We start from the raw sequence: 72,089 nt of genomic DNA, 5'->3' as shown, positions 1-72,089 counted from the left end.
GTCTCACTGCTCGTCTCACTTCCTGTCTCACTTCCTGTCTCACTTCCTGTCTCACTGCCCGTCTCACTGCTCGTCTCACTTCCTGTCTCACTGCTCGTCTCACTTCCTGTCTCACTTCATGTCTCACTGCCCGTCTCACTTCTGTCTCACTTCCTGTCTCACTGCCCGTCTCACTGCCTGTCTCACTTCCTGTCTCACTTCCTGTCTCACTGCTCGTCTCACTTTCTGTCTCACTGCCCGTCTCACTTCCTGTCTCACTGCCCGTCTCACTTCTGTCTCACTGCCCGTCTCACTGCCTGTCTCACTTCCTGTCTCACTTCCTGTCTCACTGCTCATCTCACTTCCTGTCTCACTTCCTGTCTCACTGCCCGTCTCACTGCCCGTCTCACTTCCTGTCTCACTGCCCGTCTCACTGCCTGTCTCACTGCTCGTTCCACTTGAAGACATGGCCTTATAAGGTCACTAGAAACCAATTCATGTCAGTACTTCTGCATAAAAAAAACTGACATCATCTCTGAACATTTCGGTGCAAATTGGACAAAGCGTTCACAAATAACTCATAACTGCCTGTTTGTTTACCATGCAGAGGTTTTTTTTTTCTCCCGAAAATCTCATTCGATCTGGAACATTTGATCAACTAATTAATGATGCATTTAAAAATATATCAACAACAATTTAATAAATTGGTGTTTTATTACTGGATGTTGTAAACAAGTCACAGTAGAACAGTAATGTCGTGTTTACCTGCTCACCGCTGCGCAGAAATACACAAACATTCCACTAACGGCCTATATTATATTATATTGGATTGAGACAAATCCGTACAAATCAGACCCCTAGCCTAGAGCAATCGTCATGTAAATCACAAGGCATACAGATCTATTTAGCCTCAATGTCAACGGTATATTGATGTAGGGCGGCTACGTGGCGTAGTGGGCAAGGCGCTCGCCACGAAATGCTGGAGACGCTGGGCTCGCCTGTCCACATTTGCTTTCAGTTTAGCTGGTCGTCCGTACTAATACACATTGGGCGTATTAGGGGGTGGGAAACTGATGGGTGGGGATCGGGCGTTGTGGACAGCGACTCCTACAGGTCGGTTGGTGCGCCTGCGCAGTAGAATCAGGAAGTGTCAGGGGCAGCGTGAGCCTCCCACGCGTTACTCCTCGCCACTGAGAGATCGAGCTGCGCAGGTGAAAAGATGCGACTGCTGTTACCTCAAGTACCGGAGGGGACTTGTGCTATGTATGACTTAGTCCACATTGCAGCCGGCTTGTGGGAGGCAAGAAACAGCGTCCGTGACAGGGGAGGGTTGAATTGGATGATACGAAATTGGGATGGGAGAAAATATAGAAAATGGGAGAAAAAGTGGATAAAAAAAAGACATTATATTGATGTGTGCCTTGTGATTTAGCTAATTGGTCCTATACTTGGTCTGAGAGATGACCACGCCCTACATGGTCATCTGCTATTTTGTATACTTGTGTTCATCAAGGACTGTGTTTGGTCTGATGAAAGCAAACTCCGAAATCATTGGAGTTTAAAGTGGAGTGTCCTATGGAGTTTACAATAGTTTTCATAACCTTCTTCAGTATTTTTTCTTACATTTACATTTACATTTAGCTGACGCTTTTATCCAAAGCGACTTACAATTTCTGTACGACAAGTCATCAGGAAGGATACAACTCTATCAGCTGAGTAACAATGTTCATCAAAGTGTTGAGTGTGTTCCTGATGAATTGAAATGGGGGACCCTGATGTAAACAAGACGAAAGTCTTTCTCTGGTCTGCATCCCCTTAACAAGTGTGTGTATTGAGCTGTACTGTATTGTACCCATTCTGCAATCTGTTAATCAGTGCTACAGTGTAGGTTTGTTTATTATGACAAGTGCATGACAGTAAGGTTAGTTAGGGTTAGATATATTTTTTTTTAATTTCAGATAATGGAAATAAAATATAACCCAAATAATATCACTCACCTAATACCCATGATCTTTATTTCGACCTATTGGATTAACTTCAGTTCTCGTGTTCAAGTTCAAGGTGTTAAACTGCAAAACTGCGCCATCAAGCGGCCAGTAAGAGTAACTGCTTGAAGGGTTTGTTTACATCCTGTAATAAAAAGTGCGCATCGCGTCACGTCTGGATGGAAGGAGCCGAGTCAAGGCATGACTTGGCACAACAGATTAAAAACAAAGTCGATATAAATGTGAACGGGCTGCAGGAACATCATATTATTAAGCTATAGAATATGACCATTTAACGCAATATATTTGTTATTTTCAAGTTATTGTTATGATGACGCACCTAATATGGTGTTACCTGTACCAGGCTATAAAATACACCCTAGTGCTAATACCATCCTAACTAGAATGAACACAATTCACAAAGTCAAGGTCCATTATCCATAAACCCGCAGACTGGCCCGTTAATAACTCGCCCCCCCCCCCCCCCCCGAAGCCAACTTTGTGTTTTGTACATTTTATGAAATCCTTATAAACATCGAAAAGTATAATGACGCGCATATCGACGAATAAAGATTATTCTGAAGGTAAACACCGAATTACGCAACAACGGCTCTATTATGAAGTGCGCAACACCCCGAGAAGCGCCTTCCAATAAGGTCTCCACAATCAGATCGATATTATATTAATACCAGAGAGAGAGGTTCCCCTTCCAATAAGGTCTCCACAATCAGATCGATATTAATACCAGAGAGAGAGGTTCCCCTTCCAATAAGGTGAGTTTTAAATGATGAATTAATTTTGAATTATGAATCGGGCCCAGACCTAATCGTTATTATTATTATTATACTACAGCCTATATCATGTAACGTAACTGGACATATGCAAATAGTAAATATAAATATATACATGTGTATAATATACGGTATAAACAGCACATTTGTACAATTGTACTGCTATCATCACACAGAGTTATAGACTAAGACCCAGACTCAGGTAGACGCGTCCATTACGTTACATATAGGCTGTATTATAATAATCACGGTTTGGTCTGGGCCTGATTCATAATTAGGCCAACAACACTGCAGTTATTAAACTTCCAACACATCAACACTGTGACGTGTGACAGTATGGCATATGGTGCCAGTGCTTAATAATAATAGATCCTCATCATGGACTGTAAATGACTGTAAATGACTCACCTACAGCAGCCGACGACACAACCACCACCAACAGCATCGCCGCCACAACATTGCTTTGGTCTTTTTAATTTTTTTTTATTATTCAAGACGTTTCTCTCTAACCTCGTAATCCGTCGACATTCTCTTTTTTTCCACATTCAAACCCCGCCCCCCTCACACACCCCCGCTCGCGGATTGGCCCGTTGCGCAAAACATGCGCGTCATCGCTATAGGGTCACATGGTTTTGACGCATGTTTACAAACAGACTCACAGGAGCCTTAACCCTTTCACTGCCACACGACAGAAGGTTAACCTGAATGAATGACTGAACACTTTATTGAACAGATTGCAGAATGGGTACAATACAGTACGGCTCAATACATACAATTGTTAAGGGGATGCAGACCAGAGAAATGTATGACATACACAACATACATGACATCATGACATTTATGGCATAGGGACATACATGACATACAGGTATACAGTACTGTTACATTTGTGACATATACGAAATGCAAATATACAGTACTGTTACCCCTAGATCCTGACAGAGTATATACATACGGTGGGGAGGAGACTGTACATTTGGAGGGGGTGGGTGGGTGGGAGAGAAATATACATACGGTGGGGAGAGAATATATACATGCGGTGGGGAGGAGACTGTCTATTAGGAGGGGGTGGGGGGGGTTTGGACATTTGTAGGGGCCAGTTTCGAATTGCAGCCTCCCGTAGGTGCTCTTTGAGAGTGTTTTTGAAAGTGGGTAGTGATTCACATTCCTTTACAGCTTTGGGTAGGGCGTTCCACATTGATGTGGCATAATTGCGAAACGTGTTTAGTCCCTTGTTTGAGCCGAGTCTGGGTTTAACATGATTTGTTGAGCTTCCTCTTGTTGGTTGATTGATTGATTGATTGATTGATTGATTGATTGATTGATTGATTGATTGATTGAAAACTTTATTAACAGATTGCAGAATGGGTACAATACAGTACGGCTCAATACACACAATTGTTAAGGGGATGCAGACCAGAGAAAGACGTTTGTCTTGTTTACATCAGGGTCCCCCATTTTCAATTCATAGTGACATATATGACATACATGACATACAGATAGACAGTACTGCTACATCTATACATTTATGACATCAGATTTGCAAATACAGTACTGTTTGTGATACAAAAAGAGTCCAGAAAAAGAGTGTATATACATTTGACGTAGAAACTGTACATTGGAGGAGTTTGGGTAGGTGGGGGGGGTGGGGGGGGACTGTACATTGGAGGTGGGTGGGGGGGGGTTGGGTAGGAGTGGGGGGGGGGGGGAGGTTGGGTAGGAGGGGTAGGCGGGGGGCCTGTAGCTGTTCCGCAACTGTTCCTACTTCCGGGGTAGGCCTGATTGGCCCCGACAGGCACGTGACCCGCGCGGCCACCCCCCGCGGCAGCCCCAAGGCGCGCGGCAACGAGGCTGCTGTAGTTCACAGGCGCTTTCCGCCTTCCATTAGGAAGGAGTTCGCAGCGCCTTTCATAATAATATCATCAGTCATCTCTAATAATATTAATCACTGTTCAATGTACTAATATACAATACGGCTCACTTTTCCCACTTCAATGACAGAGCCGCTGTTTAATAATATTGTCGCGGCGGAGCTCCGTCGCGGCAGCATTATGTAGCAGTAATCCCCCCTTTTTTACCATCAACAAACTAGCTCAATTGGTAAGGCTGCTTGGCTGTCGATCATATGGTCCTAAGTTTGATTCCCTTAAGTATTTTTTCTTTTTTAACGTGCATTGCACTCTATAGCGTATTGTATATTGTATATTGTATGGTACAGCATACACCTTACTGTAAATTGTACCATACAATATACAATATACAATACGCTATAGAGTGCAATGCACGTTAAAAAAAAAAAAAAACTTAAGGGAATCGAACTTAGGACCATAGGATCCACAGCCAAGCAGCCTTACCAATTGAGCAAGTTTGTTGATGGTAAGGGATTTCCCTGAGTGGGAATTGAACCCCGGTCTCTCTGTACCGGGCCCGACAGCACAGACCACTGTACCAAGAGGTGAATCCACCCCTTGCTACTGGGTCTGGATGCCTCTGGGGAGTGAGTTTAACTTGCAGTACCGCTTACTAACTGCGGTACCTCGGTTACACAAGCAAAACTGTACATTGGAATATTGACAACCATACTTGGTAAATTACTGTACATTGGAGGGGGTTGGGTTAGGACATTTACAGGGGCCAGTTTCGAATTGCAGTCTCCCGTAGGTGTTCTTTGAGAGTGTTTTTGAAAGTGGGTAGTGATTCACATTCCTTTACAGCTTTGGGTAGGGCGTTCCACATTGTTGTGGCATAATTGCGAAACGTGTTTAGTCCCTTGTTTGAGCCAAATCTGGGTTTAACATGATTTGTGGAGCTCCCTCTGGTGTTGTGGTTGTGGTATTCACTGACCTTTGGGAAGTATTTTGACATGTACATGGGTACCTTGGTCGTGTAGTGTATCTTGTAGACCAGGCCCATTGCAAGTTGCTGTACTCTGTCGTCTACTCTAAGCCATCCTAGGTTGTCAAAGTGGGCAGGGGTGAGGTGGGTTCTTGGAGTTTGTGGTATTCACTGACCTTTGGGAAGTATTTTGACATGTACATGGGTACCTTAGTCGTATAGTGTATCTTGTAGACCAGGCCCATTGCAAGTTGCAGTCACAAGCTGATGACATGTCATTTGCATAAATTAGGAACAGTAGCGGTCCTAGTATGCTTCCTTGTGGAACGCCACAGCTCACTGTGAGGGGGGGGGGTGGTAGGGTACCATTTACCTCCACCATCTGTTCTCTCCCCTCCAGGTAGGATTGCATCCAGCTCACTGATCAAATCAAATCAAATGTATTTGTAAGGCCCGACAGCACACGTTAATGTCCCCATGGGCCGTACACGTCTTCTTTAAACAAGTCAAGAAGAAACATAACAATAAGTCAAGAACAGAACAAGAACACCATAAGGTCCAACACATTTTAAATAAATGCAAATAAATGAAAGAATGCAATGATAGACTGTCAAAACCAATTGCTTTTAGCTTGTCAATCAGAATGGTGTGATTGAGAGTGTCGAAGGCCTTTTGTAGGTCCAGCATGACCATGCCGCAGTATTTGCCTGCGTCCACCTCTTGTTTGATGTGGTCGTTTAAATAGAGAAGGCATGTGTCAGTGGAGTGGGATGTTCTGAAGCCAGATTGGAATTCGTAGATTAGATTTTTTTCCGCAAGGTACTTTTCGACCTGTTCGTATACTATTTTTTCCATGACTTTCGAGATGGAGGTAAGGATAGAAACAGGGCGGTAGTTGCCTGGGTCTAATTTGCTTCCCTTTTTGTGCAGGGGGGTTACTCTCGCAATTTTGAAGTCCTTGGGGACGTGTCCCTGTTTTATGGAGAGGTTTATTATGTGTGTGATGACTGGGGTGATGGCGGCTGCTGAGTTTCTGAGGAATTTGGAGGGGATGTTGTCATGGCCAGTGGCCTTGTTAGGTTGGAGGGCGCTCAGTTTTTTGAGTACCTCATCTGTTGTTACCATTTCTAGTTTGAAGTCGTCTTTGCGGACCCCTAGGTTTTTGTAGTATGCTACTATGTGTTCTACCCCATAATGCCCAGAGTGGGAGGGTAGTTTGTTTACCAGTGTTGTGGCTATGTTTGTGAAGAAAGTGTTTAAGTAATTGGCTACATCCAGCTTCTGTAGTGTGATAGTGAAAGGTTAACCTTCTGTAGTGTGGTAGTGAAAGGTTAAACTTCTGTAGTGTGGTAGTGAAAGGGTTAACCTTCTGTAGTGTGGTAGTGAAAGGTTAACCTTCTTTTTTGGGTTAGGGTTAGGGATATATTGTCATTGTACAGCAAGTTTCAAGTTTCTTTAATAGTTGTCATACAGAAGTACAGAATACTTTTATACAAAATGCTTCTTTCTGTTACGCTCCAGAGACTGTGCTAGACAAAAGATAAGTATGAAATAAAATAAGAATAGCAAGTAAAAAAAGTTAAATAGAAGTCACGTACGTAGACACAAGTGTTCAGTATGTACATATGTACAATGTTCAATGCAGAATAGAAGTAACTGAGTTACCATACAATATACTATGCAATATACTAATATACAATATACTATATAGTGCAAAGCAGACATGGGATGAGGTACAATTTAGGTACAATTTACAGTAAGGTGTCCTGAGGTATGGTTTGTAGTGCAAATTATTTGCCAATAAATATAAAGTGTGTCTAGGTGTTCTAAAGTGTGTAGAGTGGGTGCTGCAGTGGGTTGTTTGTTTAAAGTGAGTGTGTGCGTGTGGATGTGTGTGCTGTGAGTGCATTTGATGGTTGTTGCATAGTGTTATTGTTCGTTGAGCAACCTGATGGCCTGGGGATAGAAGCTTCTTCTGAGTCTTTCTGTGCTTGCCATGAGACTCCGGTATCGCTTGCCTGACCGCAGCAGTTCAAAGAGGCAGTTGTTTGGGTGGCTGGAGTCCTTGATAATTCTCTTAGCCTTACCCCTGCACCGCTTGTTGTAAATGTTCCGGAGAGTGGGAAGCCCCCCTCCAATTGTGCGCTCGGCTGAACGGGTCACTCTCTGTAGTCTGCTACGGTCTTGTGCTGTGCTATTCCCAAACCAGGAGGTGATATTGCCAGTGAGGATGCTCTCTATTGTACATGAGTAGAAGTTCTTAAGGATCTTCTGACTGACTTGGAACTTCCTTAGGCGCCTGAGGAAGTAGAGGCGTTGTCGTGCCTTCTTCACAACACTGTCAATGTGTGTGGTCCATGTCAAGTCCTCGGATATGTGGGCTCCGAGGTACTTAAAACTGTTCACTCTCTCAACCGGTGCTCCGTCGATGCTGAGGGGGCTGTAGTCCCTGACCCCCGACCTCCTAAAGTCCACAACCATCTCCTTTGTTTTGCTGACGTTCAGGGAGAGGCTGTTCTCTTGGCACCATCCCGCCAGGACCTTGACCTCTTCCAGGTAGGCCCTCTCGTCGTTTGCAGATATCAGGCCCACCACTACTGTGTCGTCAGCAAATTTGATGATTGTGTTGTTGTTCCGCTGAGCCACACAGTCATGTGTGTACAGGGAGTAGAGGAGGGGACTCAGAACACAGCCCTGGGGGGCCCCTATGTTGAGAGTGATGGATGAGGAGGTGCAGTTGCCTGCTCTCACCACCTGGGGTCTACCCGTCAGGAAGTCCAAGACCCACTGCACAAATACAGTACAGCGAAAATAACTTTGGCATCCAACCAGAGTGCAAATGTAACAGTAAAGTGCAAATAGTAGGCTAATATACAATGTACAGGTGATTAAACTGGGTATACAATATATGAATTAGTACTACTGAGTAATAGTGCTAATCAGATGTATGTACAAAGTTGTAATATTAATATGTACAGTGATACAGGTATAAAGACACTATGGTAGTAAGTCATACTGGCCAGCAGCGTAATTAGTAAGAGTAGGTAAGAGATATGTACAGATATAGATATAGTATTAATATGTACAGTGTGTAGTGTCCGCTTGTCGCTCCCCAATGAATCGACAAGCGTCCACGATGCACCCGCAATTAATTATCTTACTCAGTCCCAAAGTTTGTGGTGTAAATATGGAATGTCCCAAGTTGCTGCTGTTTACAGTGTTTATTGTTGTCCAAGGGTGAATGATGGTGAATGAAGGGTTAAATCGGAACAGTTGTCAATTGCTCCATTCAGAGTTCCAAACGGTGAGACAGGTAGAAAAATGTATCCTCATCACAGGTGCATGGGATTAGTTAATTAGCTAGGCTATTTATAGAAGTGGCTATAATGGAGGCGGAGAGCCCTCTAGTGTTCAAACATAAATAAGACACTATCCTAAGCACAATAATAATAATATTAATAAACAAAACACTCATATGGCCTTTACACAGTGATACAGGTATAAAGACACCATGGTAGTAAGTCATGTGTAACTAGTAAGAGTAGGTAAGAGATATGTACAGATATAGATATAGTATTAATATGTACAGTGATACAGGTATAAAGACACCATGGTAGTAAGTCATACTGGCCAGCAGCGTAACCAGTAAGAGTAGGTAAGAGATATGTACAGATATAGATATAGTATTAATATGTACAGATATAGAATCTACAGATATGTAAAAGGGATTATATGCAGGTATATCTATACATGACGTCCGCTGTCACTCTGCACTTTTTATCTAATTTTCTTGTCTCTTTTATTGCACTTTGCCCTTGCTTTCTTATATGTACTGTACTCTACCTTTTTGTAATTCTAGTGTATTTTGTTGCATTGTATATGTTTTTTTTACCATGTTGTGAAACACTTTGGTTTGGCTGTTAGTCATTTGTAAATGTGCTATATAAATAAAACTGACTTGACTTGATGTACAGACAGATGTGGATATACATATATATATATATACGGTAAGATTAAATATACAGTATATACAGCATTATTGTACATGCTATCATACATAGTTATATGGGTTATATGCAGGTGTATAAGTAGGTATATAGAAGGATTATGTGCAGGTATATTCAGACAGATATGGATATATATAGATATGCTGTAAATATAAATGTATAAATATAAATGTATATAGGCCTATATTAGGGGTGTAAAGGTACACGTATCCGTACCGAACCAAACCATTTCAGTGTGTAGTGTACCGAACGAATACAACGGGGGCTGTTTTTTTCACAATCTAATATAATTATTATTATAAAAAAAAAAAATTACAAGTCGATTATTAATTTCAATATATTATTCGTTGACAGCCCTACAAGTACAATTAGTTACTGCACACTACATCACCCCTGAGTGGAACATGGAAAGCCAAACTTTCCCCCACTGAACCGAAAACCCGTACCGAACCGTGACTTCAAAACCGAGGTACGTACCGAACCGAACCGTGGTTTCTGTGTACCGTTACACCCCTAATATATATATACACACAACACTAGCGACCAGAGTGGCTAAATGTGAGTGAGTCAGTAACATTGTGCATCTATGAGGTGTTTTCCTAAAAAAAAAATTAAAAGACCATCACATGATAAGTCACTTTCCTCTGAGGTGTCATTGGCCAGTGGCCCCAGAAGGGGGCGCCCTAACCCAAGAATATACTGCATCCAAGCACTCTCTCTGCCCTGCAGTCACAAGATGTGGACCGTGATCATTAAATCAAATCCATACACTTCAACGAGTGCACATTAAAAAAAAATGTTTAGATCCGAATATTGAGATTTTGAGATTAATATAGAATAATAATATGAATATGCCTGAATTAGATTATACCTACTGTATTATTAAGGCCTTATGTGCCACTAGGCACGAAGTGGATAGGTAACAGGTAACTGTATTATGGGCTGGTGAATTTGAGAACTGTTAGGACGATCTGACTCTTAATAATAAACACTGTTAGGACTGTCTGACTCTTAATAATAAACACTGTTAGGACTATCTGACTCTTAATAATAAACACTGTTAGGACTATCTGACTCTTAACACTTTGAGCGCCACGCCTGGTTTTCCGTTTTACCGGCTGAATGCCACCATCGGCGCCAATGTTAACGTTAATATCGCCTAATCTATGTTTTAAATTATGGCTATGTGTCTAATCTGCCCATCGCATTATCAAAGACTATTTTCCAGTCAGTGCTGTCAAGGCAGATTGTTTTTTTATCGCGTCGTTTCCGTTTCAGAGCAGTTAGAAAAGCCCCCGTTTTGATATAAAAAACAGCTCATTCTGGAGCATTCTATGAAAATCGTCTTTTAGTGGAATATTCCACAACGTTGATATTCGTCTGCCTTTTTATGAATCGTTTTCAAATAAATGCTAGATGATCAATATTATACGTGCACGCAAGCACATTACGGCCGCGCACGGATAATCGCTCCGTTGATTTCCTCACAGACTTTTACAGTGAAACCGAAAGAAGACATTTCACAAAACAGCTTATAACTTCATCAAACTTACTCTGATTATCCTAACACTGATAACATAGAGTCCTTACCTGACATCAGATGGTATCCAACTGGTATATTCCAATTCCTGATCACCATTCGAAAAAATCGATACGTGTATGGATCCAACGCGATACTGTAGATCTCCATGATCAGCGGGGATCTGAGGTTCCAGAATGAACTGTGGTAACCCCGGCTGGATCAGTGAACTGGAAAATGTGGAGTACCGGATTTTTTCCCCCATTCATTTTCATTGAGTCCATTCCAAAATCACGTATGTCATCTGGGAGACGACAGGGGGCGCTTTTTTCCACAGTGATCGCCGGCGCCGCTCGGCTATATTCGGGTAGGCTCGGGTGATGCAATAATTTTTCAGATCGCTAAAAAAAGAAAGAAAAAAAAATTCCGAGAAATCTCGTGAGTGGCTAGCAACCACATATAAAAAAAAACAGAGAAATCTCGTGAGTGGCACTCAAAGTGTTAATAATAAACACTGTTAGGACTATCTGACTCTTAATAATAAACATTGTTAGGACAATCTGACTCTTAATAATAAACACTGTTAGGACTGTCTGACTCTTAATAATAAACACTGTTAGGACTATCTGACTCTTAATAATAAACACTGTTAGGACTATCTGACTCTTAATAATAAACATTGTTAGGACAATCTGACTCTTAATAATAAACACTGTTAGGACTGTCTGACTCTTAATAATAAACACTGTTAGGACTATCTGACTCTTAATAATAAACACTATTAGGACTATCTGACTCTTAATAATAAACACTGTTAGGACTATCTGACTCTTAATGATAAACACTGTTAGGACTATCTGACTCTTAATAATAAACACTGTTAGGACTATCTGACTCTTAATAATAAACACTGTTAGGACTATCTGACTCTTAATAATAAACACTGTTGGGACTGTCTGACTCTTAATAATAAACACTGTTAGGACTATCTGACTCTTAATAATAAACACTGTTGGGACTGTCTGACTCTTAATAATAAACACTATTAGGACTGTCTGACTCTTAATAATAAACACTGTTAGGACTGTCTGACTCTTGATAATAAACACTGTTAGGACTAGACTCCTAATAATAAACACTGTTAGGACTATCTGACTCTTAATAATAAACACTGTTAGGACTGTCTGACTCTTAATAATAAACACTGTTAGGACTGTCTGACTCTTAATAATAAACACTGTTAGGACTATCTGACTCTTAATAATAAACACTGTTAGGACTGTCTGACTCTTAATAATAAACACTGTTAGGACTGTCTGACTCTTGATAATAAACACTGTTAGGACTGTCTGACTCTTGATAATAAACACTGTTAGTTTCAAGTTTCAAGTTTCTTTAATAGTTGTCATACAGAAGTACAGAATACTTTCATACAAAATGCTTCTTACTGTTACGCTCCAGAGACTGTGCTAGACAAGATAGTATCAAATAACATAGTATAGCATGTAATTTAGAAGAAGAAAATGAGGTCACAGTGTTCGGTATAGACATATGTACAATGTTCTGAGTTACCATATAATATACAATACTATGCAGTGTACTAATGTACAGTACTATATAGTGCAAAGCAGAAATGGGATGAGGTACAATTTAGGTACAATTTACAGTAAGGTGTACGAGTTGTAGTGCAATCCTTCATCAATAAATATAAAGTGTGGGGAGTGGGTGCTACAGTGTGTTTGTTTAAAGTGGGTGTGTGCTATAAAGTGTGTGGAGTGGGTGCTACAGTGTGTTTGTTTAAAGTGAGTGTGTGCATGTGGATGTGTGTGCTATGTGCGTTTGGTGGTTGTTGTTGTGTAGTGTTCATTGGACTATCTGACTCTTAATAATAAACACTGTTAGGACTGTCTGACTCTTAATAATAAACACTGTTAGGACTATCTGACTCTTAATAATAAACACTGTTAGGACTATCTGACTCTTAATAATAAACACTGTTAGGACTATCTGACTCTTAATAATAAACACTGTTAGGACTATCTGACTCTTAATAATAAACACTGTTAGGAATATCTGACTCTTAATAATAAACACTGTTAGGACTATCTGACTCTTAATAATAAACACTGTTAGGACTATCTGACTCTTAATAATAAACACTGTTAGGACTATCTGACTCTTAATAATAAACACTGTTAGGACTATCTGACTCTTAATAATAAACACTGTTAGGACTATCTGACTCTTAATAATAAACACTGTTAGGACTATCTGACTCTTAATAATAAACACTGTTAGGACTGTCTGACTCTTAATAATAAACACTGTTAGGACTATCTGACTCTTAATAATAAACACTGTTAGGACTATCTGACTCTTAATAATAAACACTGTTAGGACTGTCTGACTCTTAATAATAAACACTGTTAGGACTATCTGACTCTTAATAATAAACACTGTTAGGACTGTCTGACTCTTAATAATAAACACTGTTAGGACTATCTGACTCTTAATAATAAACACTGTTAGGACTGTCTGACTCTTAATAATAAACACTGTTAGGACTATCTGACTCTTAATAATAAACACTGTTAGGACTATCTGACTCTTAATAATAAACACTGTTAGGACTATCTGACTCTTGATAATAAACACTGTTAGGACTGTCTGACTCTTAATAATAAACACTGTTAGGACTATCTGACTCTTAATAATAAACACTGTTAGGACTGTCTGACTCTTAATAATAAACACTGTTAGGACTATCTGACTCTTAATAATAAACACTGTTAGGACTGTCTGACTCTTAATAATAAACACTGTTAGGACTGTCTGACTCTTAATAATAAACACTGTTAGGACTGTCTGACTCTTAATAATAAACACTGTTAGGACTGTCTGACTCTTAATAATAAACACTGTTAGGACTGTCTGACTCTTAATAATAAACACTGTTAGGACTGTCTGACTCTTAATAATAAACACTGTTAGGACTGTCTGACTCTTAATAATAAACACTGTTAGGACTGTCTGACTCTTAATAATAAACACTGTTAGGACTGTCTGACTCTTAATAATAAACACTGTTAGGACTATCTGACTCTTAATAATAAACACTGTTAGGACTGTCTGACTCTTAATAATAAACACTGTTAGGACTATCTGACTCTTAATAATAAACACTGTTAGGACTATCTGACTCTTAATAATAAACACTGTTAGGACTATCTGACTCTTGATAATAAACACTGTTAGGACTGTCTGACTCTTAATAATAAACACTGTTAGGACTATCTGACTCTTAATAATAAACACTGTTAGGACTGTCTGACTCTTAATAATAAACACTGTTAGGACTATCTGACTCTTAATAATAAACACTGTTAGGACTATCTGACTCTTAATAATAAACACTGTTAGGACTGTCTGACTCTTAATAATGAACACTGTTAGGACTATCTGACTCTTAATAATAAACACTGTTAGGACTATCTGACTCTTAATAATAAACACTGTTAGGACTATCTGACTCTTAATAATAAACACTGTTAGGACTATCTGACTCTTAATAATAAACACTGTTAGGACTATCTGACTCTTAATGATAAACACTGTTAGGACTATCTGACTCTTAATAATAAACACTGTTAGGACTATCTGACTCTTAATAATAAACACTGTTAGGACTGTCTGACTCTTAATAATAAACACTGTTAGGACTATCTGACTCTTAATAATAAACACTGTTAGGACTATCTGACTCTTAATAATAAACACTGTTAGGACTATCTGACTCTTGATAATAAACACTGTTAGGACTGTCTGACTCTTAATAATAAACACTGTTAGGACTGTCTGACTCTTAATAATAAACACTGTTAGGACTGTCTGACTCTTAATAATAAACACTGTTAGGACTGTCTGACTCTTAATAATAAACACTGTTAGGACTATCTGACTCTTAATAATAAACACTGTTAGGACTGTCTGACTCTTGATAATAAACACTGTTAGGACTATCTGACTCTTAATAATAAACACTGTTAGGACTATCTGACTAATAATAAACACTGTTAGGACTATCTGACTCTTAATAATAAACACTGTTAGGACTATCTGACTCTTAATAATAAACACTGTTAGGACTGTCTGACTCTTAATAATGAACACTGTTAGGACTATCTGACTCTTAATAATAAACACTGTTAGGACTATCTGACTCTTAATAATAAACACTGTTAGGACTGTCTGACTCTTAATAATAAACACTGTTAGGACTGTCTGACTCTTTATAATAAACACTGTTAGGACTGTCTGACTCTTAATAATAAACACTGTTAGGACTATCTGACTCTTAATAATAAACACTGTTAGGACTATCTGACTCTTAATAATAAACACTGTTAGGACTATCTGACTCTTGATAATAAACACTGTTAGGACTGTCTGACTCTTAATAATAAACACTGTTAGGACTATCTGACTCTTAATAATAAACACTGTTAGGACTGTCTGACTCTTAATAATAAACACTGTTAGGACTATCTGACTCTTAATAATAAACACTGTTAGGACTGTCTGACTCTTAATAATAAACACTGTTAGGACTGTCTGACTCTTAATAATAAACACTGTTAGGACTGTCTGACTCTTAATAATAAACACTGTTAGGACTATCTGACTCTTAATAATAAACACTGTTAGGACTGTCTGACTCTTGATAATAAACACTGTTAGGACTATCTGACTCTTAATAATAAACACTGTTAGGACTATCTGACTAATAATAAACACTGTTAGGACTATCTGACTCTTAATAATAAACACTGTTAGGACTATCTGACTCTTAATAATAAACACTGTTAGGACTGTCTGACTCTTAATAATAAACACTGTTAGGACTATCTGACTCTTAATAATAAACACTGTTAGGACTATCTGACTCTTAATAATAAACACTGTTAGGACTATCTGACTCTTGATAATAAACACTGTTAGGACTGTCTGACTCTTAATAATAAACACTGTTAGGACTATCTGACTCTTAATAATAAACACTGTTAGGACTGTCTGACTCTTAATAATAAACACTGTTAGGACTATCTGACTCTTAATAATAAACACTGTTAGGACTGTCTGACTCTTAATAATAAACACTGTTAGGACTGTCTGACTCTTAATAATAAACACTGTTAGGACTGTCTGACTCTTAATAATAAACACTGTTAGGACTATCTGACTCTTAATAATAAACACTGTTAGGACTGTCTGACTCTTGATAATAAACACTGTTAGGACTATCTGACTCTTAATAATAAACACTGTTAGGACTATCTGACTAATAATAAACACTGTTAGGACTATCTGACTCTTAATAATAAACACTGTTAGGACTATCTGACTCTTAATAATAAACACTGTTAGGACTGTCTGACTCTTAATAATAAACACTGTTAGGACTATCTGACTCTTAATAATAAACACTGTTAGGACTATCTGACTCTTAATAATAAACACTGTTAGGACTATCTGACTCTTAATGATAAACACTGTTAGGACTATCTGACTCTTAATAATAAACACTGTTAGGACTATCTGACTAATAATAAACACTGTTAGGACTATCTGACTCTTAATAATAAACACTGTTAGGACTATCTGACTCTTAATAATAAACACTGTTAGGACTGTCTGACTCTTAATAATAAACACTGTTAGGACTGTCTGACTCTTAATAATAAACACTGTTAGGACTGTCTGACTCTTAATAATAAACACTGTTAGGACTATCTGACTCTTAATAATAAACACTGTTAGGACTATCTGACTCTTGATAATAAACACTGTTAGGACTATCTGACTCTTAATAATAAACACTGTTAGGACTATCTGACTCTTAATAATAAACACTGTTAGGACTATCTGACTCTTAATGATAAACACTGTTAGGACTATCTGACTCTTAATAATAAACACTGTTAGGACTATCTGACTCTTAATAATAAACACTGTTAGGACTGTCTGACTCTTAATAATAAACACTGTTAGGACTATCTGACTCTTAATAATAAACACTGTTAGGACTATCTGACTCTTAATAATAAACACTGTTAGGACTATCTGACTCTTAATAATAAACACTGTTAGGACTATCTGACTCTTAATAATAAACACTGTTAGGACTGTCTGACTCTTAATAATAAACACTGTTAGGACTGTCTGACTCTTAATAATAAACACTGTTAGGACTATCTGACTCTTGATAATAAATATTGCACAGACTCTGGTGCAGTGTGTTGGTTGGTTTGGACCATGTATACCATCATCACTATTACCAGGGGTGCAGTGGTGGTCCCACTCGGTACCACGCCGACCAGCAGTTTTGCAGGTGGCGTCATTTAAACAGCGTACAGGCAGTTCTGATATTACGACTGCACCCCTGACTATTACTGCTGTCTGGTTGAATCCTGCCACTCTCTACTGTTCACTACTATACTGTTATCACTATTGTCATTACTACTGTTATCACTATTGTCATTACTACTACTACTGTTATCACTATTGTCATTACTACTGGCACTTTGTTCTATGTTCTATTATTATTACTACCTATCCTGCCTGTACCCCCCTGTAACCCTAACCCTAACCTACCTGTACCCCCCTGTAACGTCCCCCCGGTCCTACCTGTACCCCCCTGTACCCCCCGGTCCTACCTGTACCCCCCTGTAACGTCCCCCCGGTCCTACCTGTACCCCCCTGTAACGCTCCCCCGGTCCTGCCTGTACCCCCCTGTAACGTCCCCCCGGTCCTGCCTGTACCCCCCTGTACCCCCCGGTCCTACCTGTACCCCCCTGTACCCCCCGGTCCTACCTGTACCCCCCTGTAACGTCCCCCCGGTCCTACCTGTACCCCCCTGTACCCCCCGGTCCTACCTGTACCCCCCTGTACCCCCCTGTACCCCCCTGTACCCCCCTGTACCCCCCGGTCCTGCCTGTACCCCCCTGTAACGTCCCCCCGGTCCTGCCTGTACCCCCCTGTACCCCCCGGTCCTACCTGTACCCCCCTGTACCCCCCGGTCCTACCTGTACCCCCCTGTACCCCCCGGTCCTACCTGTACCCCCCTGTACCCCCCGGTCCTACCTGTACCCCCCTGTAACGTCCCCCCCGGTCCTGCCTGTACCCCCCTGTAACGCTCCCCCCCGGTCCTGCCTGTACCCCCCTGTACCCCCCGGTCCTACCTGTACCCCCCTGTAACGCTCCCCCGGTCCTACCTGTACCCCCCTGTAACGCTCCCCCGGTCCTACCTGTACCCCCCTGTACCCCCCGGTCCTACCTGTACCCCCCTGTACCCCCCGGTCCTGCCTGTACCCCCCTGTAACGCTCCCCCGGTCCTACCTGTACCCCCCTGTAACGTTCCCCCGGTCCTGCTCCACAACTCCCATTTGTCCATGGACATTTCCCACGCCTGAACTACGTCTCTCAGCCACCAGGTGGCCTAGTTCAGTGTATACATCTTTGTTGTCTTGTATTTATTCATTTCCTGTCTGTCATGTCAAGTCAAGTCAAGTAAATTTTATTTATATAGCACATTTCCAAGCAGCGGCAGCTGGCACCACAGTGCTTCACAGTGTTGGGGTTTGTGGCTATAGGGGAGATGTGTAGAACCCAAATGCTGCACAGTGGAGGGTGAGAGAGACGAGGCACGAGTCGACGTTGTAATTGACACGTTTTACTGGAGTAGCAGTAAACAGGGAACATTAGGGTTAGGGTTAGCAGTAAACAGGGAACATTAGGGTTAGGGTTAGCAGTAAACAGGGAACATTAGGGTTAGGGTTAGCAGTAAACAGGGAACATTAGGGTTAGGGTTAGCAGTAAACAGGGAACATTAGGGTTAGGGTTAGCAGTAAACAGGGAACATTAGGGTTAGGGTTAGCAGTAAACAGGGAACATTAGGGTTAGGGTTAGCAGTAAACAGGGAACATTAGGGTTAGGGTTAGCAGTAAACAGGGAACATTAGGGTTAGGGTTAGCAGTAAACAGGGAACATTAGGGTTAGGGTTAGCAGTAAACAGGGAACATTAGGGTTAGGGTTAGCAGTAAACAGGGAACATTACAGGAGTAGCAGTAAACAGGGAACATTACAGGAGAGAACAAAACCGAACTTGAAAACACGGGAAACCAAACCTCAGCATAGCTGGAAAACATGAACTAGAAATACGGGAACGGACTCACGAGGAAATACAGGATAACAAGGGTCTTCACGAGGGGAACACAAGGTAGGCAGAACAGCACGGGAAGGTACTGGCACAGGAGACAAAACAAGGGCGCGACACTGGTATACAGGGAGGGGCATGGATATATAGAGGACTAATTAGACTGACAAGAAACAGCTGGGCTGACAGGCTAGGACACAGAACAGTAACACAAAGAATACATGAGGAGTAGACTAACATATGAATATGAATACTGAATTGCATACACACACAGTTAATGAAACCTCTTAACCTGCAAAGGCCCACATGTGGACCCTTTTTAGGACGATTTGCCCACCGGCACTTTGGCGATCACTAGTGGGTCGGGTGTGCATATTTTGTAATACAATATATATATCGAATTAAAGCCCCATGTGTTGCCTGTCGATGACTAAATCTGTTCAGCGGTTCTCGAGGTACATGCCGATATTTGAGGAAGTACACGGTATTGCGCAATGAAATGTAGAGCTATTATTTTAACACGTAAGAAAGCGTATTTTAACAAAACAAATGAATACCACTTGGAGCACTTTTCATGTAAATTAATCGACTGAAAATGAAAGACGATGGGTTGGGATCATGAGGGTGCAGCGTGTCTCTCTGTGTGTCTTGGTTTATAGTTGACTGGTGGGAGCAGCACATCTCTCTGTGTGTCTTGGTTTACAGTTGACTGGTGGGAGTATCTCTCTGTGTGTACAGTACGGCTGCATCGCCGGAACAAGGAAACAATGACGGACTGTTTCCTACAACAGATGTGTCCAAAGGGACGACAGGAGAACAGACGCTCCTCTTAGTGGGGAACAGGCCGTGTATCATTTCTGAGGTCTAAGCTATTTATTTTTTGGCTCGGTGTAATTGTGTAAAGATGCGTGTATAACCTCAACACTGGGATGCACGATCATGTTATATAGATCTTTGTTTTCAGGACCAACTGTGTACAGTATGCCGCAGTGAGGTCACAGGTCAGCGGGCGGGGGAGGGGGGGGGGGGGGTAAACATGCAAACACACATCATGAACTATTTACTTTCTTTCAAGATACGTCCCGACTCCCGATGCATTTTTGGCCTAGAAAGTTTGGCCATAGTTGCTATAGTTTTGCCAAAATGTCTTGGGTTGATCTTGTCAAATGGACGGAGGGATCCCAGAATGTCGCAACTTTATTGACATGCTTTTTGTAAGTGCTAATAAAATTCTATATAAATCATAAGATAAAAAATGTATATATATAAAATATATATGAAAATAAATGAATAACATATATATATATATATATATATATAGAAGTATTATCATTTATTTTGAAAAAATTATATTTGTATTGTTTTTATTATTATTATTATTATTATTATTATTATTATTATTATTATTATTATTATTATTATTATTATTATTATTATTATTATTATTATTATTATTATTATTATTATTATTATTATTATTATTATTATTATTATTATTATTATTATTATTATTATTATTATTATTATTATTATTATTATTATTATTATTATTATTATTATTATTATTATTATTATTATTATTATTATTATTATTATTATTATTATTATTATTATTATTATTATTATTATTATTATTATTATTATTATTATTATTATTATTATTATTATTATTATTATTATTATTATTATTATTATTATTATTATTATTATTATATGTAAATATAATAAATATCTATGGTACAAATTGAATAACAATTATACATCCACATTATATATATATACTAATCAAATGCACAAAGAAGAATCTACACACTATGTTATTCTACTCCTTTTTTGTTATACTGTACTTGTGCTGTATAATGATAATAAATCTGAATCTAATCTAAAGTGTGTGTGCGTGCGTGCGTGCGTGTGTGACAGTGTGTGTATTCATGCCAATTGACTAAAAGGGGGCGTGGCAACAGCAGTGGCCTATCGCTTAAAATCTTGCAGCCATTCGCGCACGGCGCCTAGCATCAATGTGTTCGGACGCACTTTTGTATACTTTTTCACGAAAAGCATGTGACTTACCAACGTGGTGTGTGTGTGTGTGTGTGTGTGTGTGTGTGTGTGTGTGTGTGTGTGTGTGTGTGTGTGTGTGTGTGTGTGTGTGTGTGTGTGTGTGTGTGTGTGTGTGTGTGTGTGAACACTATGCCTACACGTATCCGGACCTGGAACACGCTGGCTCAAAGAACACCAGAGAAAAGTGGCCTTTTTAGTTTTAGTTTTTGAGGACTGCATACCTTTTTTGCAAACCAAAATACTATACTTTATGCATAAGCCTGGTCTCTTTTGGAAGATAACATTCTGAAGTTTATGATACAATAAAGAAAGATCACTTCTAGTGCTAATGAAATAGAGTAACATAGGTCTGAACTTGAGTTGTAGAAAAACTTGATCCATAGCCTGAACATAGCCTGAAGCCTTATGTAGTACATGTCCAAATGTCATAAAGATCCGTTCAGAAATGAGTGATTAGGAGTGATTTTGGTCAACTGTGTACAAAAGAAAACTTCAGTTTTCTCATAGACTTCAATTCATTCAGCGTTTTTTCTCTTCCTGTTTTCGCTCGTGAGTTCTTCACCTAGATCCCTGATTCGTACATCCACAGGTGGGGCATCATTGGAAAGCCAGACTCATTGGCTACAACCGTCCATAATAATATTCGATATCGCCAAATGATTGACGGAACTAGAGGCCCAAGAGTCGGGAGTGGTATTTTGTGCAATACCGTGTACTTCCTCAAATATCGGCATGTAACTCGAGAACCGCTGAACGGATTTAGTCATCGACAGGCAACAAATGGGGCTTTAATTCTATATATATATTGTATTACAAAATATGCACACCCGAGCCACTAGTGGTCGCCAAAGTGCCGGTGGGCAAATCGTCCTAAAAAGGGTCCACATGTGGGCCCATGCAGGTTAACAGGTTTCATTAACTGTGTGTGTATGCAATTCAGCTTTATTCTGTTTTATATGTGTATTTTAGTTAAAATTTGTATATTGTGCTGATGAATTGTATTTTATGTAGGCCTATTTGATGTATGTTAGGTGTGATAACCTTTTTTTATCACTTTAGGTTGGTGCCCTTTTTAACATCTTGGCCGGGGACTACAGATCAAATCTAGCCTTCTGGCTAATTCCGGCGTATTAAAATGTTTTATGTTGATTAATATCCACTGTCCCTTTTGCAAATAAACTCAAAACTTAAACTTAAACTCTCTCTCTGCACTGTGACTTAAAGCCAAGCGTCGCAGCTTGTAGGTGAATTAGACGAGTTGTTGCGAACGGGGCCAAGGGGGGGGGGGGCCCGTCAGAGGGGCGTTACGGGCACACGGACTGCCCCTGGCAGAGGGGGCAGAGGGGGGTCAGAGGGTCGTATGAGCAGACGGACCCCCCCTGGCAGGGCTCAGACCCGCGCAGCACCGGGTGTGTCTGGTCACTCCCTCCATCAGTCACTGGGGCGTAACGTTGGCCGCGTCGCGGAGCCCCTCCCTCCTCCATGTGGATCTCATCACGGAGCACATTCCTGCTGCGTTTCCCATGATGCACATTTATGTGATCTGTGTGTGACTGCATGCTGGGCTGTCCTCAAATCATCTTCCAGAGGGAGGGTGTGTGTGTGTGTGTGTGTGTGTGTGTGTGAGAGAGAGAGAGAGAGAGAGAGAGAGAGAGAGAGAGAGAGAGAGAGAGAGAGAGAGAGAGAGAGAGTGTGAGTGTGAGAGAGAGAGAGTGTGAGTGTGTGAGAGAGAGAGAGAGAGGGTGTGTGTGTGTGTGTGTGTGTGTGTGTGTGCGAGTGTGCGAGAGAGAGAGAGAGAGAGAGAGAGAGAGAGTGTGAGTGTGTGAGAGAGAGAGAGACGGGGAGAGAGAGTGTGTGTGTGTGTGTGAGAGAGACGGGGAGAGAAGGTGTGTGTGTGTGTGTGTGTGTGTGGGTGTGTGTGTGTGTGTGTGTGTGTGTGTGTGTGGGTGTGTGTGTGTGTGTGTGTGTGTATGTGTGTGTGAGAGACATGGAGAGAGGGTGGGTGTGTGTGTGTGTGTGTGTGTGTGTGTGTGTGTGTGTGTGTGTGTGTGTGTGTGTGTGTGTATGTGCGTGTGTGTGTGTGTGTGTGTATGTGTGTGTGAGAGACATGGAGAGAGGGTGGGTGTGTGTGTGTGTGTGTGTGTGTGTGTGTGTGTGTGTGTGTGTGTGTGTGTGTGTGTGTGTGTGTGTGTGTGCGTGTGTGTGTGTGCATGCGTCACATACAGTACTGGGTGTTTCCCCTCTCAGGAGTCACTGCACACAGTAACAGGAGATATAGAGCGAGATGCTGCTGCCATGAGGTGGACGTCTTCAGGGGTCATCCAGGGGTCATCCAGGGGTCATGTGGTGTAAACGTGACACTCACCCCCTCCGCACATATCAGGAAACCGCTCAGGTCCTCAACAGAAAAGACCTGTTGTTGTGCGCCGTTAAGGATTTATTTGCTAAGGCAGGCTTTATTTTCTTATGCAAAATAGATATTTGTATAACCTTGCGTTGCAATGTGAAGGCATGTGGGGGTGAGGGCTTGAAGTTGGATCTACTGATGTCAAGTATGATTAGATTCATATTTATCATATTTAATTTCATTTTTATTTAAAATCTTTATTTAAACTCGAAAGGCAACGGAGGTTTCCCTCATTTACCGTCACGTCGAGTGTACATACAGGAATTAGCAAAAAAAGAAAAGCACATAAAATCATAACAGTAAGACAACAAGATGAGGCAAAGAGCAAGGATAACAAATCAATTAAAACACGAACAACTTGATTGGCAAAGGTTGGCGATCAAGGTTTTAAACTCTGCAACAGAGGAGAGAATCTCAAGCGTTAAGGACTGTTGGAGTTCATCCCATTTCCATGAGCTAAATCAAATCAAATCAAATTTATTTATAAGGCCCGACAACACACGTTAATGTCCCCATGGGCCGTACATGTCTTCTTTAAAAAAGTCAAGCTAGAGGGGCGTCACAGTGACAGCAGCCGTGACCGGGGCTCGAACCTGTGATCTTCCGATCATGAGTCCGGAGCTCTACTCATGTTGGTTGCCTTGGCCATCCAGACGAACATATCCTACAGACCTTTTCTAACAACATAGATGTTCTAAATGGGCCCCTGTTTATTTCCTGTTATAATGTTTGCTAATGTGATGCAGTAGCTGACGTTAAATAAACAGAGACCGAGCCGTTCCGCTAGCTGTGGAATAGCTATGAAGGTGGGCTGTTATCATCCGACACGAGCGTTAAGCAAATAGAAACGTGTTGACGTTCAGTTCAGAAGAGATTTGGTGCCCAGTGTTTGAGTTTAATGTTGGCATCCAGAGTTTCCTGGTGGAAAGATTGGCTCTGTGCCATGGTGGTTATTTGATAACATCCCTTCCCAAAAGTCTAGTCTGGTTTCAGTGGGATCTCCCGGTCAGAGGATGAGGATCAATGGACCTCATTCTCGGACATGTTCGTAAGTATCTTCTTCACTATCTTCATAAAAACAAATTAACGAAAATCCACTTCCGGATTCCTGAACACGTGAAACGGTCTTGGTAGGCGGCCAAGACCATCGCAGCTGGGATGACAGCTGGAATGACAAAAGGCTCATTCTTTTTTTTGATCCACTTTTTCTCCTTATTTTCTATTTTTCTCCCATCCCAATTTCGCCTCGCCAATTCTCCCTTCAATTCTACCCTCCCCTGTCTCGAACGTTGCTAGACCATGCCTCCCACTGGTCGGCTGCAGTGAGGATAGAAGCCTTGCATCACGTGTCCCCTCCGGTACACGAGGAGGCAGCCAGTCACATCTTTTCACCTGAACAGCGCGATCTCTCAGCGGCGAGGAGTAACGCGTGAGAGGCTCACGCTGCCCCCGATACTTCCTGATTCTGCTGTACAGGCGCACCAACCGACCTGTAGGAGTCGCTGTCCACAACGTCCGATCCCCACCCACCGGCTTTCCCGCCCCCTAATACTGCCAATTGTGTTAGTATGAACGACCGGCCAAGCCGGTAGCAACGCAGAGAGCTGGGCTCGAACCCAGCGTCTCCTGCGTTAGTGGCGAGCGCCTTGCCCACTGCGCCACGTAGCCGCCCACAAAAGGCTCATTCTTAAACTGGAAGCGTGTTCTTGTACACCTTCATTTGCATACAGACACGCCCCGCCAGCTCCTTATAAGGATCCATTGCGTCTGCATAGTGTTGACCCTTATGGGGGAAATATCCAACAGGTAGTGCCTGACGTGATCAAAATGAGATTAGATTCAAATGTATTGTCATTATACAGCACAAGTACAATACAACATCCAACCAGAGTAAAGAGCAACTTTACTTAATTTGGCTTAATTTGGGATTCATTGGTTGGTGATTGCGTTCACATCGATTCTACAGACATCCTCGGAATTAGATCATTATAATAATAATAAATACGACAATATTTGTATCATTAACCACGTTAATTACGTTTTACACATATAGTCATGACTCAATGAGGCATTGTGAGCATTACACACACACACACACACACACACACACACACACACACACACACACACAAACCTCCGGATTACCAGACGACTGCTCTACCTCCCGAGCCACTGTCGCCCGCAAGTTTGACTTATACGTTCCGCCAGTTTGGCGTGGTACTGTAACTGTGTGTATGTGCCGCCATTTTGGCATCTCCATTTTCAATCAATAAAGCAATACAGACATTATTTTACACCTTAAATAATTCTGTACAACATGGATACATCACTCCGTACTGATCTACCATCACAAAACACTAAACGGTGTTCAGGGCGCTTCATAAGTCTATTCCCTTCTCATTATGAACCCCCCCCCTGTACTCTACCACACTTGGTTCCTTCCAAATCTCCCCTCCAGAAAAGGCTTTGGCCTCTCCCAGTTCTGGTTGGGCAGCCAGAGATTCTACAAGGAACCAAGTGGAGCACAGAGACAAACAGGGTATTTGTTAACACTTTACATCCACATAACACGTTATGATTTAACAGAAGGTTTGTGTTCTGTGCCTGGGTTCTACCAGTACCTATATACAAAATAAACAAAGCCAAAAAGCCTAAGCTAAATGTTTGGTAGCATGACCACATGTGGGGACCAGGGCTAAACCAACTAAGACTGTCAGGCAACCATTACAGGGCAGGGGGTAGCCCCATGACAGTACCCAACCCTAATGCCAAGTGTCCTGATAGCGCTTAAGTCTGCTTTAACGTGTGGGGCCTCCACTGCCACCCGTGAGAACTCTTTGTCAGCGTTGAAAAACGTCTTCAGACCACAGAGGGACCATGCTTCACCCACGCAGCGCCCACCTGATTCAACTACGTTTCTAAAAGGATCTGACCAAGCAGCGCAGCGGGGGGAGTGGAAGGACTGTCTGCTGAGGAGATTCAACTCCGCAGGGAAACGCTGTCTCCAGCTTCATGAGGCTCCTCCAGGAGCAACACAGAGGCAGCAGGGTACAGTATGTGTATATGTGTGTGTATATGTGTGTGTATCTGTGTGTGTATGTGTGTGTGTATCTGTGTGCCAGTGGTGTGGCAACTCGCACACAACGCTGTTGTTCATGGTGTTTAATTGTGTGTATTTAAGAATATTAATAATACATTATATTTATAAAGCACTTTTAATTAATGAAAACCTCAAAGAGCTGTGGACGTGTGGTGCAGCAATGTGTCCACAGTGTTCATGTTGACGTGTTGGTGCAGCTGCTGTGTTGCTGTTCATGTTGACGTGTTGATGCTGTTCATGTTGACGTGTTGGTGCAGCCGCTGTGTTGCTGTTCATGTTGACGTGTTGATGCTGTTCATGTTGACGTGTTGATGCTGTTCATGTTGACGTGTTGATGCTGTTCATGTTGACGTGTTGATGCTGTTCATGTTGACGTGTTGATGCTGTTCATGTTGACGTGTTGCTTGTGTTGGTGGTTGCCGTGGTGATGTTGTGGGCCGGCCCCCTCATGAAAAGCCCCTCCTACTGATTTGCTCCGGTGCCGGGTCTGATTTCTTGTAACCGAATAATAATAAAAGTGTTTGCAGTTTGTAGCGTAATCAGGGCCCCGTTCCCCGTACCTGGCTAACTGAGTTAGCCAGATAATTTCCAGTATAGCTTGACTTAAGCCGGACCTTTCTGTTCCCCGACGCTCGATTGTCCAAATCACCATGACAACAGATCAAAAAGTTTGAGCCTGGTCGAGAGCAGGTTTAAGTTCAGTTAGCTGGATGAACCATGGCCACGCCCCCGCAAAGAAATGACAGCTCGCTTCCTGAAATGATTCTCACAGTCTAGGATCTGCATTATACCATTCTGAATTACGTTTTTGTGCTTCATTCTTCCAGAGGGGGCTTTTGAAATGTAAAATAGACCCAAAATGCTGATACTAAATTCACGTTGTCCTAAATAATGCACGTTATATATACCGTGGTGCTCGCTAGGTGCGATGTACACATTATGTGGTTATTTTAACAACGCGCAGCATTGCAAATGTGAATCCTGCGGGGATATCTTTAATGATTGAAACCTATCGCTCGTTTGGCTCTGATTCCTTTCATATTCTCCGCTGTGGGAGCGCCTGGATTGTGTTTCATTCAAGCATAAAATTGAAGTGTCTATGCGTGGATTGTGGTTTTTGTGGATTATGAATTACGAGGAATCTGAGGATTGTTGAATTGTATCATCACTCACACGTTATTGTGATATTGTAACTGGGATTAATGCATTTGAGAATAAAGAGATAAAACTTCATTCAAAAGAAAAATATTCTAAACACGGGTCTCTTGTCCATTGATGGTCTTGGATACACAATGGATATACCCCGTCTGGCACAGTGGTCCAACGGCTTGTGCTCACTCCTGGCAAGCCGGCGACCCGGGTTCGAGACCCCGCGTTTCCAATATAATTTTTTTGGAATATAATATTAATGATTATACGCAAAAGTAGCCTAGTTTTAAGTTAAAATATTATAAATCTACATGCATTGAGGATGTCATTCTTTATATAGCTCTCAACGTGCACCAAATTGAAGTATTTACATTTCAAAAAGAAAGCTAGAAGAAGTGGGATTCGAACGCGGGTCGTCCGTGTGAAAGACAAAATGCTCGACCATCAGACCACGGTGGCAGACAAATGAAACATCAACCATACATCCATCAATGGATAAGAGAGCCGTATCCTTATTCTGAAACTGTTGAACTAATTATTTTCGCTAGCAAGATCTCATTTGATTATCCATTCCATGAACCTACTGCCAGCAGGGCACGTTTAAAGAAATATAATCTGATTGATTGATTGGGGTAATGAGGGACTTAAAATGTGCCTATAGATTATGCATTTAACTTGTCGGCGAGGCTATTGAGCCGTACTGCAATCTGTTAATAAAGTTTTAAATCAATCAATCAATCAATGCCGTTAGAAAATCAGGATCTCTGCTCTCGACACTTGCTGCCTTCTCGGCTGAGGCGGGCGTGCGCACTGATCCTGAGTATCAAGTCTGGTTCGAGTTAACGAGACTGAATCCACCTTCGAGGAACAGGAAAATCCCGGCTTCAAACATCGGGTTAATTGAATCTGGATAATGGGACTTTTGATCGACTTAGTTGAACCAGGTACGGGGTATAGGGCCCAGGCTGCATCAGAACCAGGTACGGGGAATAGGGCCCAGGCTGCATCAGAACCAGGTACGGGGAATAGGGCCCTGAGGCTGCATCAGAGCCAGGTATGGGGAATAGGGCCCAGGCTGCATCAGAACCAGGTACGGGGAATAGGGCCCTGAGGCTGCATCAGAGCCAGGTACGGGGAATAGGGCCCAGGCTGCATCAGAACCAGGTACGGGGAATAGGACCCTGAGGCTGCATCAGAACCAGGTACGGGGAATAGGGCCCTGAGGCTGCATCAGAGCCAGGTACGGGGAATAGGGCCCAGGCTGCATCAGAACCAGGTACGGGGAATAGGGCCCTGAGGCTGCATCAGAGCCAGGTACGGGGAATAGGGCCCTGAGGCTGCATCAGAACCAGGTACGGGGAATAGGGCCCTGAGGCTGCATCAGAGCCAGGTACGGGGAATAGGGCCCCGGCTGCATCAGAACCAGGTACGGGGAATAGGGCCCTGAGGCTGCATCAGAACCAGGTACGGGGAATAGGGCCCTGAGGCTGCATCAGAGCCAGGTACGGGGACTAGGGCCCTGAGGCTGCATCAGAGCCAGGTATAGGGAATAGGGCCCTGAGGCTGCATCAGAGCCAGGTACGGGGAATAGGGCCCTGAGGCTGCATCAGAGCCAGGTACGGGGAATAGGGCCCAGGCTGCATCAGAGCCAGGTACGGGGAATAGGGCCCTGAGGCTGCATCAGAACCAGGTACGGGGAATAGGGCCCAGGCTGCATCAGAGCCAGGTACGGGGAATAGGGCCCTGAGGCTGCATCAGAGCCAGGTACGGGGAATAGGGCCCTGAGGCTGCATCAGAGCCAGGTACGGGGAATAGGGCCCAGGCTGCATCAGAACCAGGTACGGGGAATAGGGCCCCGGCTGCATCAGAACCAGGTACGGGGAATAGGGCCCAGGCTGCATCAGAACCAGGTACGGGGAATATGGCCCTGAGGCTGCATCAGAGCCAGGTACAGGGAATAGGGCCCTGAGGCTGCATCAGAACCAGGTACGGGGAATAGGGCCCTGAGGCTGCATCAGAACCAGGTACGGGGAATAGGGCCCAGGCTGCATCAGAACCAGGTACGGGGAATAGGGCCCTGAGGCTGCATCAGAACCAGGTACGGGGAATAGGGCCCTGAGGCTGCATCAGAGCCAGGTACGGGGAATAGGGCCCAGGCTGCATCAGAGCCAGGTACAGGGAATAGGGCCCTGAGGCTGCATCAGAACCAGGTACGGGGAATAGGGCCCAGGCTGCATCAGAACCAGGTACGGGGAATAGGGCCCAGGCTGCATCAGAACCAGGTACGGGGAATAGGGCCCTGAGGCTGCATCAGAACCAGGTACGGGGAATAGGGCCCAGGCTGCATCAGAACCAGGTACAGGGAATAGGGCCCTGAGGCTGCATCAGAGCCAGGTACGGGGAATAGGGCCCAGGCTGCATCAGAACCAGGTACGGGGAATAGGGCCCTGAGGCTGCATCAGAACCAGGTACGGGGAATAGGGCCCTGAGGCTGCATCAGAACCAGGTACGGGGAATAGGGCCCTGAGGCTGCATCAGAACCAGGTACGGGGAATAGGGCCCTGAGGCTGCATCAGAGCCAGGTACGGGGAATAGGGCCCTGAGGCTGCATCAGAGCCAGGTACAGGGAATAGGGCCCAGGCTGCATCAGAGCCAGGTACGGGGAATAGGGCCCTGAGGCTGCATCAGAGCCAGGTACGGGGAATAGGGCCCTGAGGCTGCATCAGAACCAGGTACGGGGAATAGGGCCCAGGCTGCATCAGAACCAGGTACGGGGAATAGGGCCCTGAGGCTGCATCAGAACCAGGTATGGGGAATAGGGCCCAGGCATTACATTTACATGATCATAATAACACAGTATTGTTTCTGATGTCTATGTGTGTTGGTTTGTCTAATATCCTTGTTTATGCCTATATTTGGAAACTAAACTGTAAATAACACCAGTTATGAACAGGTTACAAAATAATTGTTGAATTCATTAACCACCTCATTCATATTTTTTATAGTCTTACTATTACTAATGAAATGTTAGCTTAACACGCTCAGACCTATAATTATGCCAGTATACCAATAGATGTTGTGTTTCTAGGCGAAGTCTGTCAACTTCCTATGTGCTTGTGACAATATATCTAGACCGGGATTAGACTTCGACGTCCGTACATTTTTTTATAGAAAACACCAAGCCCCTTGTTCTATTTCTGTACAACGTGTTATGAGGATAATGAGCTATAGCTATAGCTAAACAGTTCTGTGGTTATAGATGCATTCAGTTTGAGAATAGCTACACTAGCTCGCATCTTTCTCACAAGGTTCAGAGGTGTATCAGGTGAGAGTCAGGAACAACTGGAGAGATTAGTGTCGCCACGCAGCACAGCGATCAATTTACTTCTCCAGTTTCAATGAAATGATGAATTGACTTGTGCAGAGTGTGCATGGATCACTTGTGTTACATGTACCCAGTCATGTTTGCCTGGGCAGATCTTGGGATCAGTCCATTAAGGCTGGTTGCAGTAAAGACAGTCAATCTCACAAGATCACAAAGACACAGCAGGACACAGTACTTTTTGTTGCTACAATCCTTTTAATTCAAAGGCAGCCAACGTGTCCTCGTCTCCACCGACACAGTTACAGCCACACGTCAGAACACAAAGGCCTCTCTGCCCAAAGACACGAGGATACAGGTCATGCACGCTGTGTGTGTGATTACACAGATGTAGCCAGGCCGACACTTCGAGCCCCGATGTCAAAGATAGTGTAGAACTCCCTGATGAAGACGTCGCCGAGGATCCAGAGGTTTGAGCCGCCGCGGCTGAAGCCTGTGCTGCAGCCACTGGACCTCTGCAGAGAGAAATCAGAATGTTTATTTAACCTTTATTTAGCCAGATAAAACATTAAGAACAGGTTTCTTATTTACAATGTCGATCTGGTCCAAAAGGCCCCAACAGGAGTACCAATATACATATATACACATACATACACATACACACCAATAACAAAATAAAAACACAGTTAAGAATCATACACATAAGTAAATAACAAACAAACACATGCACAGCCTATGTACAAAATAGATAAACAGGGGAGGATTAGGGGGGGGGGGGTGAAAGTATGTGAATGTGTGTGTGTGTGTGCATGCGTGTGTGTGTGTGTGCATGCGTGTGTGTGTGTGTGTGTGTGTGCATGTGTGTGTGTGTGTGTGTGTGCAACAGACCTGCAGGATGTAAGCGGAGGCAGGGAGGGTGAAGGCGTGTCCATTGAGAGTGAACGTGATCTCAGGCATGCTGCCGATGTTCCCGCAGTTGACCGTGGACTGTGGAAAGTCACATAGTAAGGTAAGGATAAGGGTTCTGCTACTTTTAGCCATCTATGTACTGTATATCTTTGCTAGGCAGTGTCTCTTTCAACAGACTTTAGTTTAGAATATCTGAGGAGGTGTGCACCTGTTTCTTCAACGTCAAGATATGAAAACTACACATTGATTGAATGATTGTTTTTACTGTCCATTGAGAAATGTATCCTGTGCACATATGACAATCATCAGACAATCATCAGATCATCTAAACTACAACTACAAACATGACAATACTAACAACAACAATCACCAAAACACCCACATATCAAGCCAACATATTAATAAATTACATGGTGTGACTCACCTGTCCATACTGGTTGGTGGTGGCCCTAACCCTAACCCTAACTCATGGTGTGACTCACCTGTCCATACTGGTTGGTGGTGGCCCTAACCCTAACCCTAACTCATGGTGTGACTCACCTGTCCATACTGGTTGGTGGTGGCCCTAACCCTAACCCTAACTCATGGTGTGACTCACCTGTCCATACTGGTTGGTGGTGGCTCCAACATAGGAGTTGATGTTGCTGATGTCACTGCTTGGGCCGGCGATCATGGAGGTGCCGGTGTCAATGATGGCTTGGCACCCACCGGAGCAGGCCACCGTCTGACCGTTGATGGTCACACTGTGATGTAGAACAGCAGAACACGGTCGAGTCAGCGAGAGAGCAAACTGCCACTGACATGAAATGCAAAAGATGCATGTTTATGTTTATGTTTATTAGGATCCCCATTAGACATCATCAACGTGTTGACTATTCTTCCTGGGGTCCTCACAGATATACACGTATACAAATATGAAACATTCAGTGTAAGTCAGTCATATATCACATACATAATCAATAGAAAATGAAACAAAAGGTCATAGGTGAATCCATTTGACCATACCTTAAAAAAACAAAAAAAAGAAAACACAAAAGTAAACCAGAAGTTTGGACAACATGGCTGCAGCTACACTCATGCATGACATATATTGATTTCCTTCCTGATTATGGCTCCTTTAAGTTTCTTTTTGAAACTGTCCTTGTTTTCCGTCCGTGTGATGTGTAATGGGATCCTATTCCAATATGTTATGGCTCTATAATTTTTTTTTTTATTTAGAACGTTGGAATGTTTTAAATTACGTTGTTAACAATTTCATGTTTTATGGTTGAACTGGATTCGTTTTGAAGGTGTTAAGTACCGGTCCATGGTGATCTGATAGTCAAGTCAATTATCAGGGTATATTTATTTATATAGCACATTTCCAGGCAGCGGCAGCTGGCACCAAAGTGCTTCACAAGCAAGTTGATAAAAACAAAGTAATGTGATGCAAGGTATAAGATTAAAAATATAGTAAAGCAATGAAAGCAACAAAAACAAAACAATATGGTGCAAGATATAAGATTAAAAAAACATAATAAAGCAATGAAAGCAATAAAAACTGGTAGGACACAGTAAAACAAAGAGGATAGAAGGGCCAGGGGTCTAGTGGTGATTAAGTGGGGGGGGAAGGCCAAGGAGAACAGGTAGGTTTTCAAGAGTGATTTAAAAGCCTGCACGGTCTGGGCAGTCCGTACGCTGAGGGGGAGGCTGTTCCACAATCTAGGCGCTGCAGTGGAGAAAGCTCTGTCTCCCCTAGTCTTGAGCCTGGTTCTGGGCACCACCAGTAGCAGCTGGTCAGCTGATCTGAGGGATCGGTGGGGGGTGTGGCGGTGCAAGAGCTCGGACAGATAGGGAGGAGCCGTGCCATTTAATGATTTAAAAACATTTAGGGCTAATTTAAAATCCTAAAGCTAACAGGCAGCCAGTGGAGCGAGGCCAAAACTGGGCTGATGTGTTCGTGTTTTCTTGTTTTGGTGAGGAGGCGCGCGGCTGCGTTCTGCACCAGTTGTAAGCGGCGGAGGAGGGATTTGTCGATGCCCGTGTACAGAGCATTGCAGTAGTCGTTAGTAGGTGTTCAGTACCTGTCCATGGTGATCTGGTAGTAGGTCTCTGAGGACAGAGGGATCCAGGCGATGGACCCGCTGTAGTGGTTGTAATCAACGCCACCGAAGATCAGCTCGCTGCCCTGCGCTCCGTGTCTGAGGAGGAGGAAGGACAGCGGTCACCACGGGTCATACGGGAATACATTATTTATTTATTTAACCTTTATTTACCCAGGCAAGCCATTAAGAACTAATTATTATATACAAAAGCAGCCTGTCCAAAAAGCAAAGGCCTTCTTTGAGGGAAGGGGGGGGGGGGGGGGGTGGGGGCTGTAACAAAAACAAGGTTATGTACATGCATACAAATAAATAAAATACAAAATGACAGTAGCAATAGTATACAAGGACAACAATAAATAAGGGAGAGAGAAGGAAAGGGAGAGAGGGAAAAAGAGAAAGGGAGAGCGAGAACCAGAGGGAGAGAGAGGGAGAGTGAGAACCAGAGGGAGAGAGAGGGAGAGCGAGAACCAGAGGGAGAGAAAGGGAGAGTGAGAACCAGAGGGAGAGTGAGAACCAGAGGGAGAGAAAGGGAGAGTGAGAACCAGAGGGAGAGAGAGGGAGAGTGAGAACCAGAGGGAGAGAGAGGGAGAGGGAGAGTGAGAACCAGAGGGAGAGAGAGGGAGAGTGAGAACCAGAGGGAGAGAAAGGGAGAGTGAGAACCAGAGCGAGAGAGGGAGAGCGAGAACCAGAGGGAGAGAGGGAGAGCGAGAACCAGAGGGAGAGAGAGAGAAGAAAGAGGGAGAGGGAGGGAGGTAGGTGAGGGGGCTGAGGGGGAGGAGAGAACAGTCTGAGGGCTATGATGCGTAATTGAATGTAACGGGGAAAGAAAACAAAAACGCACCCCCAATTGTACAAATGTATGATTTTTATAAAATGGCCTTACCTGCTCAGGTAGACGGAGAAGAGATTCTGAGACACCAGATGCTGACTGACCATGTTGTCGAAGACGGGCACGACGTGGTCAGCGGCGAGCGACTGGAAGGCCAGTCCCAGGATGCCGTCAGCCTTCATGTAGGCCATGAAGGGAGCCTCGGAGCGGCTGAGCCCGAACACCTGGTTGGCCACCGACATGCCACCCACCTGGACACACAGAGCACCCGTCACTCACAGACATGCCACCCACCTGGACACACAGAGCACCCGTCACTCACCCTAACCATGCCACCCACCTGGACACACAGAGCACCCGTCACTCACCCTAACCCTAACCATGCCACCCACCTGGACACACAGAGCACCCGTCACTCACAGTCATGCCACCCACCTGGACACACAGAGCACCCGTCACTCACCCTAACCATGCCACCCAGCTGGACACACAGAGCACCCGTCACTCACAGACATGCCACCCACCTGGACACACAGAGCACCCGTCACTCACAGACATGCCACCCACCTGGACACACAGAGCACCCGTCACTCACAGACATGCCACCCACCTGGACACACAGAGCACCCGTCACTCACAGACATGCCACCCACCTGGACACACAGAGCACCCGTCACTCACAGACATGCCACCCACCTGGACACACAGAGCACCCGTCACTCACAGACATGCCACCCACCTGGACACACAGAGCACCCGTCACTCACAGACATGCCACCCACCTGGACACACAGAGCACCCGTCACTCACAGACATGCCCCCCAGCTGGACACACAGAGCACCCGTCACTCACAGACATGCCACCCAGCTGGACACACAGAGCACCCGTCACTCACAGACATGCCCCCCAGCTGGACACACAGAGCACCCGTCACTCACAGACATGCCCCCCAGCTGGACACACAGAGCACCCGCCACTCACAGACATGCCACCCACCTGGACACACAGAGCACCCGTCACTCACAGTCGACTCAACAACACTGAGGTTCTTCTCAAGCCTTTACGACACCAACCCACCAACCCATCCTTCTCCAATCCAACCACTACACAGCAGAACCAGCTCGACGCCATTGGCCTGGGAATCACCTCCACTACACCCCCCCCCCCCCCACGGTAAGTACTTTTCTGCACACATTATGTTGCTGTGGCCTTGGCCGTCATATAAATCAGAGTGCTGGGCTGTGTAGCCTCTAAGTATTCAAGTGTGCCGGTACAGTTAGATATACAGTGTGTTCAACCCTTTTCTCTGTTTGGTTTGCGGACGCTAAACATCACGCCGTTACTAACATGTTGGCTAACTCACGTAGCCTAGTGCCAGGGGTGTGAAGTACTTGTGTAATTGTACTTTGTTACAATACTTAAGTACTGTTTTGGGGGATTTGTACTTTACTCGAGTATTATTAGGTTTGTATACTTGTACTTTTACTCAATAACATTTCGGAGAAAAAAAATACATACAAATCTCGCAGGTCCAACCATTTTAATTAGTATATTTGTTTCTCTGGCCGAACTAACGTTAACGTTATTAATCCTGCGGCCAAGCTTTATTTAAAAACGTCATCAATGGAAAATGAACCCGCCCATACCCATGCTGGTCCTTGTGCAAGACTAGAAAGCAAGGATCTTTGATTAAACACCTCCTATCAGAAGAATAGACCGAAAAAAAAGTCATTTTCTGTTCATTGTGTACTCTGGCGGGAACATACTACGGTCATCAAGGTTGGCGTTACCTGAACAGTGTCGCTGCCCAGCGCTCCGGTCATGTGACGTTACCTGCACAGTGTCGCTGCCCAGCGCTCCGGTCATGTGACGTTACCTGAACAGTGTCGCTGCCCAGCGCTCCGGTCATGTGACGTTACCTGCACAGTGTCGCTGCCCAGCGCTCCGGTCATGTGACGTTACCTGAACAGTGTCGCTGCCCAGCGCTCCGGTCATGCTGCCCGTGCCGTAGTGGATGGAGAGCGCCTCTCCGTTCCACCTGAAGCTGGACGACTGCTGGGGGTTGAACTTCCTGTGGTTCTCTGCAAAACATGGTGCCATGGTGTGTGTTTTGAGAGTGGGTCGAGGAATGGGAGTCTACTCTTGGAGTCACTAGAATAAAGCTCTGTGCTCATCTGACAGGTTGAAATGCTCCGGGGGGAAACCAACAGTTGGTATAATAATATAGGGCCGTACCGAATAGTTAGAAGCTATTGTTAAAAAAGGTCAGCAGAGGATCTACCTGCTAAGAAAGCTGAACTCTTTTAATGTTAGTGCGAAGATCCTGAGCACTTTTTATAGTTATTTTATTGAAAGCCTCCTAACTTTTTCTTTTATCTGCTGGTTCAGAGGCCTGTCCATTAAAGATAGGAACAGCCTACAGTATATTGTGAAAGTGTGCTCCAAAATAATTGGAGTAAAACAGAGAGACCTATGTTCTCTCTGGACGGACCAGGTGGTCAAGAAGGGGACGAGCATCACAAATCAACCCCTCCATGCTCTGTCTCAGCGGTTTTCACTGTTGCCTTCTGGCCGCCGTTATGACGTCCCACCAAGTAGGACCAACCGCTACGCCAAATCTTTTGTCCCCTCGGCTATCAGACTTTTAAACACAGACAGTAGTCATTTTAAGTAGCCTTTTGCACTTGGTTGTCTGTTTTTACTTTTACTTTTATTGCTGGATTGTATCACATGGAGTGTTTCTCTTTTTATTTTCCGTGCTGTCGTTGAGATGTTTTGTTGTTTGTTTGTCTTTGTTGCTTGTGGTGAAGCTGCAAATATGAATTGCCCCACGGGGATCAATAAAGTTGTCTGAATCTGAATCTGAATCTGAATCTGAATGAATCTGAAAGCTTCGAAAAAGCTTCGTTCATAATGTTGACATTCAAATTCTAAATCAACATTCGAATTGTTTTTTTTTTTATATAAATATTTTTTATGAGTCTATTCATTCTGTTTAAACCAATGGGGGTTTTCTTTGCAGATAAAGATTAGGCTACACTAATATTATATTATTATACTATTATAGTATATGACTCGTCATAAAAACTTAAATAAAACATGTATCATAAATGATGTAGCCTATCTGCATCCGCTTGGCGCTCCATCAAGACGTCCCCATCACTTTCGTACCAACCGTGCCCTTATAGCAGTATTTATGTTGACGAAAGTGATGAGTTATATTCAAGAAAGTAAATTTAATAAATGTATTTAAAAAAAATTGGATTACATCATAAAATATGATGACAGACATTCGAAGCTTCGTTAGAATACTTCAATAGAAGCTTCGATTGTTAAAAAATTACATTCGGGTACAGCGCTCGTATAATATAATATAAAACACAGCATTCTGGGGGTTCGAACTCACGGCAGGCCCGGCTGCTGCAGTAGACGGAAGGGATCCAGAGGTTGGACGAGCCGGTGTCGAAGATGACGCTGAAGGACTGGGGAGGGCTGCCGATGGAGATCACGCCGTAGTAGGCCAGCTGTGGTGGAACAAGCAGACGTTCAACCCTAACCCATAGTAGGCCAGCTGTGGTGGAACAAGCAGACGTTCAACCCTAACCCTAACCCATAGTATATATATAGTATATAATAATCCCCTCCACCAAAATTAATATCTACCCAAATCAAAAGCCCTGGGTAGACAAATCCGTCCGTGAGGCTCTGAAAGTGCGCACATCAGCATACAACACCGGGCTGGTGACAGGCAACATGGAAGAACACAAGATGGCAAGATACAACGTCAGGAGAGCAGTAATAGAGGCAAAACGGCGTTACAGGGATAAAGTTGAACTTCAGTTTGAACAGGCTGACTCTAGAGGCATGTGGCAGGGCCTCAGAACAATGACAGACTACAAAGGAACCCCCCTCAAACTGAACAGTGACATCTCCTTAGCAAATGATCTCAACTCCTTCTATGCGAGGTTTGAGGCTGTGAATAACAACACCAGCCTACAAACCACGGCAATGGGGGGGGGGGGGTCTGCTGATGGAGACTCAGTGTTCAGGGTAACAGAGCATGAGGTGAGACGGATCTTTAAAAAAGTGGATATCAGGAAGGCAGCAGGACCGGACGGCATCCCCGGCCGCGTCCTAAAAGTCTGTGCCGACCAACTGGCCCCGGTATTCACTGACATCTTCAACCTGTCCTTGGAACAGGCCGTCATCCCCACCTGTCTGAAGAAGTCCACCATCATCCCTGTACCCAAAAAATCTACGCCCGCTTGCCTCAACGACTACCGCCCTGTAGCCCTCACCTCCATAGCCATGAAGTGCTTTGAGAAGCTAGTGAAGGGCTACATCTGTTCCTCCCTCCCCATCAACCTGGACCCTCTGCAATTTGCATATCGCCCCAACAGGTCCACGGAGGACGCCATAGCCCATGTGCTGCACACAGCAGCATCACATCTGGACAAGAGGCAGGGGAACTATGTGAGAATGCTGTTCATCGACTACAGCTCAGCATTCAATACCATAGTCCCCTCCAAACTCATAGCCAAGCTCAGGGACCTGGGCTTGAACTATGACCTGTGCCAGTGGGTCCTGGACTTCCTGACGGGCAGACCCCAGGTGGTAAGAGCCGGCAACTGCACCTCCTCATCCATCACGCTCAACATAGGGGCCCCCCAGGGCTGTGTTCTGAGCCCCCTCCTCTACTCCCTGTACACACATGACTGCGTAGCACAGCGGAACAACAACACCATCATCAAATTTGCTGATGACACAGTAGTGGTGGGCCTGATCTCTGCCAACGACGAAAGGGCCTACCTGGAAGAGGTAGAGAACCTGTCACAGTGGTGTCAGGAGAACTGCCTCTCCCTGAACGTCAGCAAAACAAAAGAGATGATTGTGGACTTCAGGAGGTCGGGGGTCAAGGACTACAGCCCCCTCAGCATCGACGGGGCACCAGTTGAGAGAGTGAACAGTTTCAAGTACCTCGGAGCCCACATATCCGAGGACTTGACATGGACCACACACATTGACAGTGTTGTGAAGAAGGCACGACAACGCCTCTACTTCCTCAGGCGCCTAAGGAAGTTCCAAGTCAGTCAGAAGATCCTTAGGAACTTCTACTCATGTACAATAGAGAGCATCCTGACCGGCAACATCACCTCCTGGTTTGGGAATAGCACTGCACAAGACCGTAGCAGACTACAAAGAGTGACACGTTCAGCCGAACGCACAATTAGAGGGGGGCTTCCCACCCTCCAGAACATTTACAACAAGCGGTGCAAGGGGAAGGCTAAGAGAATTATTAAGGACTCGAGCCACCCGAACAACTGCCTCTTTGAACTGCTGCCGTCAGGCAAGCGATACCGGAGTCTTATGGCGAGCACAGAAAGACTCAGAAGGAGCTTCTATCCCCAGGCCATCAGGCTGCTAAACGAACAATAATCGCTAAACGAACAATAATCACTATGCAACAACCATCAAATGCACACAGCACACACACCCACACGCACACACTCACTCAAACAAACAACACACTGCAGCACCCACTCTCCACACTTTAGATCACACAAACACACTTACACTTTATATTTATTGATAAAGGATTTGCACTACAACTCGTACACCTACTGTGAATTGTACCTAAACTGCACCTCGTCCATGTATGCCTTGCACTATATAGTATTGTATATTAGTACACTGCACAGTATTGTATATTGTATGGTAACTACGTCTACGAACATTGTACATATGTCTAAACTGAACACTGTGACCTCTTTTTTACTTCTAATTTTTACTATGTTTTTATTTCATACTTATCTTGTCATGCACAGTCTCTGGAGCGCAACAGTAAGAAGCATTTTGTACAAAAGTATTCTGTACTTCTGTATGACAACTATTAAAGAAACTTGAAACTTGAAACTTGAAACTTGAGTAGGCCAGCTGTGGTGGAACAAGCAGACGTTCCAGAGACGCAGCCCACCAAACATTTTGACCTTAGTGTTTCTGTCTAAACTACGTCCGTCCTGGAGGTCAGAATAACATCTATCAGGGCGGTCGGGTGGCGTAGCGGAGATTGCGCATAGAACGCATATTTAGAGATCGTCTATATCAGTGGTTCCCAAACGTCTGTTTTATGCGGACCACTAGATTGTTATCAAGAACATTTGCAGGACCACCTCGTATGCAAAACAGTAAAACATAAATAAATAAACAACTGACTTAAACCCAGTAATACACGAGACCCTCTTCTTGGACCTATAGGTTTCGTCGATAATCCAATGTACAGTTACCCCCACCCGCCTACCCATCCCCCCAACCCCACCCCACCCCACCCCACCCGCCTACCCATCAGGACCTACGTCAGCATCATTGGTCATGGTCTCGGTTCCATCCTGGTAGAACTTGGCCGTTGGGTTGGCTGGGTACTGCTGCCTGTACTCCTCCCACAGACCCTGCTCCTCCAGACTCTCACGAGCGGACTTCCCCTTGATCAGAGGAACCCTGCACACAGAACAGTGATCAGAGGAACCCTGCACACAGAACAGTGATCAGAGGAACCCTGCACACAGAACAGTGATCAGAGGAACCCTGCACACAGAACAGTGATCAGAGGAACCCTGCACACAGAACAGTGATCAGAGGAACCCTGCACACAGAACAGTGATCAGAGGAACCCTGCACACAGTGAAGAACCAGGCAGAACAGTGATCAGAGGAACCCTGCACACAGTGAAGAACCAGGCAGAACAGTGATCAGAGGAACCCTGCACACAGTGAAGAACCAGTCAGAACAGTGATCAGAGGAACCCTGCACACAGTGAAGAACCAGGCAGAACAGTGATCAGAGGAACCCTGCACACAGTGAAGAACCAGGCAGAACAGTGATCAGAGGAACCCTGCACACAGTGAAGAACCAGTCAGAACAGTGATCAGAGGAACCCTGCACACAGTGAAGAACCAGTCAGAACAGTGATCAGAGGAACCCTGCACACAGTGAAGAACCAGTCAGAACAGTGATCAGAGGAACCCTGCACACAGTGAAGAACCAGTCAGAACAGTGATCAGAGGAACCCTGCACACAGTGAAGAACCAGGCAGAACAGTGATCAGAGGAACCCTGCACACAGTGAAGAACCAGGCAGAACAGTGATCAGAGGAACCCTGCACACAGTGAAGAACCAGGCAGAACAGTGATCAGAGGAACCCTGCACACAGTGAAGAACCAGTCAGAACAGTGATCAGAGGAACCCTGCACACAGTGAAGAACCAGTCAGAACAGTGATCAGAGGAACCCTGCACACAGTGAAGAACCAGGCAGAACAGTGATCAGAGGAACCCTGCACACAGTGAAGAACCAGGCAGAACAGTGATCAGAGGAACCCTGCACACAGTGAAGAACCAGTCAGAACAGTGATCAGAGGAACCCTGCACACAGTGAAGAACCAGTCAGAACAGTGATCAGAGGAACCCTGCACACAGTGAAGAACCAGTCAGAACAGTGATCAGAGGAACCCTGCACACAGTGAAGAACCAGTCAGAACAGTGATCAGAGGAACCCTGCACACAGTGAAGAACCAGGCAGAACAGTGATCAGAGAAACCCTGCACACAGTGAAGAACCAGGCAGAACAGTGATCAGAGGAACCCTGCACACAGTGAAGAACCAGGCAGAACAGTGATCAGAGGAACCCTGCACACAGTGAAGAACCAGTCAGAACAGTGATCAGAGGAACCCTGCACACAGTGAAGAACCAGTCAGAACAGTGATCAGAGGAACCCTGCACACAGTGAAGAACCAGGCAGAACAGTGATCAGAGGAACCCTGCACACAGTGAAGAACCAGGCAGAACAGTGATCAGAGGAACCCTGCACACAGTGAAGAACCAGTCAGAACAGTGATCAGAGGAACCCTGCACACAGTGAAGAACCAGTCAGAACAGTGATCAGAGGAACCCTGCACACAGTGAAGAACCAGTCAGAACAGTGATCAGAGGAACCCTGCACACAGTGAAGAACCAGGCAGAACAGTGACAATACAGAAGGTTAGCCCTTTACTATCACACAACCGACGGCGATGCTCCATCATTAGCATCATTAGCTCCGCATTTGCGGAGCTAAGTCAAGTCAAGTCAAGTCAAGAGTTTTATTTGTCACGGCATACAAGTATACAATGAAATGCGGGTGGTCTTGCCCACAACGATGTGCAATACAGTGGTACAACATATAATAGAATCCAATAAAAAAACAACATTGTGCAATAAACAGGTAACAGGTAACATGGTGTGACATCTCGGTATCTGTACATAGTTATTTACAGAGCATATGGGACATGCTAGGTAGCTTTGGTAGTGCAATACACTGTTCCTGTTATTCTAATTTAAAGTGGCCTTTCCTTTCCTAATGATGCTAATGATGGAGCATCGCCGTCGGTTGTGTGATAGTAAAGGGCTAAACTTCTGTCGTGTGGCAGTGAAAGGGTTAATGTATCTTTCCTCAAGGCAATACACTCGAAACCTTTCGGTCTGTAAGTAAAGTTGAAACAGAGAAACGAGACTCGACATGAATAACCGACACCACCTCCCCTTCCAGTTGTGTCAATTCTAAATACATCATCATTATTTAACTAATAGTTCAATTTTAATAATTACAACAAGTAAGGAGGTAGACAATGGGGGACTATACAGGAGGAACATAATGATATGTTCATAATGTGGTATCACTCTGGAATGGTCTGGATGCGAGTATATTAAGCAAAAATATCAATCAATTTAAAGGCAGCTATAAACAAGCACTTATGGACACATATAAGAGCTTGAGCAGTAATGTGACTGCTGTCTAATACATATTTTTTCTCATTTGGATATTTGGATATATAAAAAACTGTACTTTTATTTAATCTTTCATTATTTGTTATATTATTTCTTTTTTTTATTAAATTAATGTAAAATATTGTAAGGAAGGGGCAGGGCTTGATAAGCTGTTTTACTTCCCCCTGTTCCTTCTCGAACACTTACTGTATGGAAATAGTCTTTGACTATTTACCTTTTTGTTTTTTAAACTTGTTTTATGTTTCTATGTTCGAGACAAATAAAAATCAAATCAAATCAAAACAGTTTGTTAAATAATAGTCATTCCTCATTAGTCCTGATCACTGACCTATATATGGGGCCTATAATTACTAAATCATGAGTTGTGTCCCATCCTATTCCTATTTTATTTTTTACTTATAAGTGTACTATATCTATTGAGCTATATTTAACTTAGTTTATATCCCACATAATTTTATTCAACCTCTTATACAGTCGTACAGCCCTGACCTATATTTTATTTCATAAATATATTATTCTATTGTTCATTTTACTTTACTCAACCACTTTATTGTATTATCTGTCTGTTCATGTCTCTCCGCTAATGTCGCACCAGTAACGTCCAAAGCAAATTCCTTGTATGTGTAAAGTATACTTGGCAATAAAGACCTTTCTGATTCTGATTCTGATTAAATGAGTTGTGCCCCATAAGTGTTAGCTATTCTTTCTTAAGATTTTCATCTTGCTCACAACGATCTCTTCAGATTGACTATAATGACGACCAAGTGAACCAGAGGTCCTTAGTCACCAGAGTATAGAACTGACCTGAGGAGACATTCAGAGAGAGCCACCAACCCTCTCTAACCCTAACCCAGAGTATAGAACTTACCTGAGGAGACATTCAGAGAGCGCCACCAGGACACACAGGACGACAAGCCACTTCATGATGGTCAGTTTCTTCTGTTGTAGGAGAGTGGGGTGTGCTGGAACACTACAGCCTTATATACAGCACCGCAAGGTCCACTACATGCCCTTCCACTTGAGATAAGAAATCTGAGATATGAAGATTAATCATAACCCCATATCATAACTTGAAATTTGATAAACAGGTACATTATGTAAGAAGGTCAAGCCTAATGCAAATCGACAAAGTTTCATGGTCGACATCGTTGCAGCTCTATTTAAAAACAATATTTAGTTGTCACATAGGTCTTTTCTTTTCTTATTGAATTTGAATTTGTCAAAACTACCTGTAGGACTGACATTAAAACTACCTGTAGGACTGCTGTCGAAACTACCTGTAGGACTGACATCAAAACTACCTGTAGGACTGACATCAAAACTACCTGTAGGACTGACATCAAAACTACCTGTAGGACTGCTGTCAAAACTACGTGTAGGACTGCTGTTAAAACTACCTGTAGGACTGCTGTTAAAACTACCTGTAGGACTGACATCAAAACTACCTGTAGGACTGCTGTTAAAACTACGTGTAGGACTGCTGTTAAAACTACCTGTAGGACTGCTGTTAAAACTACCTGTAGGACTGCTGTTAAAACTACCTGTAGGACTGACATCAAAACTACCTGTAGGACTGCTGTTAAAACTACGTGTAGGACTGCTGTTAAAACTACCTGTAGGACTGCTGTTAAAACTACCTGTAGGACTGCTGTTAAAACTACCTGTAGCACTGCTGTCAAAACTACCTGTAGGACTGCTGTAAAACTACCTGTAGGACCGCTGTCAAAACTACCTGTAGGACTGACATCAAAACTACCTGTAGGACTGACATCAAAACTACCTGTAGGACTGCTGTCAAAACTATCTGTAGGACTGACATCAAAACTACCTGTAGGACTGACATCAAAACTACCTGTAGGACTGCTGTCAAAACTACCTGTAGGACTGACATCAAAACTACCTGTAGGACTGCTGTCAAAACTACCTGTAGGACTGCTGTCAAAACTACCTGTAGCACTGCTGTCAAAACTACCTGTAGGACTGACATCAAAACTACCTGTAGGACTGCTGTCAAAACTACCTGTAGGACTGACATCAAAACTACCTGTAGGACTGCCATCAAAACTACCTGTAGGACTGACATCAAAACTACCTGTAGGACTGACATCAAAACTACCTGTAGGACTGACATCAAAACTATCTGTAGGACTGACATCAAAACTACCTGTAGGACTGACATCAAAACTACCTGTAAGACTGACATCAAAACTACCTGTAGGACTGCTGTAAAACTACCTGTAGGACTGCTGTCAAAACTACCTGTAGTAAAATATATATAAAAAGAATATAAATAATAATAATCAATAACATTTTAAAACAATGCCGCTCTATAGTTATAATTGCATCAAAAATTACTTCACTGTTATTTTGTTGTTTCTTTTAAAAGTATCCTATAGATCTTTTCTAACTTCACAACATAAACATTATAAATGGGCCCCCATTTATTTCCTGTCACAGAGTTTGCTAATAATAATAATAATAATAATAATAATAATAATAATAATAATAATAATAATATTATTATAATAATAATAATAATAATAATAATAATAATAATAGCTGACGTGAAATAAACTGAGTCCAAGCCGTTCCGCTAGCAGTGGAATAGCAAAGGAGTTGTTCCGAAAAGCTCTATGAAGGTATGCTGTTAATCATCTGACACAAGTATTAAGTACATATAATTATAGCAGATTATTTCTTAATCGACTGGAAAAAAACTCCTAATGTGTTGACATTCAGTTCAGAAGATTTGGTGCACAGTGTTTCTGTTTAATGTTCATATCCAGAGTTTCCAGGTGGGAAGATGGGCTCGGAGCCAAGGTCCTTTGAGGCAAGGTTATTTGATAAACAATATTTCTTCAAGATAGATTCAAGTAAGCTAAGTGGCGCAGTGGGCAAGGTGCTCGCCACTAACGCAGGAGATGCTGGGTTCGAGCCCAGCTCTCGGCGTTGCTTCCGGCTTGGCTGGTCGGTGGGGATCGGACGTTGTGGACAGCGACTCCTACAGGTCGGTTGGTGCGCCTGTACAGCAGAATCAGGAAGTATCGGGGGCAGCGTGAGCCTCCCACGCGTTACTCCTCGCCGCTGAGAGATCGTGCTGTTCAAGTGAAAAGATGCGACAGCTGCCTCCTCGTGTACCGGAGGGGACACGTGATGCAAGGCTTGGTCCTCACTGCAGCCGACCAGTGGGAGGCATGGTCTAGCAACGTTCGAGACAGGGGAGGGGAGAATTGGATAATACGAAAAATAGGGAGAAAAATAGAAAAATGGGGAGAAAAAAGTAGATAAAAAAAAAGAAGATAGATTCAAGAGGTTTATTTGTCACATACATACCAGGGCATACAGTGAAATGCGGGTGGTCATGCCCGCATTGATTGTGCAATAATACTAATAATAAAATAGACATAAAAAAACAGGTAATAAGAAGACATAAAGGTGCTCCCATAGTCGAGCGGACCGTACGCGGATCAGACTCCCGTGGACTCAAAGCAGACTCCAAGTGTGAAGCTCCAATTTTCTGAGGCGCGGACGTCCGCACCGCTGACTTGGTGTCACACAAAACGCTGCTCTGCGTTTTGGTTGACATCGAACTGCATTTAATGTGACGCCGATCTGCATTTTACTCTGACCACTCGCTCCGTGCCAAGAGAGAGTAGGGCTTGAGATGTTTGAATGGCTTTTCTAAATTAAGTGTGTAAAACTGGTGCTTTTATTTTATGCAATGCGTGTTTGTCATTTCAGCACCACGCGCTGTCCACCTCAAGCCTATACGGTACATTGCATCTCGCTGCCTATATACCTGTTATTCAAGTGTGTAAAACTGCCCGTTTTATTATCGAAATATTGGAAAAACGGAGATAACATACTCTTTATTTTGACATCGGATGACGACGACATGACATAAGTTGAACAGCGTGTGAAAAATTGTGTAAACTGGCGCGAGACATGTAGGAAATTGGTCCGTGGAGGTCCGCTCGTCTATGAAAGCTCAAAGAGTCCAGCTGACCTCCGCTGAGTCCAGTCCGCGTACAGTCCGCTCGACTATGGGAGCACCTTAAGATGTGCATGATAAAAATAGACATGCTAAATTCCTGAGAAGGCACTGGGTCCTATGTACACTATATACAATATACAATTTTAACCGTCATTATGCTATACTTACTATATCTAAACTATACTATACAAGAACCACATCTGTTCTTTCCTTAAAGTGACCTTTATATTCCTCATTCCTTTCAAGTGACTTTTCCATTTGGTTTAAAGTGACATTTTGTTTAAAGTGATTGTTTAAAGTGATTGCAGCATGTGTGTTGTGTGTGTGTGTGTGTGCTCATGTGTACTTGTGTGTGTGTGTGTGTGTGCTCATGTGTACTTGTGTGTGTGTGTGTGTGTGCTCATGTGTACTTGTGTGTGTGTGTGTGTGCTCATGTGTGTTGTGTGTGGAGAGTTCAGTGTTCAGTGGCCTGGGGGAAGAGGCTGAGCCGTAGTCTCTCTGTTCTCGTTGCGTGTGTACCTAAAGGAATGGATGGTTTCAGTGGAGTTGCCTCGATCTGAAGCCCAGCGTGTGTCTCACGTAGAAGGAGAGCGCATGGATGGGACAACATGACAGATGCATTTAGCTTTCGCTGTCAGAGTCAGGAGGAGGAGGATAAAGCGCCTTGAGGACAAAAAAGCGCACAGCTCACTGACATGCTTAGCAGATGAGATGGCCAAAGGAAAAAGGCCGTACTGGTGGTGGAGACTGGGACCGTGGCCCCCAGGAGCAGTACTGGTGGTGGAGACTGGGACCGTGGCCCCCAGGAGCAGTACTGGTGGTGGAGACTGGGACCGTGGCCCCCAGGAGCAGTACTGGTGGTGGAGACTGGGACCGTGGCCCCCAGGAGCAGTACTGGTGGTGGAGACTGGGACCGTGGCCCCCAGGAGCAGTACTGGTGGTGGAGACTGGGACCGTGGCCCCCAGGAGCAGTACTGGTGGTGGAGACTGGGACCGTGGCCCCCAGGAGCAGTACTGGTGGTGGAGACTGGGACCGTGGCCCCCAGGAGCAGTACTGGTGGTGGAGACTGGGACCGTGGCCCCCAGGAGCAGTACTGGTAGTGGAGACTGGGACCGTGGCCCCCAGGAGCAGTACTGGTAGTGGAGACTGGGACCGTGGCCCCCAGGAGCAGTACTGGTGGTGGAGACTGGGACCGTGGCCCCCAGGAGCAGTACTGGTGGTGGAGACTGGGACCGTGGCCCCCAGGAGCAGTACTGGTGGTGGAGACTGGGACCGTGGCCCCCAGGAGCAGTACTGGTAGTGGAGACTGGGACCGTGGCCCCCAGGAGCAGTACTGGTAGTGGAGACTGGGACCGTGGCCCCCAGGAGCAGTACTGGTAGTGGAGACTGGGACCGTGGCCCCCAGGAGCCTGATGTCTCTGATCTTGTTTTGAGTTTATTCTCTAGACCATGTTTACCTGCATTTCCTTCATATATTATTATGGACGCTGACAGGATGGATGGGAGTGGAGCTGTGGACCTTTAGCCCTTTGGGCTTCGTTCGTAATAATGTGCTAAATGAATAAACTAAACTAAACTAATGGTTTATCTGGGACGGTATTGGGTTCCTCTTCCTTCCTCATTCCTCCCTGATCTCACCATCGGTGTGAGAGAGTGGGGGGGGGGGGGGGGCGTGGGGGAGCCGGGGCGTGGTGGGGGGGGGGGGGGGGGGGAGCATGACGTCGCTGGCAGCTGTGACCACACCGCCCCGCCCCGCCATGAAAACAACCAGCTGAGATGTGTTCATAACCTCTGACTCTACTGCTGCTCACACACACACACACACACTGCACACATACACACACACACACACACACTGCACACATACACACACACACACACACACACACACTGCACACACACACACACACACTGCACACACACACACACACACACACACACACACACACACTGCACACACACTCACACACACACTGCACACATAAACACACTGCACACACACACACACACACACACACACACACACACACACACACTGCACACACACACACACACACACTGCACACACACACACACACTGCACACACACACTGCACACATAAACACACTGCACACACACACACACACACTGCACACATAAACACACTGCACACACACACACACACACACTGCACACATAAACACACTGCACACACACACACACACACTGCACACACACACACACTGCACACACACACACACACACACACTGCACACATAAACACACTGCACACACACACACACACACACACACACACTGCACACACACACACACACTGGACACATAAACACACTGCACACACACACACACACACAATAGATAATGAAAAATATTATTTATTAATAAAGAATAAAATAATGAAATATAAAAATTGTCAATTTAATTTTGATAGTGTGACTATAAGTAATGTAGAACATATGTTAAGTACCACTAAAAACAAACCACCAGGTGTTGACGGTCTTGACGGGAAACTTCTGAAATTGGTCCCTGATTTAATTGCCCCTGCTATCTGTCATATTATAAATCAATCCTTTAGTGAATGTTTGTATCCGCAACAGTGGAAAACTGCCAAAGTAATACCACTGCCAAAAAATTTGAAATTGCCATTCTCAGGATCTAATAGTCGTCCCATAAGTTTACTGCCAGTTTTGAGTAAACTGATGGAAAGAATAGTAAGTGAACAGATTAAAAGCTACTTTTCTTTTAACACATTGACCACTGATTTTCAACATGCATATCGTGAAGGACATTCAACAGCGACTGCTTTAACCCAAATGACGGATGATTGGCTGAAAGAGATAGATAAAAAGAAAATGGTTGGAGCTGTCTTGCTTGATTTTACTGCAGCATTCGACATCATAGATCACAAATTCTTACTTAAAAAACTTGAATGTTACGGTTTCTCCTCATCTGCACTATCTTGGATGCAAACTTATTTAGCAAACCGGAAACAAATAGTTTTTTTTAATGGGAGTTACTCAGAAGTTAAAACGGTAAGGTGTGGAGTACCCCAAGGAAGTTGCCTTGGGCCTTTGCTCTACACCATATTTACAAATGACATGCCTCTTGTCCTAAATAAGTCCTATATTTCTATGTATGCGGATGATTCAACGATTTACACATCAGCCTCAACAGCCAATGAATTAAATACGGTCCTAAAGGCAGAGTTGCAATCAGTGATGGAATGGATAAAGAATAACAAACTAGTTCTAAACATATCAAAGACAAGTAGCATCATTTTCGGTTCAAACCATACTCTAAGAACGAACCCAGTCTTGAAACTTTTGATAAGTGATGTGGTAATTAATCAAGTCCAGGAGACTAAACTCCTAGGGGTAACATTAGACAGTAAATTGTCATGGTCACACCATATAAACAATATAGTAGTGAAAATGGGAAGAGGGATTTCTGTTGTTAAAAGATGTGCTCATTTGTTACCACTAAATTCTATCAAACAGGTAATTCAAGCTCTGGTTTTGTCAAATCTTGACTATTGTCCTGAAGTATGGTCGAATGTAACAACGAATAAACTGAAAAAATTACAAATGGTACAAAACAAAGCAGCACGTATAGCGCTTCGCTGTGAGTACAGAACTAATGTTGCAGCGATGCACAGTTGTTTAACTTGGTTACTTGTCAAACATAAATTACTCTGCTCACTCCTTGTATTCACAAGGAATATTCTTGTTACAAAGATCCCCTCAATTTTATATAACAATTTATCAATAAGTCTTGACAGACACAACCATTCCACCAGACATGCTTCTGCACAAGGTTTTACACTTCTTCCAAAAGTGAGGTCGAATGCAATGAAGCGAACTGTCATGTTCCGTGGTATGCAGGAATGGAACTCTCTTCCCAGACATGTTAAGCAGGAGAATAGTAAATGCCGTTTCAAAATCGTGGTAAAACAACATTTCAACCAAAGAAATTGACATTCCCTAATAGATAGTGTGTACGTAAATGAAAATGTATGTGTCTGATAAAGAGATAGGTATATATGGATGAAAAGGCATGTGTCTGATAGGGATATATTATTAAAATATTGTATAATTGGCTGATATGAACAGGTATTATTGTATTGTATTATGAATTCATAAGGCGTATATATTTTTATCTTGTATTATGAATTTGATTAGGGTTTTTATTGTTGTTTTAATTGTCTGTATGACATGTAAATGTTGTGAGTGTATAAGGGTTTTTATTGTTGTTTTAATGGTCTGTATGTCATGTAAATGTTATGAGTGTATAAGGGTTTTTATTGTTGTTTTAATTGTCTGTATGATATGTAAATGTTGTGAGTGTATACGTCTGTAACTGTATTTTATGTGTTATGGACCCCAGGAAGAATAGCCCCAGCACTGCTGTGGCTAATGGGGATCCAAATAAACTTAAACTTAAACACACACACACACACACACACACACACACACTGCACACACACACACACACACACACACACACACACTGCACACATAAACACACACACTGCACACACACACACTGCACACACACACACTGCACACATAAACACACTGCACACACACACACACACACACTGCACACACACACACACTGCACACACACACACACACTGCACACATAAACACACTGCACACACACACACACACTACACAAACACACACACACACACACACACACTGAACACGCACACACTGCACACACACACTGCACACACACACACACACACTGCACACACACACTGCACACATAAACACACTGCACACACACACACACACACACTGCACACACACACACTGCACACATAAACACACTGCACACACACACACACACACACACACACACTGCACACACACACACACACACACACACACACACACACACACACACACACACACACACACACACACACACACACACACACACACACACACACACACACACACAGTGCACAGACCTAGACAGGTGGATGACTAGAGGGGGGGGGGGGAACTAGCAAAAAAACACATTTCCCCTCAGAGCTGGAGTCTTCTATCATCCAGATCACTCGGTTGTGATTCACATCAGATCACATCACAACACAACACAACACAACACATCAGATCAGATTCCTGATGGCTTGTCGTACAGAACTTGTAAGTCGCTTTGGATAAAAGCGTCAGCTAAATGACTAAATGTAAAACACAACACATCAGATAAACACATAAACACAACACATCAACACAACACATCAGATAAACACAACTCAACACAACACATTAAAATACAGCTCTGCCTCACAATGTGCACAGACCACTGTCTCGTCAGCTGCTGCTCAGAAGGTCATATATCTTCATACGTTGATTCCCTGCTTGCGTGCCGCTATGAAAGGGTTAGGGTTATGAAAGGGTTAGGGTTATGAAAGGGTTAGGGTTATGAAAGCCTCCCAGTGTTGTGGCTCGTTGTAGCTCTCGGAAGATAAGAGACACATTGATAATATGGCACGTCTCCCTGTGGCCTCCAGGACATGTTATCTCCCTTGTAGGGCGTGGAGCGAGACAGCAAGACAGTGGGGCGAGGCTGGGGATTCACACGAGGCCTTGTGATGAGAGGGAGGGGTGTTGTTAAAGACCGTCAGACCAGCCCCTAACCCAGAGGGAGGGGTGTTGTTAAAGACCGTCAGACCAGCCCCTAACCCAGAGGGAGGGGTGTTGTTAAAGACCGTCAGACCAGCCCCGCTACATGCAGTACATCACTTGATGGAAATAAGTGGCTATGAATACCACTATATACAATGTACAGCACTATCTAATGATAGATGGAGGATATAGGCAAGGGGGGGGCCGTGCGTTTGCGGTTGCAGCCCCCAAACTGTGGAACGAGTTGCCCCCCCCACATTAGGCTGTGGCCCCAACGCCCCCCCCCCCCCCCCCCCCACATTAGGCTGTGGCCCCAACGCTCCCAGTGTTTAAGTCTTAAAACACATTTGTTCTCCCTAGCTTTTAAAAAAATTTAGTCTGCTGCTGTAATTTAGTTTGTAGTTCTGTGTACTTTGTATTGTGTTTATGTGTTTTTTTTACTATATTATGGTTTTTACTGTGAAGCACTTTGGTCAACCATGTTGTTTTTAAATGTGCTATACAAATAAAGTTGGATTGGATTGGATAGGCGACAGATCAGGAGGTAGAGCGGTCGTCTGTGTGTCTATAGTCGTATTCATAACCGCTTATTTGTGTGTCAGTTAGATTCTGGCTCCAGCAGCGTATCGAATGTCCTCGAGCAAGACACTGAGGCTCCGTTCACACTGTAGGCAAAGGTGGAATCAGAACTTTATTGTTCATAACCTTTTTTTGCATGCAAGTGTGACTGGTTCACAATGTAATCTGATAAAAAAAAAATCTGATCTGAGCCAATAAACCAGAATTGATCACTAAGACTTGCAGTGTGAACGGAGCCTTAGAGAATAAATCAGAATTGATCACTAAGACTTGCAGTGTGAACGGAGCCTAACTGCTGCTCACGATGAGGAAAAACATGAATGGGTGACTGGGAGGCACAAGTTAATTATATTGTTTACACTGGGGCAACAGTGGCAGAGCAGTCGTCTGGTAATCCGGAGGTTCCCAGTTCGATTCCCGCTCCTCCCGGGCAGCGTGTCGAAGTGTCCTTGAGCAAGACACTTAACCCATAATTGCTCCTGATGAGCAGGTAGGTTGGCACCTTGCATGGTTGCTTCCACCATCGGTGTGTGAATGTGTGAGCAAATGGGTAAAATGTGAGGAACAAATTGTAAAGCGCTTTATAAATGCAGCCATTTACCATTTACACTGTTTATCTTTTCTCATATTTTTATATTCAGATCTAACTCTATTGCCTATGTAAATGGAAAATGGTGCATTTATATAGCGCTTTTATCCAAAGTGCTTTACAATTTTGCTCCTCACATCTTACCCATTCACTCACACATTCACACACCGATGGCGGAGGCAACCATCGGGAGCAGTTAGGGGTTAAGTGTCTTGCTCAAGGACACTTCGACACGCTTCCCGGGAGGAGCGGGAATCGAACCGGGAACCTTCCAACTACCAGACGACAACTCTACCTCTTTCTACTATAACCCTGCCCATACCTGTAGGTTACATGCTGATATTTCCCCAAGGGGATCAATATAGGATTATCTTATCTTATCTTATCTTTTTTTTTTTTTTTTTTATATATTATCTTTTTCCCCCTCCTTTTTCCTCCGTTTTTCTCCCATCCCAATGTTAGTCGTTATGCCAATTCCCAATCCCCTTCCTGGTCGCTGCGCACTTACCCCCCACAGTCGGTCTGGGAGAGTGGAGGCTATCACCGACACATGTGTAGCCAATCAACCGCTTCTTTTCACCTGGCAGCGCGGACTCTCACTGAGAGGGTGTAACGTGTGGAAGGATCACACTACCCCCCTTAGATCCTATCCTCGCTGAGCAGGCGCCCCGACCGAACTGTAGGAGTCGCTGTTTACAACGACCAGGACCCACCCATCAGCTTTCCCACCCCTAACAATTGTGTTAGTATGAACGACCAGCCAAGCTGGTAGCAACGCCGAGAGCTGGGCTCGAACCCAGCGTCTCCTGCGTTGGTGGCGAGTGCCTTGCCCACTACACCACCTAGCCGCCAGGATTATCTTATCTTATCTTAAAGTGCTTTGGATAAAAAGTGCATTTATTACATGTCTATTTTATCATGTCTATTTTATGTTTACTTTATCATCTTCTACTTATTTTATTTGCTATTGTATTCTTGCACAATCGAAGCAGGCATGGCCTGCTTCACTGCATCACTGTATGCCCTGGTATGTATGTGATGAATAAGCCTCTTGGTTCTTTCCCAGTGACCCCCATCTGAGCAGATATTTGTTGTTAGAAGTGGGAGAATAAGAGCAGGGAGAGTGAGCTCTGGGCGTTCTTCTACATTCTCTCCTAATACTATTCTATTCGATTCACATATATGCTTACTACATGTATCTATTGCTATGTCCGCCCACCACACACATGCACACTGTCTAACTCCTGTCCCCGTCTCCAGGGGTGTAAAGTACTTGAGTAATTGTACTTCGTTACAATACTTAAGTACTGTTTTAGGGGATTTGTACTTTACTCGAGTATCATTAGGTTTGTATACTTTGTACTTTTACTCCATTACATTTCAGAGAAAAAAAACATACTTTTTACTCCTTACATTTAAAATGCAGACCTATAAAGTACAAAGTACAAATCTCACAGGTCCAACCATTTTAATTAGTATATTTTAATTGTTTATCTGGCAGAACTAACATTAACGTTATTAATCCTGCGACCGCAGGTAAACAGTCAATCAAATCCCCATCAATGGAAAATGAACCCGCCCATACCCATGCTGATTGGTCCTTGTGCAACACTAGAAAGTGGGGATCTTTGATTAAACACCTGCTATCAGAAGAATAGACAGTCAGATCCGCATTATGCTGTGGTTAATATTGTGATATTATTCAGGGTACTCCAGTATTCTGTCTTTAATATTGTGATATTATTCAGGGTACTCCAGTATTCTGTCTTTAATATTGTGATATTATTCAGGGTACTCCAGTATTCTGTCTTTAATATTGTGATATTATTCAGGGTACTCCAGTATTCTGCCTTTAATATTGTGATATTATTCAGGATAATCCAGTATGCTGTGGTTAATATTGTGATATTATTCAGGATACACCATTCTGTTTTTAATATTGTGATATTATTCATGCTGTGATGGGAATGCCGTCCATGTTAGTTTCCCTTCAATGGAGAAGTGCATTAAATAATTTGTATGCAAAAAAAGTGTCCTCTGTTCTTTCATTTCAGCATTGTCTATCACATAACACATTCCATTGTGGGCAGAGTGTATGCTTGGTTTCATTCCAGCCTTGCCTAAACACCAGCTGATGATTTCACTAATTGGCTCACCTCTTCAACTAACTCACCTGGTGCAATGTATAGTTAAAATGAAAACTTGGCCCACGATGGAATGAGTTTGAGACCCCTGCCCTCATTCATCAATGTGTGCATAGAACATGTTCTATTTCCACACGTAAGCACGGAATGTAGAACCAGTGTACGCACAGGGAAGTCGGGATTCATCACACGTGCGTACGCAGGCTCTATGCTCCTCCGTGTTGATGAATACCACTTTGTTCTACCGTCAATGCTCGTGCATGATTATCCATATATGGTCATGAAAGTGAGGAAACACCCCCCATGGGATGTGAAATAATGGACTGACCCGAGCGGAACTCTGAGAAACTCCACGGAGATTGTTCACTGCTGTCGAACCAAGAAGACACTATCGCGTATTATGGGATAAATAAAAGGCGGACTTGTAAACGGTGATGTCAGATATCAACGGCTCCCTAAGACCATTGCTGCAATTCTGCCTGGACAGCTCAAAATACTAATAAAGACCGTTCGTTGACCACTGTTTGGCGTTGGTTGTGTGTCATTATAACCGTGCTGTAATATGAATGCCTTTATTAGTTGTGTTCGATTGGCTATATGATTTTTAGAGGCATCTATTTTGTTGTCGGCTAATAAAGACCGCGCTGGAATATGACTGCCTTTTCCCGTGTTGTTTGATTAATACCCAGGGATTAAAGTTCTCCTCAATTTTATTCCAAATCGCGATGGATCTCCCGTCAATTTTCTACCTGCTGCATATGATTTCTAGAGGCATACTACAATCTATTTTGATGTCAGTATTGGGTAGCCTATATAAACAATAATACGAGAGCATATACAAGAACAATGAATCTCACTGCATGTATGATGTAGCCTGCCTTTCAATACATGAACTTGAATCCCATCATATACATAGTCTGTCCACTATCTGGTGTCATTGCAATGCGTTTTCTATTCTTTCTTATACAGTAAAAAGGGGGAAGAACACTATATTCATATGACTTGTATTCTGCTTACAGCTTCGAAATTCCACTTGTTTCGTTTAACGTAAAGCCTTTTAAATATAATCAAAACGTTCCCGTGTTTCGGCGGTCTGTGCGCAAAATAATAACGAGTTGAGCTTTATGATTTATGATGAATTGAAAATGGGGGACCCTGATGTAAACAAGACGAAAGTCTTTCTCTGGTCTGCATCCCCTTAACAATTGTATGTACTGAGCTGTACTGTACTGTACCCATTCTGCAATCTGTTAATAAACTTTTCAATCAATCAATCAATCAAGCTACGCGGAGCGCAGTCAGTCAGTAGCCTACACCCCGTATATTCCGATAACGCTATATAAACCATGCTGCATTCATTCTGAGAGAAAGATCTATTATTCCAAATGATATTTATAGGGTTTTGACCATAATTACACTACTGTTGCTATTTTACAATGAACTATAATGAATTACGGTTCATACAGAACATCCAGTGTTATTATGCACAGAAGCTCATTTCCTTGTTGTAATAATATATTCTACCACTGGGCGCCAGGTACGCATGGTAAATATAAGCACGAAGTCAAGTTCAAGTTGAAATTGATGAATCCCACTCTTTGCTTAGAAATGATCGTACGCACAGGGTAAGCACACATCTGTGCGTAGAACACGTTGATGAATGAGGGCCCTGAGGTCTATCCCTTAAAAAAAAGTTACTTTTACTTTTTAGTACTTAAGTACATTTAAAAGTAGGACTTTTTGACTTTTACTCAAGTGTGTTTTTAGCCAGATACTTTGACTTTTACTTGAGTCAGATTTTGAGACGGTACCCATACTTTCACTTAAGTATAATTTCTGGGTACTTTTTACACCACTGCCCGTCTCCCTGTCTCTCTGTGAGTGGATGTCTCGTGGTGATGACCAAGGTGGTGGATGCCCCATGGTGATGGCCAACTTAGGATACGTTCCTCTCTACGTCGCTCCCATACTTCAAATGGATCCGAACGGAATACATACTCATGTGCAAACGGAATATGACTGATATTTTGAGCCTTGACATTTAGCCTTTATCCTATTTTCACACTAGTGCTCGTCTCCCTATGCTTTCTCTTTTGTTGTTGCTGTTCTTAGCTCTATTCTATTTAAATCGTTCAAAAAAATTCTTATCTACCCCAGTTGCTATTGCATAAGCCCCTTCTCCATGTTTAAATCATATATAAAGAGGTGGATCATCAGTAGCAGAAGCTGGGAGTAGATAACAAAGGGATTCTATTATGTGTCTTTCCTTTTGTTCTTTTGTTGTTTGTAAAATGGAATACTACTGTATTTATGTATGTATTAATAGTATTGAATAGTTGATCAATTGATTGTAAGTTGTCTGCAATATGTCGTTGTAGTCCCCCCCCCCTTTAAATCAATAAACTATTCAATCAATCAATCAATCAATCAATCAGAGTAACAGAAAGGTCGCTGGTTTGATCCCCACCACTGACAGGAGGGTGTGTTCGAGCTGTGAACTGGTAACTGAAGGTGGCTGGTATTACATCTACGGTGCCCACCGTCCTGGGGACTGTGTGTAACTAGGAGGGATATGAGGACTGTGTGTAACTAGGAGGGATATGAGGACTGTGTGTAACTAGGAGGGATATGAGGACTGTGTGTAACTAGGAGGGATATGAGGACTGTGTGTAACTAGGAGGGATATGAGGACTGTGTGTAACTAGGAGGGATATGAGGACTGTGTGTAACTAGGAGGGATATGAGGACTGTGTGTAACTAGGAGGGATATGAGGACTGTGTGTAACTAGGAGGGATATGAGGACTGTGTGTAACTAGGAGGGATATGAGGACTGTGTGTAACTAGGAGGGATATGAGGACTGTGTGTAACTAGGAGAGATATGAGGACTGTGTGTAACTAGGAGGGATATGATGACTGTGTGTAACTAGGAGGGATATGAGGACTGTGTGTAACTAGGAGGGATATGATGACTGTGTGTAACTAGGAGGGATATGAGGACTGTGTGTAACTAGGAGAGATACAGTATGAGGACTGTGTGTAACTAGGAGGGATATGAGGACTGTGTGTAACTAGGAGAGATATGAGGACTGTGTGTAACTAGGAGAGATATGAGGACTGTGTGTAACTAGGAGCGATATGAGGACTGTGTGTAACTAGGAGGGATATGAGGACTGTGTGTCACTAGGAGAGATATGAGGACTATGTGTAACTAGGAGGGATATGAGGACTGTGTGTAACTAGGAGGGTTATGAGGACTGTGTGTAACTAGGAGGGATATGAGGACTGTGTGTAACTAGGAGAGATATGAGGACTGTGTGTCACTAGGAGAGATGTGAGGACTGTGTGTAACTAGCAGGGATATGAGGACTGTGTGTAACTAGGAGGGATATGAGGACTGTGTGTAACTGAGGGGTACAATTCCCTGACTGTATTGATAAGTATGGTATCATTAAACCACTACCGCTTTATGTACTTTAATTACTGGCCATACAGTACACGATATATGAATATGATGAACACTTCCCACAATGAAATCGGTTCCAGTCAAAGGTATTAATCAAGTATTTAATGGAGCAAAAGGTACATAGGATACTTTACATTATTCTTTGAATGCACTTGTAAGGCAAAGGAATATGCGTAGGCAAATCAATAATGAATGTCCATTCTCTGGTTACGCAGGAGGTAATTATACAACCTGAATCTTAGGGAATTATATCTATGGTACACTAGTAATATAGCGGGAGATACTGGAAGGGGGTTCCCCTGGTTGTAAGCCAGCGGGGGGGGTAGAAGATCTGTCGGTAGTAGGACGTCTGGTCAACGATGACTAGGGAGACTTCAGGTACAGAAGCCGGTGCAGTAGCCTCTTGATCCACAGACGAATACAGCTTGGTTCTCTTGTAGACTGTAGCTCCACAGTGAAGAAAGCTAGTCGACCTCAGACTCTCTGAGGCGCCGACTCGACTTGACTCCTCGCGGGGTAAATCCAACACGTGCAGGCGTCGGCGATTATCCGCTCCATAAATCACAGGACCAAAGCAAATATATTCCAGCCGCAAAGGGCTATGCAGTCGTCGGGTAGATTAATCCAGTGTACATGTCCATACGGTTCTCGTCTAGGTCTCCTCGGGTGAAAGCGCCATGTGGTCGGCCCAGCCTGGATAAGAACTCTAGCTAATACGAGAAAGCGTTGGAGATGCTGGTCACTGTAGAACTCTAACCGCACGATACACTATACACAAATAGACTATTAAAGACTTAATAGAAATATGTCGCACTCGACGGTATAGCGCCAAACTCTGACAATTCAGTTACTAATTCGCACGCGGTCTCAATGCTCTATTCTGGGGCCAAACAGGCCATACTTCACCGCACGTTGTAGCGTGGGTGAGGCTTCAACTTATCGGTAACATACTAAATGGACGAAGGGTAAGGAGGTAAGGGGCTTCTATATTCACCTGCGCCGTATTTATACGCACGGTGAACAAACTAGTTCCAATCTCATTTCTGTCGCGTATCCCTGGGCAAGGCCGGGCATGTCCAGACACATCTTGACGGTGACTTTGAACCTGGCTCCGGAGGCCGGTCCCTGGCGTCGGTGGACCGCTGTCCAATAGGAGAATGAACTATTATGGTCTGGGCTAAAGGGATATTCCGTGTATATGTACAAGGAATATACAGGGGATATCAAACGATATACAAATACTATGCAATATATATCAATAAATAAATATATATATATTCGGTTTAATCTGATCCTTTGTAACACTGTGTGTAACTAGGAGAGATATGAGGACTGTGTGTAACTAGGAGGGATATGAGGACTGTGTGTCACTAGGAGGGATATGAGGACTGTGTGTAACTAGGAGGGATATGAGGACTGTGTGTAACTAGGAGGGATATGAGGACTGTGTGTCACTAGGAGGGATATGAGGACTGTGTGTAACTAGGAGAGATATGAGGACTGTGTGTAACTAGGAGGGATATGAGGACTGTGTGTAACTAGGAGAGATATGAGGACTGTGTGTAACTAGGAGGGATATGAGGACTGTGTGTAACTAGGAGAGATATGAGGACTGTGTGTAACTAGGAGGGATATGAGGACTGTGTGTAACTAGGAGGGATATGAGGACTGTGTGTAACTAGGAGGGATATGAGGACTGTGTGTAACTAGGAGGGATATGAGGACTGTGTGTAACTAGGAGAGATATGAGGACTGTGTGTAACTAGGAGAGATATGAGGACTGTGTGTAACTAGGAGAGATATGAGGACTGTGTGTAACTAGGAGGGATATGAGGACTGTGTGTAACTAGGATAGATATGAGGACTGTGTGTAACTAGGAGGGATATGAGGACTGTGTGTAACTAGGAGAGATATGAGGACTGTGTGTAACTAGGAGGGATATGAGGACTGTGTGTAACTAGGAGGGATATGAGGACTGTGTGTAACTAGGAGAGATATGAGGACTGTGTGTCACTAGGAGAGATATGAGGACTGTGTGTAACTAGGAGGGATATGAGGACTGTGTGTAACTAGGAGGGATATGAGGACTGTGTGTAACTAGGAGGGATATGAGGACTGTGTGTAACTAGGAGGGATATGAGGACTGTGTGTAACTAGGAGGGATATGAGGACTGTGTGTAACTAGGAGGGATATGAGGACTGTGTGTAACTAGGAGGGATATGAGGACTGTGTGTAACTAGGAGAGATATGAGGACCGTGTGTAACTAGGAGGGATATGAGGACTGTGTGTAACTAGGAGGGATATGAGGACTGTGTGTAACTAGGAGGGATATGAGGACTGTGTGTAACTAGGAGGGATATGAGGACTGTGTGTAACTAGGAGAGATATGAGGACTGTGTGTAACTAGGAGGGATATGAGGACTGTGTGTCACTAGGAGGGATATGAGGACTGTGTGTAACTAGGAGAGATATGAGGACTGTGTGTAACTAGGAGGGATATGATGACTGTGTGTAACTAGGAGGGATATGAGGACTGTGTGTAACTAGGAGGGATATGAGGACTGTGTGTAACTAGGAGGGATATGATGACTGTGTGTAACTAGGAGGGATATGATGACTGTGTGTAACTAGGAGGGATATGAGGACTGTATGTAACTAGGAGGGATATGAGGACTGTGTGTAACTAGGAGGGATATGAGGACTGTGTGTAACTAGGAGAGATATGAGGACTGTGTGTAACTAGGAGAGATATGAGGACTGTGTGTAACTAGGAGGGATATGAGGACTGTGTGTAACTAGGAGGGATATGAGGACTGTGTGTAACTAGGAGAGATATGAGGACTGTGTGTAACTAGGAGGGATATGAGGACTGTGTGTAACTAGGAGAGATATGAGGACTGTGTGTAACTAGGAGGGTTATGAGGACTGTGTGTAACTAGGAGGGATATGAGGACTGTGTGTAACTAGGAGGGATATGAGGACTGTGTGTAACTAGGAGGGATATGAGGACTGTGTGTAACTAGGAGGGATATGAGGACTGTGTGTAACTAGGAGAGATATGAGGACTGTGTGTAACTAGGAGAGATATGAGGACTGTGTGTAACTAGGAGGGATATGAGGACTGTGTGTAACTAGGAGGGATATGAGGACTGTGTGTAACTAGGAGGGATATGAGGACTGTGTGTAACTAGGAGGGATATGAGGACTGTGTGTAACTAGGAGGGATATGAGGACTGTGTGTAACTAGGAGGGATATGAGGACTGTGTGTAACTAGGAGGGATATGAGGACTGTGTGTAACTAGGAGAGATATGAGGACCGTGTGTAACTAGGAGGGATATGAGGACTGTGTGTAACTAGGAGGGATATGAGGACTGTGTGTAACTAGGAGGGATATGAGGACTGTGTGTAACTAGGAGGGATATGAGGACTGTGTGTAACTAGGAGAGATATGAGGACTGTGTGTAACTAGGAGGGATATGAGGACTGTGTGTCACTAGGAGGGATATGAGGACTGTGTGTAACTAGGAGAGATATGAGGACTGTGTGTAACTAGGAGGGATATGATGACTGTGTGTAACTAGGAGGGATATGAGGACTGTGTGTAACTAGGAGGGATATGAGGACTGTGTGTAACTAGGAGGGATATGATGACTGTGTGTAACTAGGAGGGATATGATGACTGTGTGTAACTAGGAGGGATATGAGGACTGTATGTAACTAGGAGGGATATGAGGACTGTGTGTAACTAGGAGGGATATGAGGACTGTGTGTAACTAGGAGAGATATGAGGACTGTGTGTAACTAGGAGAGATATGAGGACTGTGTGTAACTAGGAGGGATATGAGGACTGTGTGTAACTAGGAGGGATATGAGGACTGTGTGTAACTAGGAGAGATATGAGGACTGTGTGTAACTAGGAGGGATATGAGGACTGTGTGTAACTAGGAGAGATATGAGGACTGTGTGTAACTAGGAGGGTTATGAGGACTGTGTGTAACTAGGAGGGATATGAGGACTGTGTGTAACTAGGAGGGATATGAGGACTGTGTGTAACTAGGAGGGATATGAGGACCGTGTGTAACTAGGAGGGATATGAGGACTGTATGTAACTAGGAGAGATATGAGGACTGTGTGTAACTAGGAGGGATATGAGGACTGTGTGTAACTAGGAGGGATATGCGACAAAGACAAATTGCACTTGCCTTGTCTACATAAATAACATAATGTTCTTCTTCACATTTCTAGTGGGCCCCTGGGACCACCGACCACGACCCCATTTGGGTCCCCAGACTCCACTTTGGGAACTTGACTGACGGAGACCCAGTATTACTGCGATATTGAAACAAACATTTTCCATTTTTAAGAAATGACAGGCAAATGATCATCGAGTCCATTTAGCCCGTCAGTCTGTGGCCAGTGAGACAGCACATGGTAATCAGGAACACGACCAGCGGCTGAGTGGAGACAGCTGGGCGATGTTGTTGTGGCCCCGCCCTGACAGTGAAAGACAAAACGGTGTGAAGTGATGTCATTACTACCGCTTAAACGCACACCAGCTGTATGACCTTATGGGCGGTGTTACATACCGTGTGTGTGTGTGTGTGTGTGTGTGTGTGTGTGTGTGTGTGTGTGTGTGTGTGTGTGTGTGTGTGTGTGTGTGTGTGTGTGTGTGTGTGTGTGTGTGTGTGTGTGTGTGTGTGTGTGTGTGTGTGTGTGTGTGTGTGTGTGTGTGTGTGTGTGTGTGTGTGTGTGTGTGTGTGTGTGTGTGTGTGTGTGTGTGTGTGTGAGAGAAGGTACAGACGATGAGGTGGTGGGTGTGTACATGGGTGTGTATTGCTTATTGCCGGTGCGTGTAATCTCGTTCACTACGCCATGGGATCGACTCCGTGTCCATTCTAACCCTTCTAAAATTCTCTGTGGTTAAGCGGTGGTGTTTTGTTTTGTTAAAATAAGTGTTACAGTAAGTAGTTCGACATTCCAACAGCCATCACTGATATAGACACACTAACTTATGTTTGGTCAGTGACACGGGTCTCCCAGTCCCTCCAGAACATGTAGCTACATGAGTAGAGCCCCGGTCAAGGCCGTTGTCGGAAAGTGGTGTTGTTGTCCAGCAGCGGGCACTCTGTCCTCTGGACTTGTCAGTAACAATGCCCCCTTTTTTTTATCCGCTTTTTCTCCCATTTTCTATATTTTCTCCCATCCCAATTTCGTATCATCCAATTCAACCCTCCCCTGTCACGGACGCTGTTTCTTGCCTCCCACAAGCCGGCTGCAATGTGGACTAACTCATACATGGCACAAGTCCCCTCCGGTACTTGAGGTAACAGCAGTCGCATCTTTTCACCTGCGCAGCTCGATCTCTCAGTGGCGAGGAGTAACGCGTGGGAGGCTCACGCTGCCCCCGACACTTCCTGATTCTACTGCGCAGGCACACCAACCGACCTGTAGGAGTCGCTGTCCACAACGCCCGATCCCCACCCTTCAGTTTCCCTCCCCGTAATACGGCCAATGTGTATTACTGTGGACGACCAGCTAAACTGAAAGCAAATGTGGAGCGCTGGAGTAACAATGCCCCTTTTAAGGTGATAGGGACACAACACAGCTGAGACGCTAAACCGAGGTCCTGACTGAATTCAGTCGTTAAAGAACCCAGAGCGCCTATCGTAAAGAGTAGGGGTTCCCAGACGTTCCTGGCCAAATTCCCAATCAGGTCTCTGACATCAAGGCCATCTAATCATCCCTCCCCCTTAATTGGCTGATATCAATCCCTGTCTCCTGAGCCGTTCAGCCACTGTGTAGTGTGATGTGTGCCTGGTGCCTGGCAGCCACTGAGCCTGTAACCCAAGGTTGGGTTCTACCAAGGAGGCTATTTCCACCCTACATTGTGTGGGGAGCGCTTTGAGGGTCTAGAAAAGCGCTATATAAATGTAATGAATTATTATTATTATTATTATTATTATTTTGTGTTTACTGCAGAGCGGAGGGACTGAGAGACCCATGTTACTGACCAGACACTCTATATCAGTGATGTCTGTTTACTGCAGAGTGGAGGGACTGGGAGACCCATGTTACTGACCAGACACTCTATATCAGTGATGACTGTTTACTGCAGAGTGGAGGGACTGGGAGACCCAAGTTACTGACCAGACACTCTATATCAGTGATGTCTGTTTACTGCAGAGTGGAGGGACTGGGAGACCCAAGTTACTGACCAGACACTCTATATCAGTGATGACTGTTTACTGCAGAGTGGAGGGACTGGGAGACCCATGTTACTGACCAGACACTCTATATCAGTGATGACTGTTTACTGCAGAGTGGAGGGACTGAGAGACCCATGTTACTGACCAGACACTCTATATCAGTGATGGCTGTTTACTGCAGAGTGGAGGGACTGGGAGACCCATGTTACTGACCAGACACTCTATATCAGTGATGACTGTTTACTGCAGAGTGGAGGGACTGAGAGACCCATGTTACTGACCAGACACTCTATATCAGTGATGACTGTTTACTGCAGAGTGGAGGGACTGGGAGACCCATGTTACTGACCAGACACTCTATATCAGTGATGACTGTTTACTGCAGAGTGGAGGGACTGGGAGACCCATGTTACTGACCAGACACTCTGTATCAGTGATGACTGTTTACTGCAGAGTGGAGGGACTGAGAGACCCATGTTACTGACCAGAGACTCTATATCAGTGATGACTGTTTACTGCAGAGTGGAGGGACTGGGAGACCCATGTTACTGACCAGACACTCTATATCAGTGATGGCTGTTTACTGCAGAGTGGAGGGACTGGGAGACCCATGTTACTGACCAGACACTCTATATCAGTGATGACTGTTTACTGCAGAGTGGAGGGACTGGGAGACCCATGTTACTGACCAGACCCTCTATATCAGTGATGTCTGTTTACTGCAGAGTGGAGGGACTGGGAGACCCATGTTACTGACCAGACACTCTGTATCAGTGATGTCTGTCAGAATGTAGAGCCATTATTTTAATGTAGACTACTTGTAGACCTTACAAGAAAATACCACCAACACCTTAAGCTCTTCACATCGATTCACACACAGAGAAATTAGCAGAGAATGGGAAGATTAATACACTTTTTTTTTAAAGTATTTATTGACCCCCCCAAAGTCGATTCACATCGATTCCATTGATATCATTTACACACATACGCACACACACACACACACACGCATGCACGCACGCACGCACACACACACACACACACACACACACACACACATATTTTATTTTATACTTATCTATTTTTGTCTAGCACAGTCTCTGGAGCGTAACAGAAAGAAGCATTTTGTATAAAAGTATTCTGTACTTCTGTATGACAACTAATAAAGAAACTTGAACACACACACAGAAATTAGCGGAGAACGGGATGGTTTGTTTAAAAAAAAGAAAAGTATTTATTGTATTTTTTTCCTTTCAAAGTCGATTCCAATCTCGCAGCTCTAGGATGCTAGTAGACGGTGAACAGTCACGCTGGAATGTTAAAAAACGAAAAGATAGCAAATGGATAAGAGAGAAGAAATTAACGCTCAGTCACACGGCCCCATGTAGTATGATCTCCTTTTCCAGTTCCACATAAAGAGTTGCGTCTTCATCTGTTTTTAATTAATAAATTTTTTTTACAACATTTTGGGCAACTGAAAAAAAAAACATACATTCTCTAACAGTCCTAGTAGAGCTTCATGTAACCCTAACCCTAACACTAACCCTAACCCTAACCCTAACCCTAACCTTTAACCCTAACACTAACCCCACACGAGGAAAGCAGTGACAGGGGTTTCTTTGGAACACGGAGCAAAAGAGGGTCAGAAGAAGCCTTACGCAAAAAACAACAACAACAGAATCACCGTATTAAACACCGTCGCTCAACAGAATACTGGTATAAAAAAAAGAAGAGCATAATACTGACAACCAGACAGACGGAGTTGACAGGGAGAGAAGCGCTCCTCCTCGACGACACGCCGGTCCCGGTCCCGTGTGTGTGAGTCCCGCTAAGTCGGCCAGTCTCACGGCAGTGGGGGGGGGGGGGGGGGGGGGGGGGGTTGACTTCCTGTCACAGCGCTTGACTGATCTCAGTACAGTTTTTGCAGTTCAGCTTGCTCTCGGAGGCGGTGCAGAGTGGCCTCGTGTCTTCTTCACCTGGCTGTAAGGTTAAAGGTTAAAGCGCCTGAAGGCCGCCCCCCCCCCCCCCCCCCCCCCCCCCCTCCCCCGCCTGCTCCCGGCCACGAGGGGCACAAAGACCGTCACTCCGTGAGCTGTCTGTCACTTTGTCATTTTACAAAATGTTACACAATTTTCATGGCTAATGTCACATGCACATTGAAATACATCACACACGCGCACGCATGCACACACACACACACACGCACGCATGCACACACACACACACACACACACACACACACACACACACACACACACACACACACACACACACACACACACACACACACACACACACACACACACTTGCACAAACTCAAACACCCATAGCTAAATACACATACACAAGAAAAGCTTAGATACATACAGTACATGCACAGTATATGGACACATACACACATACATACACACACACATACACACACACACTTACACACGTGTGCGAGTGCACGTCGTGTACACACTCATGGGCACACACTCACACTTTTATGAACACACACACACAAAGTTAATATCTCAAACAAGATCAAAGCCCCGTGGATTTTGTTTTCCTCTGAGAAGATTGTAAACAGATTTCAGGCCATGTGTTGTTGTTGTTGTTGTTGTTTTGTTGTTGTTGTTGTCGGCGGCTGTATCGCTTCTCGTTACGAGCAAACAGCACAGATTTGATTCGCCGCACCGCACGACATATCCTGTCGGAGGACGTTTTGGTTTGGAGCTTTTAAGGCTGATGACATGGGGGGGGGGCGGGGTGATGACATGGGGGCCGTCCTGGGTGATGACATGGGGGTGGGGGGGCGTCCTGGGTGATGACGTGGGGGCGGGGGGGGGGGGGCGGGGGCCGTCCTGGGTGTCGACGGAGCTGAGGGCGAGGCGTCACCGCGGGGAGAGAGACAGCGATGATTAGCAAGATATACCCCCCGCCCCCCCCCCCCCCCCCCCCCCCCCCCCCCCCCCCCCCCAAGACTGTCCCCGTCTCCCACTGATCTCTCTAAGCCCGGGCTGCTGTCATCATCATCATCATCATCATCATCATCATCATCATCATCATCATCATCATCATCATCATCATCATCACCACCATCATCATCATCATCATCATCATCATCATCATCATCATCATCATCATAAACACCAGATCATCACCATCGTCAGTGTGTTATTGTCATCGCTGTATAAAACCTGGTCTGACCAGCCACAGAGTTTCATCTCCGAGGCAGATTGTCGCTGCAGGTCTATCATCTGACGGACGAGAGGCAGGAAGAGCGTCTGTGTGAGGTTCTGGAGGGGGCGGGGGGCGGGCGGGGAGAGGCAGGAAGGAGCGTCTGTGTGAGGTTCTGGAGGGGGGCGGGGGGCGGGCGGGGAGAGGCAGGAAGGAGCGTCTGTGTGAGGTTCTGGAGGGGGGCGGGGGGCGGGCGGGGAGAGGCAGGAAGGAGCGTCTGTGTGAGGTTCTGGAGGGGGGCGGGGGGCGGGCGGGGAGAGGCAGGAAGGAGCGTCTGTGTGAGGTTCTGGAGGGGGGCGGGGGGCGGGCGGGGAGAGGCAGGAAGGAGCGTCTGTGGGGGTGGGGGGGGGGAGGTTCTGGAGGGGGCGGGGGCGGGCGGGGAGAGGCAGGAAGGAGCGTCTGTGTGGGGGAGGGGGGGGGGGGGGCGGGGGGCGGGCGGGGAGAGGCAGGAAGGAGCGTCTGTGTGGGGGAGGGGGGGGGGGGGGGCGGGGGGCGGGCGGGGAGAGGCAGGAAGGAGCGTCTGAGTGAGAGAGCGAGTGGTCGTTCTGTAGTCCCTGATGTCCACTGTGGGCTTCTGGAGGGGGCGGGGGGCGGGGGGCGGGGGGGAGAGGTGGAGGAGAGAGGTGGATGACGGGGAGGGGGGGGTAAGTGAGAGAGAGAGAGGGGCGGAGGGGGGGGGGGGGGCTTCTCACAGCTCGGGGTCTGCGTTCTTGGCGGCGGGTGGAGGGTGCCGTTGGTGGGGGGAGGCGGGGGTCTTCTCGGTGCACCTCGGCGGGCGGGGGGCCTCGCCGTTGACGGTGGGCTTCTCCGGGGTGGTCTCGGCGGGGGGGCTGAGGGGGGCCACGGACACCAGAGTGTTGCCCTGGTTCTCGTCGGAGGGGTACGCCTCCTCCGCCTGCGGACGCACAAGTTCAGGTTCAGGGTCTTGATTTGTCAAACACACAACAATACTACAGACAGGGGGCGCTGCAGGCACACACACACACACACACACGCACGCACACGCACACACACACACACACACAACAATACTACAGACAGGGGGCGCTGCAGGCACACACACACACACACACACACACACAACAATACTACAGACAGGGGGCGCTGCAGGCACACACACACACACACACACACACACAACAATACTACAGACAGGGGGCGCTGCAGGCACACACACACACACACACACACACAACAATACTACAGGGGGCGCTGCAGGCACACACACCACACACAACAATACTACAGGGGGCGCTGCAGGCACACACACACACACACAACAATACTACAGGGGGCGCTGCAGGCACACACACACACACACAACAATACTACAGGGGGCGCTGCAGGCACACACACACACACACAACAATACTACAGGGGGCGCTGCAGGTCATGAAACCCTTGTGTTTTTCGAGCTCAGACTCAACAGGTGCACAATTAGAATCAACAATGAATACAAGAATGGTAACAATAAGTAGTAGTAAGACCAAATTAAATAGTCAATTATTTACAGAAAGTGTCTTGTGTATAGTGTACGCACACACGCACACACGCACGCACGCACGCACGCACACATGCACGCACGCACGCACGCACGCACACACACACGCACGCACGCACGCACGCACGCACGCACGCACGCACGCACGCACACACACACGCACGCACGCACGCACGCACGCACGCACGCACGCACGCACGCACGCACACACACACACACACACACACACACACACACACACACACACACACACACACACACACACACACACACACACACACACACACACACACACACACACACACACACACACAGCGATCAAAGTCAAAGATCTGCCACTGATCAGTGCAGGATCTAGCCTCTCGATCCGCCTCAATACAGATCTACATTGAAAACAGTGTCTTGGAATTGAAAACTGCATAGGATTCTCCTCCTCTCTCCTAGGTCTCTCCTTCTCTCCTAGGTCTCTCCTCTCTCCTAGGTCTCTCCTTCTCTCCTAGGTCTCTCCTCTCTCCTAGGTCTCTCCTCCTCTCTCCTAGGTCTCTCCTTCTCTCTCCTTGGTCTCTCCTTCTCTCTCCTAGGTCTCTCCTCTCTCCTAGGTCCTCTCCTTCTCTCTCCTAGGCCTCTCCTTCTCTCTCCTAGGTCTCTCCTTCTCTCTCCTAGGTCTCTCCTTCTCTCTCCTAGGTCTCTCCTTCTCTCTCCTAGGTCTCTCCTTCTCTCTCCTAGGTCTCTCC

The 72,089-nt window shown here is 44.5% G+C and overlaps 1 protein-coding gene and 1 long non-coding RNA gene across 2 annotated transcripts in view; both read right to left on the bottom strand.

Moving 5' to 3' along the window:
* Window positions 1–3,285, bottom strand: part of LOC311226804 — a 15,284-nt gene extending 11,999 nt beyond the window's left edge. Inside the window, exon 1 of the long non-coding RNA XR_014619549.1 lies at window positions 3,164–3,285. This is a non-coding gene — a long non-coding RNA (uncharacterized lncRNA). The remainder of the gene's footprint in view (window positions 1–3,163) is intronic.
* A 28,462-nt stretch (window positions 3,286–31,747) lies between these two features.
* Window positions 31,748–44,933, bottom strand: LOC311227574 (pepsin A-like; the record flags this gene model as incomplete). Its single annotated transcript, XM_084313294.1, has 9 exons — window positions 31,748–31,882; window positions 32,256–32,354; window positions 32,875–33,019; window positions 34,340–34,456; window positions 35,244–35,440; window positions 37,153–37,271; window positions 38,597–38,714; window positions 41,544–41,685; window positions 44,878–44,933. 9 exons carry the CDS (start codon window positions 44,931–44,933, stop codon window positions 31,748–31,750), a joined length of 1,128 nt encoding a protein of 375 aa, XP_084169420.1.
* Window positions 44,934–72,089: the final 27,156 nt, after the last annotated feature.

This window comes from Notolepis coatsorum, assembly GCF_963971535.1.
Source record: "Notolepis coatsorum genome assembly, chromosome: 4".
Taxonomy (NCBI): domain Eukaryota; kingdom Metazoa; phylum Chordata; class Actinopteri; order Aulopiformes; family Paralepididae; genus Notolepis; species Notolepis coatsorum.
The sequence above is the reverse complement of the archived record's forward strand: the minus strand, read 5'-3'. Positions and strand labels throughout refer to the sequence as shown.